The following is a 50,594-nucleotide window of genomic DNA, read 5'->3' on the forward strand; positions in this document are numbered from 1 at the left end:
CTCGTGGGCGGGGCTGGGGGGGGAGGGTGCCCTGACCCGCCAATCGGAAGTCCCGGGGCGTGGAGGGCGGGGCGGATCGGGAGAGGAGGGGCCAGAAGCGGCTGGGCTGGGGGTGGGGCGGGCCGGTTTCCTCTCCCCGCGCCTCCCCCAGCCTGGAGCCCGTGGACCCCGCGGGGGGCCGCGTGAGGAGGGCGGCCCTCCCGGAGCGGAAGAGGCCGGGCGGCGCTGCGGTTTCCGGGTCTGGGGAGTGGGGATGAGCGCTGTCCCCTGCCCCCTTTCCCTCCCGGGAGACAGCCTCGAGGTCCCCAGCCCGGCTTCTGAGCTCCTGCGGCCTGCAGGCACAGCCTCACCTGCCCCGCAGGGAACACACCTTCGCATTGGCTGTTCCCTCCACCGGGAATGTCGTCCACCTAGCCAGCGGCCGGACTACGCCCTCCAGGGGCTCCCCCAATTCCCGCCCCTGGCCCCTTTCCCTGCCCTTCCCAGGTGCACTTTTATGGGTCTCCCGAGTGCCAGACCGGCCCAGGGTTCAACATACCCGGCCCCTGTGATAGATGCACACACCGAGACCAGAGAGGTCTGAGTCCCTTGCCACAGGACGCACAGCTGGGAAGCCGCTGGCAGGGAACCCAGCCATCCGCTGGTGGGCCACCCCTCATGTCACTGTGCCTCAAGCCTGTTCTCTGATCCCACTGCGGGGACCCCCCTCCCCCCAAGGACACGACTGGGGGGAGCCCACTGAGGGTCTAGTGCTGTCTGCACGCCTTCCCTTACTCTGCCACTCTTTGCCCAATGGGAAGCTGCAGTCCCTGAGAGTGGGGAGGGCCTTGCCAAGTGTCACTAAAGCCCTAGGCTTTTCTCGATGCCCATTATGGAGGGAACACAGAACTGGACTGGTGAGGTGACAGCTCAGTAATATCTGGGAGGGGCTTCCTGGCCCCAAAGAGGGGGGTGACTGGGAGAATGGCCCGTCTCCAAGAATGATGGACTGGGGGTGGGGAAGGAGAGTGGGCTGCAGTTAGGCCAGTGAACCCTGAGAGACAAAAGAGACTTGCACAAGTGTATCAGCTATCTACTGCTGTGTAACAACAATCCCACAACAGTGGCTTGAAACAACAGTGATTTCTTATTTCTCACAATTCTCTGACTGGATCGTTCTTTTGCTTTATGTGCCATCAGCTGAGTCGTTTATACAGCTACAATTAGCTGGAGGCTCAACTTGGGCAAAACATCCAAGGTGGCTTCACCTACATGGCTGCAGCTGATGTGAGCTGTCGGCTAGGAGCTCAGCTTGCTGCCAGCGTGGGCTGTCATCCCAGATTCTTTGGCTCTCCTCTACTTGGCCACTCCACGTGGCTATCATAGCCTTCCTCACATCATGGCAACTAGGTTCCACAGAGAACAAGCCCCAACATGCAAGACTTATCCACCCTCTACTTCCATCACAGCTGCTAACACTTCATTGGCCGGAACAAGTGACATGGCCAAGCCCAGAGTTAATGTGGAATGAGATGTTGCAAGGGGCCACCAGTCACCAGTGGGAACATAGTGAAGACACAGGAGGCAGTGAACCTTCAGGAGCCAGAATAACCAAGTAAGGATCCCAGAGGAGGAAGGGCGTGACCAAAGCAGGGCAGGAACTCGGTTCTCCTCTCTGCTTCTGTCCTGGGACCCACAGAGACTGGAGAATAACCAACCACTATGTAAAAATAGTAACTGGGAAATTTTTTCGTTGGAGATGATGCTCCGTGGACAATGAAAGCAGGGTGATGGGATAGTGTGATGCAACGTGGCAGATGGGGCAGCTGCTTTAGATGAGGTGGTCAGGGAGGACTTCTCAGAGAAGGTGACATTTAGGCTGAGCTCTGATGGACAGAAGGAGTCAGCCTTGAGGAAGGCAGAGGGAAATGAATTCCAGGCAGAGGGAACAATTGTAGCAGAGGCCCTGATTTGGGAGTGAGCTTGGCACACTTGAGGATTAAAGAGAAGCGGGGTGGGGCAGGGGGCACAGGGCCAGGTCACGTTGGGCCTTGTAGGCCTGGACAATACGGTTGGACTTTTCTCCCGAGGAACAATATGACTGAATCCTACATCGATCTACTGAGTACCTACCATATGCCAGGCACCGTTCTAGGCACTTGGGACTCCGCAATGAACAAAGCAGAGAAACATCCCTGTCCTTGGGGAGTATGACCTGATTTAAGAATTAACAAGCAAAACAAAACACTGCCAAAAGGGGACAAAAGCGGGGTGAGAGGGGGACGAAAGGGGGGTGCCTGAGAGGGAGAGGAAAAAACCAAGGAAGTGGCATTGTCAGACCTAAGAAGCAAGGGGAGGGGAGAGAGGGAAACTAAGGGAAAGTCAAGAATTTGGGAGATCATCTCCATGACTTTGGTGGTAGGCAAAGAGGTCTTAGATATTTTTCTGTAAAAGAAAAAAACTGACAAATGGGACTTTATAAAAATGGAAACATTTGCACTTCAAAAGATACCATTGATGATACCACAAACTGAATAGAACAGTTGCAAATCATCTATTTATCCAGAATATATCGAGAATTCTTGGAACTTAATAAGACACAAGACCCATTTTTTTTAAAGATCTTGTTTCTTTGTTTAAATGTTTATTTACTTATTTTGAGGGGGGGAGGGGCAGAAAGAGAGAGGGAGAGAGAGAATCCCAAGCGGGCGCCATGCTCTCAGTGCAGACCCCAACTCGGGGCTCGAGCTCACAAACTGTGAGATCATGACCCGGGCCGTGATCAAGAGTTGAATACTCAACCAACTGAGCCATCCAGGAACACCAATATTTTAAGTAATCTCTACACCCAATGGGGGCTCGAACTCATGACGCCAAGATCAAGAACCACACGCTCTACCGACTGAGGCAGCCAGGCGCCCCCATGACCCAATTTTTTAAAAGGGGAAAAGATTTGAAAAGACACGTCACCAAGGAAGATACACAGAAGACCAACAGGCCAACATGAAAAGAGGCTCCAGTCGTTAGGAAATGCAAGTTAAAGCCACAATGAAACACCACCACACACCTATTAGCGAGTCCAACAATAAAAAGACTGACCACACCCAATCAGTGGCGGGGAGGTGGAGAACGGGCCGCTCACACACCGTAGGTGGGACTGTAAATGGTGTGGCCACGCTGGAAAGCAGTTTCTCACACTTACTACTGTAAGACACGGCAGTCCTACTGCTCCGTATCCGCCCGAGAGAAATGAAAACAGGCCCACACACAGATCTGTACGCATTCATAGCAGCAGTAGTCTTAAGAACAAAAAAAAAAAAAAAAAAAAAAAAAAAAAAAGGAAACACACGTTCACGTTGAACCGATCAATAAACCGTGGCCCATCCACACAATGAAAAATTAGTCAGCAATAAAAAGGAACGAGCGACTGATGCGTGCCACGTAGAGAAACCTCAGGAACATGATGGGAAGGAAAAGAAACCAAACGCACCTACAGTCCGCAATAATGCATCTTACACGGAAAATTGTGTTAAGGGGGTGTTCTTATGACCGTAAAATCAAGTTTTTTAAGAAGCAAGAAACCAAACACAAAAGACTACACGTTGTAAGGTTCCATTGACAGGAAGTGTACGGAAAGCAAATCTACAAGCAAGGAGAATAGATGGGTGGTTGCCTGGGGCTGGAGATGGGAGCAGGGACTGACCTCAAAGAGGCACAAGGAGTTTTGTGCGGCTGATGGAAATGGTCTACACCTGGATTGTGCTGGGGGGGGGGGGGCGGAGCCCAAGTCCATAAACTTACTGAAAAGCACTGAGATGTGCCCTTACACCTGGGGGGATTTCATGGTGTATGAATTATACACCAATATAGTTCTTAGAAAAAGGATGGAGGGCTGGCTGGGCCTAGGGAGTGGCCTGTGGCTCAGCTGAGCGCCTGCTGGTGCTGGGGGCAGGCGACCTGAGCCTTTCCAGGTTTCTGCCCCAAACCCTGGGGCCCAGTGTAGCTGCTTCCCTTAGGGCAGGAGCCCCGGCTGAGTAGGAGGGGTGTCTTCTGAGTTGTTTACCGCAAACCCTCCTTGAGGGAATGAGGCCTGTTGTGAATAAATGCTCCAAACCACAGTAGGTTCACTCCCCCACCCCAAGTCTGCCGAACTGGGGAAATCCGTTTTCCTTCCACCAACAAGCTCAGGGCCCAGGGGAGGGGGCCGGCCCAGCTGCACAGGTGAAGCGGGCAATTAGTCATGCACAATTAGGGGCCGCTCCTCTTCTGGGGTGGGGGGCCCAGCCCCCCGGCACACACTTCGGGGGAGGGAAGATCCCGCTGGGAGAGGTAGGCCGACTGTGTGCCTGGGGGTGGGGCGGGAACTGCCTCCCCAGGCCCCGCCCCCTCTCCCCTCCTCCCCCGCCCCGTGTGGGGACAGGGTCGCACTGACTTGAGCCTGGAAGCAAACACAGGCCCCTGTTCGCAGACACTCACCGCAGTCGGTGCAGAGAGTCCTAGGCCCCAAAGAGGACACCCCTCTTTTGACCAGAGGTCAAAAAAAGCACAGGAGCTGTAGTCCTCACTGTCGGGGCTCCCTGAGAAAAGAGGCGCTGGCAGGAGGGCACAGGCTGCCCAGCAGAAGAGCAGAGCCTGGGGAGCTCCTGGGACCCCCCAAAACACACCCCCCCCCTCCCATCCCACACCAACCAACTCCGCGAGCGCCAAGACTCAGATGCCTTGTTGGACGGGACGCCTGTGGGGCTCGGCTCAGGGACGGGACTGCTCCGCCGCCACACCGACGCCCGTTGGTTAGACTCAAGCTTGGGGTTCAAAGGTCAGTCGGCTCAGACCTTGACCTTCATCCTCCAGGCCCCTCCCGGCAGCCCCTAAACACAACACTAGCGTAGGTTGTTAAAGCAGCAGGTGCCCAGGTTGCACCTGGACAAGCCCCAGGACACCGGTTGAACTCCTGGGAGAGCCACAGCCCCCGCCCAGGGAAGGCCTGGCCTCCCCAACGCTGATTGGACCAGGTATGGACACCTGACCAAGCTGAGCCCATCCATAGGCTGAGCAGAGACCAATCAGGAATGGCCTGGTGAGAACGGAGCCAATCAGATGCCACACTGGGCCTTGTGTGGGCTGGCTTCCGGCAGCCCTGGCTGGGGACCCGGAGGAGGGCAAGCCAGGATGAGGCCCCCGAGCCTGGGAGGGGGAGAGGCCGGGAGGGAGGCCTGGCGCAGGCGTCCGCCTGACCCGGTTCAGACTTTCTCAAACCCACACGGCCGTCCACCGTCCACCTGGACCGGTGTCGCCCGTATCACTTCCGCTGCGCACTGAGCACAGACGCTCGTGACGTGTGGTGGTGCACGCGCTGTTTGCTCCAGTCCGTGTAACCTGAAGTCGCCGCCATCAAGATCGTGGTCCTCATTAGCACACTCACGTTCCTGGCAGAAGGTGGAAAACCCAGGGGTCCATCAGCAAACAAAACGTGGTCTATCCATACAGTGGAACATCACTCAGTCTTAACAAGGAAGAAAACGCTGACACCTGCTACGGCAAGGGCCTCGAGGACAGGATGCTGAGTGGAACCGGCCAGTCACAGAAGGACAAGTACTGTGTCATTCACTCATAGGAGATCGTCAAATTCAGAGACACAAAGTAGAATGGGATGGGGCGGGGGGGGGGGGGGGGGGAAGGGCTGGGGGGGAGGGGGACAGCCGAGTTCTTATTTAATGAGGACGGACTTTCGGCTTGGGAGGATGAAAAAGTGTTGGAGGCGGTTGCACGACAGTGTGAATGTAATGAATACCACAGAACTGTGCACCTAAAAATGGCTGAATGGTAAATTTTATGTTTGTGCATTTTACCACGATTAAAAAAAACAAAAAACCAAAACAAAAACAAAACCGAAATGCCTCCATGCACCCAAGAGCTCATCCTGCACGGGGATCTACACACCAAGACTACCTGGAAGGCCCCTGCACCTTCCAACCAGAAGTATTTGTCTCCTGGGTGGGCTTGCGTGGACCTGGCCAGAATGGCCTCATGCAGCTGGGCCTTGAGACCAGTGAGTGAAATCTGGGCACTTCACTTACCTGCCAGGAGACATCACAGTGGCCAGTGGGAACGCTCAAGACTCGAGTGGCCGGGCAAACTGTCCTGCGGGACCTTACGGGCTTGGAATTCAGGGCCACAGGAAGTGGGGAGAGGACCTGAATGTTCCATGGCCTCCTGGAGAGAAGCCTCACAGCCGGGCAGTACACCCTCCTAGTGGCCTCCTGGAGGCTCCTCTTCCGGGAAGCAGGGAGTAGAGGGCAGGGGCTGTTCACTGTAGCCACAGTGACGCTGCTTTTCCAGATTCTCCAGTCTGCCCGAGACGGCTTCGGACAGACACGGTGCCCCTGTGCAGTGCAAAGCCTCCAACAGATCCTCTTTAAGGTTATTGGGGGTCTGCTCTGTCCCAGGGAAGGACACAGCATCCCGACTACTGGCCCTACCCCATCCCCACTGTGGCCTCACTAGAGAGTGAAAGCAGAAAGGAAAAGGAGGCTCAGAGAGGTTAAGTGACATGCTCAGGGTCACACAGCTGATAACCTCAGAGCCAGGACCGGAAACCAGTCACTCTGACCACAAAACTCACACTCTCCTACAACTGTGTTTCTCAACTAGGAGTGGGTGAGTGAGTGTGTGGAGAGGAGCCCCAAGACAGACGTGGATCAGCCCCCAGAGCATTAGGTTTACTCAGACATCTGGGGTGGGAGGTGGGGAAGCAAGCCAATGGATAAAATCTTACTTCTTCATTACTCAACTTCATTACCTCGTCCCCATAGTACAGGGGCAGAGCACAACACCCGTGTGGATTCTTCAGTAAACCCAGGGACTTCGGGCTGGCATCCGTCCCATCTTCTGAGTTCACTGGCCCCCACAATTAAGGAAACATTGGTGGAAAAGTTCGAGAAGGTTATGTTCCATCTGCCACTTTGGGGAGAAAGTACCACCCCATCTTGTGACGTGCTTCACGACGACTCACCAAATGAAAGGATAGGTCCGCTGGAACAGGTCGGCACGGGTGTCCTTTGTGGCTGCCTCCCAAGCCCCCCAGGTTGGCAATATGAACGCCCCAAGGTCCCGCTCATTTGTTATCTGAGTCACAGCAGGGTGGGAGGGGGCAGGCAGGGCAGGGAGCCGTGTGCCCAGGTGGCAGAAGGTAGCGCTGAAGCCCAGAGAGGCCAGGGGCCCGTATGCACAGAACGAAAAGGGGGGAAGTAGTAAGTGTGACACAGGAAAAGTGAAGAGACCCCCGAAAAGACTGCTTTTTTGTGCCTCCATTTTTTAGGTATACTTCACGCCCACTGCAGAGCCCAACGCGCGGCTTGGATTCACAACCCTGAGATCAAGACTTACACTGAGGTAAGAGTCAGATGCTTAACCGACTGAGCCACCCAGGCGCCCTTTGCTGCCTCTGTTCTGGCTGGGACCCACACCCTGCCTCACACATGCCTTTTAGGACAGATAATACATGTCTTCCTTATAAAGGTCAAGGAGTTAATGATTTCTTTGGAATTTTCCAGCACAACAGATAACATCTAAGGAGTGACCAGGTTGGGCATCATTCCCAAGACCACTGAGCCACCAAGACCCCTGGCTCCGGGGCATTAGTGCCTTACAGAGGACCTCTAAACACTCGCCTTTGTTCCTGGATGCCTGAGAAGACGTGTGCACAGGACCACAGTCCTCAGTAAAAACCCCAGAGTCCAAGCAAAGACTCTCTCTCCTTTCCGAGTCTCCCAGACACGGTCTGTCCCTGCACTCTGTGTCTGCAAGAAACTCCACTCTCACCTCCTGCTGGCCCGAATTTGATGTCACTCCTGCGAGAACCCAAGTACCCTCTTGTTTGGTTCCGTGAGACCCCCTCTGGGTCCTCAGACCCAGCCAGCCTGCATTAAGGGGGGGTGCCCTGTGGCCCCAGCGCCTCCTGCTTCTCTGGACTTGACCCTGATCCCGGCCACCCAGCCATCACCAGGCAGTGTCTGGGAGAGAGAACGCCCGCTGCTTCTCTCACTTGCCCCGGCGGGGAGAGGGCCTAAAGAGGGGTGCAGCAACTCCCTGAGGCGCTGGAGCCTGGGGCGCCCCAGGGATGACAGAGGCACCGCCCCGGCCCCTGGGGGTAGTGGTCCTTTGTGCCTCCCAGGCTGAGTCCCTGCACCCTTCCATCAGTCTGTCCATCTGACACACGGGGACCCGGCCACCCCAGGGTGAGGGGGACAGGAAGGTGCTTCTGAGAGCATAGCCCTGGCAGACGCTCTGCGTGCTCAGGGGCTCTAGGACCCACAGGGGAGGCTGAGCAGGTGGGACTCCCTTCTTCTCTAAGGAGGGCTGTTGTTGGGCTCCTCAGTAAGACTCCCCCTGACGAGCGATTAAGCTACTAAAAACCATTTGAGGCCCCGCCCCCCCCCATGAGGTGTCCAGTCATGACCCCCAGGGCTGCACTGCACCAAGACCTCATCGTTCCTCTTTGGGCCTCCTTACAGAAGGCCCCTTGAGACAGAAGAGCATTGGACGAAGTCAAACAGACCCGGAAGAAAACCCCAAACAGCAGTGGCTGAGAAAGATGAAAGTTTCGTTTTCTTGCACTCTCAAGACGTTTACAGGTGGCCGGGGCTCATGCGGCAAGCAGTGTCACAGTGCCAGGACCCTGAGCTCCTTGTATACTGTGGCTCTGCCGTGCAGTCTTCATTTCCAACATCATCACCTCATGGTCCAAAATGGCTGCTAACGCTCCTGCCGTTAGATCTGCATTACAGGCAGCAGAAGGAGAAAGGGGAGTAGGGTGTGTCTTGCCCTTTAAGAACCTTTCCTAATGTCAAACACTATTTTTACATCCAGGCCAAAATTTAGTCACATGGTCACACCGAAGTATAATGGAGACTGGGAGGTATCTTGATTCCAAGCAGCAAATGCCCAGGTAACGTAGCAGGGGTTCTAATCCCTTGGACCACTGGAGGTGGTGGGGTGGGGACAGGAACCTGGAGGACAGTGAGCAGTCTCTGCTACAACCACCAACGAGCTGTGTGCCCTTGGGCAAGTCCCTTCACCTCTCTGAGCTCCTGTCTGGGGGTGTAGGGTGGTGTCTCCCATGGGGGTACAGGAAGGCTGTCTCCAAGGCCCCTCCGTGCCCGGACATTTTGTGACCTTGCAGCGGGGAGCCCAGGGAGGCTAAAACCAAGGACAGAAGATGATCCTGTTTTAAAGTTGCTGGTTCCCGGGTTTACAGATCGCCACGAGCGTTCGACGTGATGATTGGTTTTCCACCTGCAAAAGCTGACTGTCACAGCCTGGAAGTGTCCACAAGATGAGCTGGAATGTGCCTGGAATCTAACAGACAAAGAAGAGCAGTCCCGAAGACAGGGCGGGCGGGCTGGGAGGAGGACGAGGCGACAGGGGCCTGCAGGGGGTGGCCCAGGTCCTCTGAGACAAGAGGCAGCTGAGGCGACAGACACAAAGGCCACAGAGGTGGCAAGGATAGGACACCCAAACCGGGGGTGGATTCTATGGGGAAGGGACATGGAGGCCTGGTGGAGAGGGACAGGGACAGGGAGGAGAGGATAGCATGTTGCTTTTCCTCGAAACTCCTTCTATGGCTTTCTTTACCCTGCTGAGATCCAGGCCTGGGGCTGGGCGCGGGGGAACGTGTCTGGAAGCAAAGGGCACATACAGGCAGTCAGCACGTGAGGTCCCCACCCCGCTCCCTTCCTGTCCCCTCGGCCCCCACCTCTGTGAAGTGGCCCCAGCAGTCAGGCAGCAGGGAAGTGTGTGCCTGTGACAGAGCGGATTTCCCTGTCTTTCTCCCGGCCTGAGGAAGCCCCCATGGGGGGCCTGCTTTTCCTGGAGGACTGAGCCAGGGGGCAAGAAGGACGCTCTATTTCGAGATGGGGGCTCAAGCTGTTTCATACAAAAGACATGTGTCCTCGGTGGTGAAGCGCAGGATTCTGGGTCAGACAACCTTTGCTCAAATCCGAGTCTCACACCCACCAGCTGTGTGACCACCAACGAGTCGCATAACCTCTCTGGGCCTCGTATTCCTTCCCTGCAAAACCGGGAGTTGTGAGGTGAAGCGAGAGGCTTTATAACAGGCCTCAGGGCAGCCGAAGTAAGTGCTCAGTGAAGGCGATCAGTGTGATCGGCACTGAGTATGATCAGTGACAATGACAGGAAATGTGAGGGATTCTTGCTTTATGGCTGAGGGCACGGGCCACAGGACAGACAGCCTTGGCTTCTCCTGGCGAGGCAGAGACGGCAGAGGGTGGGGTGGCGAGGCTTGTTTAGAAGGCCCCGCCCGGCCTTCCTGCCCTCTGGCATCCCCCCCCCACCCTCCCCATGGTACTGAGCCCAAGCTCTGAGGGGGGCGGGGCTGGCCCCAGGCTTCTGGGGTCCCTCTGATCCCTGAAGCCTCAACTGCTGTGGAGAGCCTCCAGGGCCGGAGCAAACACTGGAACGCCTCAGGGCGCTGTCTTCCTCTTGGGGCTGCCAGGCCTGGGGCCACCGTCCACTCCTGCCCCCAGCCGGCCCCGGACCAAGACCCTCAGGGGCCTCCACGGTCTCAGCGCGCCCAGGCCCAGGCCCATTCTGCTCTCTTGGTATCTGAACCCCTCTCCCCATGGGTTCCTGATGAGGACAACTTCCTCCCTCGGGCGGGAGAGGAAGCAGCCCGGCTGCCCTCCTCCCAGGGCAGGACCCGGCGTCTCTCTGTTCCTCTATGTGTCAGGCTGGCTGTGAGGGCCACGGTGTCTCCACCTGCATCTTGTCAGGGCCCCAGGGGGTCCACGGAGGCCCAGGGCTCAAGGCCCATCGACCCGGCTTCAAATCAGTTCTGCCACTTCCAGGCTGTGCAGCTTTGGACAAGTCACTCACCCTCTCTGAGCTCACTTCATCGGTAAACCGGAGATAACTGGGATTCTTGTGAGGCTGTGAATGACATCTGTTGATTTGTGTGTTTCTGTCCGTTCAGATTTTCCTGCTTTCCACAAGCACTCGCTGGGCAGCCCCTGGTGCCACGTCCTCAGCTCGCAGAGGGGAGCTTCTAGGCCCGCCTGGCCCTCAGGGGGTGCCCGCTTCAGTGGGGGAGATGGCAGGTGACCGGCGGTCAGGACCCATAGCTCTGGCTGCTATGAATACCAGGCCGTAATGTGGGAGGAAATCTGAAGGACGGATGGGGGTGGGGGGCAGGGTGGGGAGGCAGAGCCTTGCTGGCTGGCAGCTGGCAGAGCCCCAGTGATGGCAGGACATGTGAATACGTGGAGGTGGGGCGGTGTGCAGGACCTGGCTGGTGGGGGGGACAGAAGGAGCCTGGGCCTGGAGGAGTGGGCTGTGGGGAGGGACTGGCCCAGGAGGTCAGGTGGGGTCCAGGGTGACCTTGGGCCATCCGGGCCAATGTGGAGCCCTCAGGACACCCATGAAGAAACAGGCCATGGGCAGGACCTGCCCTCGGGTCCAGCCTCAGCCCTCCCGTGGCCTGTGTTGCCTGCCCAGCCTTCCGCCACTGGGGGTGGGAGGGCTAGTTCCCAAAGCCCGGCGCACCAGTGGACCTGGATTTTGCAGAAGGTTCCAGATGTTTAAATGCCAGCCTCCAGCCCCACCCCTTTGAATTTCTTGACTCCAGCCAAATTCTCTCCTCCACACTCCCAAGGCCACCTGGCCTCTGCGGGGAAGGAGGGCCTGGGCAGGCCACACACACCAGGCTGGTGTCAGCTGGTCCCCAACACAGTCTGGAGACTGAGCCTTGGGGACTTGTAAAATGCTGGGGCTTCCTCAGTTCCCCAATCTTATGTCGTGTAGACCCCCCAGGCCCCAGGGTGGGACTATGCCGGGAGGCCAGCCTAGTGAGGCCCGTCCCTGGGGGCTCAGATCCCCTCCTCTGGGACGGGCCTCAGCCCCAATTTGGGGCTCATCGAGGCTCTGTGGGGTCCAGGATCAGTTAGGATATCACAACGCTCCAGTCGAGGAAGCTCCAACCAGGGCCTACAGAGACATCTGGGGTGCAGCACCCACTCTGGCTCGGCACGGGCCCTGGGCGTGTGCTATTGCCCATGACCGTGGCTGTCTGGAGGCTGGGCACGTGCCAGTGTCCCAGGTGCCCCAGCCGAGGTGTGTACAGGGTTCCTGGCCCGGCTTCTCACACAGCCCAGAGGGGTGGGGGTGGGGATGTCTCCTTCCATCGGCCTCAGCAGCCACTGAGCATGAGAGGGCTGGAGCAGTGAGCAAACCGGACCCAGGGCAGCCCCAGAGGCCTGGGTCCCCGGCCGCCAAGGCCCCTGCCTGCCTCCGCCTGGGGCAGACGATTCATTGGGCCCCGGGGCCGGGTATCCCCAAGGGGGCTCCATTTCCTCATCCATAGATGGGGATGTCCCTCCCTCCTGGTGACGTCACAAGGCAATGAAAGGAGACTCCAGGATGGGGTGCAGCCCCTGCAGATGGCAGGACTCACCCAGGCCTGGAGACTGGGGGGTCCCAGGGAAGGAAACCCAAGATTCCTTGGGAAGATGCTCCCTTCCACCTGGCCTTGCCGGGTCCAGGGTCTTGACAACCCCTCCAGCGACCTGGGGAGGCGGTGAGAGTAGTGGCTGGAGGGGCGGCCTCTGGAGTCCGGTGGACCCAAGTGCCCCCCAGCTGGTGGGTGGGATCAGAAGCCCCTCCTTTTACTGAAGTGGAGACAGGCCCAGGCCTTTGAGAGATGGGGGGCGATCTGTCCCAGGAGGGGCCACGGAGGCCAGAGAGGGGTAGGCCACCACCCGAGACCTGAGACCACCCCATTCCCTCTTCCATCAGTGATGAGCAGGCTCCTCGTGGGTCCGGCCTCCCTGCGTTGGGAGGACGGGCTGGTTCTCCTCCTTCCCCCGAGCTGGCTGCTTCCCTCCCCCATCTGGCTCCTCCTCCAGAGCCGCGGCTCCTGCCAAGAACGCCCACAGCCCAGGGGCCAGGCAGGGAAGCACACGCCTGACCCCACCCTCGTCCTCAAAGCTCCTCTGGCCTGTCTTCCTGGGAGAAACTGAGGCCCAGAGGCCTTCAGCCGTACCCCGCCCCTACTCCGCACCCCTGGCATCTGAGGGCCTGAAGGAGTTTCCACACTTTGGAGGCTGAACTTCAGCAAGGTCTCCCCGCCACCTTCTTTTCAACCATTAGCGTAAAGGGAGCCCGCAGCGGTGGTTGGCCGGGTCCTGTCCTCCTCCGAGGTCGCCCGTGCTCCCTCCTAATGCCCCCTCGGCCCACCTCTCGCCCCCCCCCCCCATCCATACCACGTCTCTCCCCACAGACTAGGAAGGGCGCTAGGGCCCAGAGGGGTGCAGGGCTGCCCCAGAGGTCCTGTCCCCTGCACTCTCCCCAGGCTGCACTGAGGAAGGACTGGGGGCTGGGGGTGGCTGCGGCGCTCAGGCGGGCAGTGTCCGAATTCAGAATGGAGGAGGCCAAAAACGAGAGGGTTGGAGCATTCGTTCCACCGGCCATGCGTCTGTCCACGGGTCTTGTACGCGTGTCACCGGGCGGGGCCTAAGTGTATGCCCGCATGTCGGTGGGGCGTCTTGGGTGACAACTGCTAGGGCGTACTTGTGCATCTGTCTGGGGCGGGGGAAGGACATGAGCTGGAGATGTTCCCCTAGGTGAAAAATCTCTGTGACACACACACACACACACACACACACACACACACGCACCAGGATACCTGGAAGGCTGCTCCTAATATCCCCACGCCCCTTTCATCCGGGTGTCTGAAATTCCTCCGAGCATCTTCCGGGTGGAGCCACCCACGCCCTGAGAGGGAGGGGCCGCGTCCCAGCCTGGAAGGCAGTCCTCGCATGGAGCCCCTCACCCAGCACCTTCCCTCTCTGGGCGCCAGCTCCCCCCCACCCCACCCAAGGCAGGTGAGTTACCTGCCCCCACATCACAGAGATGCAGGGAAAGCGCTCAGCCCCAGGCCGTGGGGCTGCTGATAGGATTTGGGGAGGCTCCTCTCCCTCGCCCTGCTCTGCTCCTTCCTGGGCGGCTTGCCCCACTGGGGGCGCCGGAGCTCCCCAACTTCTGTTTCCCCAGCGGAAAAGGAAGAAAAGGGTGTCTTCAGCCAGTCTTGTCTTCTTCAAACGTTTCCTTGTATCGGCTGCCTCTCACCCTACTTTCCTTTTGCCCCGTTTAAGCTGCATGAGGCCTGGACCTTGCCTGCCTCTCTTAGGCTGTCTCAAGTGCAGAACAACAGAGACCCCGCTAGACAATGGATGGAGGAACCCCGAGCCCAGCACCCAGCCTTCATCAGCTCACCGTTTCTCACATGGCTTGTATAATCACACCCACTCTGGCGATGAGCAAACCGAGGCTCACAATATGAAAACCTTGTCTGGGATCCAGGACCAAGGACCCAGGGCCCGGGCTGCATTTGACTTTCATGTGCCCAAGGCATTTTACCTTCCTGGGCTCCTTCCTCCATTAAAAATACAAAAGTTCTGGGGCATCCGGGTGGCTCAGTCGGCTAAGCATCCAACTCTTGATTTCAGCTCAGATCATGATCTCATTGCCATGAGATCCAGCCCCGAGTCAGGCTCTGCGCTGATACCGTGGAGCCCGCTTGGGATTCTCTCTCTCTCTCTCTCTCTCTCTCTCTCTCTCTCTGCTCCTCCCCCCTTCTGTGTTCACACGCCCATGGGCTCACTCTTTCTCTCTCAAAATAAACAAACTTTAAAAAATGTATGAGGGGCGCCTGGGTGGCTCAGTCGGTTAAGCGGCCGACTTCAGCTCAGGTCATGATCTCACTGTTCGTGAGTTCGTGAGCTCGTGAGCCTCGCATCAGGCTCTGAGCCTGGAGCCTGCTTCAGATTCTGTGTCTCTCTTCCTCCCCTCCCCTGCTCACGCTGTGTCTCTCTCAAAAATAAATAAACATTAAAAAAAGTTTTTCTTAATGTATGAAAGTTTTATTTTATGATCGCGTTGGTATAAAGATGAATAAAACATTTTCTTCACCCTAAAATTTCCATTTCTTCCTGATTTTAAACAAAATGGAAGCATTTCACGGGCCTCTAAAAGTATGGTGGCCTTAGGCACTGTGTCTGCTGTGTCTGAGGAGGGAGAGTTGGCCGGGCAGCCTCCTCCCACCGGAAGCTGACCGGCAGGGCCTTGAACCCCAGGCCTCTGCACCCCTCCCTGCCACTCTGGAGAAGGGCCAGGTGAATTTTTGCCCATTTCTGGCCTCTCTTAATAGCCATTCTGTGGTCCTGAGCATCCTGTTTCTAAGTGGTTATAACAACAACGATAATAAATAATAACAAAGATGATGAGTTCATCACACAGTCCTTTCATCTCTCTTCTCCGATCCTGCCAACAATCCAGGGCAGGGCAAGGACAGCCATTACTGTCCCCTTTCTACAACTAGGACAAGAGGACGCAGAGGACGAGCGAGCGGTCTGACTGGTAGGAGCAGAGCCCCGGGCTCTGAGCGGTCTGACTGGTAGGGAGCAGGTGGCAAGCAAGGGCCTGGCTTGGAAAGGAACCCGGAGGTGGGGGGGCCCCAGGTGAGGTGGGAAGGTGGGAGTTCAAAGGGCAGGAGGGGGCTTTTTGGTGAGAAGTGGGGGGCAGGGGTGCATGAAGAGGGGGAACAGGAGACACTCTCCGGCTGCCCAGGGGGTAGGGACAGTCCACTTCGGGCTGGCCTTCCCGCAGGAGCAGAGCTGGGAGGCACAGAGCTCCTGGGGGCGGGGGGTGGGGGGGGAGGGACCCAGGAGACATCTAGGAGGCACAGCCGAGGAGACTTGGTGACTGATGGGAGAGGAGGCAAAGGGGGTGGGGTGGGGTTGGCAGGGATATTCTCCACATCTAGCCATTAAAGGCCCCAGAAACTGGAAAGACCATAGCACCTGTAGGTAATTAAACACTGACAATGCAGCAGAAGCTTTCTTAACCCAGTGGTACTTATGGGATCACCGATCAAGGGCCACTCCATACAATCTGTAAAGTACATGGGAAAATATCCGACAGGTGCTACTGACCCTTTCCAAAACCCAGACGTACCCATCCGTGCCAATGAAGCGGATACTCTTTTCTTTCTTTCTTTCTTTCTTTCTTTCTTTCTTTCTTTCTTTCTCTTTCCCTTCCTTCCTTCCTTTTCTTCCTTCTTTTCTTTCTTTCTTAGGTTTATTTATTTTAAGAGACAGAGGGAGCAGGGGAGGGACAGAGAGAGGGAGGGAGAGAATCTCAAGCAGGCTCTGCGCTGCCAGACGCAGCCTGATGGGGGGGGAGGGGCTCAAACCTACAAACCCTGAGATCATGACCTGAGCTGAGATCAAGAGTCAGAGGCTCAACAGACTGAGCCACCCAGGCGCCCCAAAGTGGGTACACTTTCAAGGAGCTCCTGGAACCTTTAAGCCTCTCCTCCACCCCACTCCAAGCCAGGACCCCCCCCCCATGCCTGCTGGCTTCTGCTCTACCCATTGTTTGTTCCCCAACCTCTTTATATCGTCAAACATATTAATGGGGGTCCTTTAACTGAATAGTACACAAACTGCCAAAATATGAGTGCCAGATGGTCACTGTGTCCATGAACACTTAGTTGATGTTTTGGAAATGTTTGTTAAAAGTAAATCCATTCGAAAAATTGCTGTTGAGTTTGGTATAGACGAGACGATTATAGACTCAGGGAAACACGGAACATTCCAGAAGGCTCCTGAAGCTCAGATATGCCTCCAAGCTCACCCATCGGGCTGCTGGTGGCCTCAGGTCCTCTCCGTAGGGCTGCTCAGGGCATGGCTGGCTCTCCCCAGAACCAGAGCGAGAGGGACAGGGAGCCCCCCCCACACACACACAGATGCCCGTCTTTTTATAACCTAGTCTTAGAAGTGACAGTTCCATCACTGCAGCTGTTTTCTGTCCACCAGCCACAGATATCACTTCCCAGCCACACTCAAAGGGCACGGATCACACCAGGGTGTGAATACCGGAGGTGGGATGGCAGGGGCGGCGGAGGGCCTCCTTGGAGCCTGCCTACCGCCACCTCCCAGGGACACCGGGACTGAGCCGGGGAAGGAAGGGGTCTTCTCTTTAGAATGAAACACACTGAACGCTGACGCTGTGCCAGGCACCGTTCCAAGAACTGTCCGTTGACTCAATGCCACCCTAGGAGGTGGGCACTGCTATTATCCCCACTTTATGGGGCACGTCGAGGGAAAGTAGGTTATTCTCAAATCCCACAGCCAGTAAGAGCTGGAGCTGGCTGGGATTCAAATCCACATGGTTTGAGCCCAAGGAGGAGGCGGGGCTGGGCATCTGGGTTGGGCACGGTGTGCCAGAGGAGCCGCAAGACGTGGGCAACAAGCCCCCCCCCCCCCCCCCCCCCCCCCCCCCCCCCGGCAGCGGAGGTTTGGGGCTGAAGTTCAGGAAGCAGAGGGGTCAGAACCGGCACTCTGGGTGCCCTTCTCCTGGCATGGGGAGGGGACTGATGAATCATGGGGAGGGGAGCTCACCTCCAGGAACAGTGGCTGCAGACAGAGGGCTCTGTGCAAGGGTGGCTAAGGGTGGCCAACGTGGCCACGGTGGCCTCTGCCTCATTGGGGCGGTGGGGAAGCAGGGGAGGAGAGGGCAGAGTGAGGATGAGGGAGACCCCCAAGAGAGGCTGCCGCGGGGACGGGGGGGGGGGGCATCTCTGGGGAGCAGCGCGGCTGTGGAAAGGCAGAGGGGACGAGACAGTTGTTGAGGGGGCGTGGGGACAAAGGCTGACGGAGGGGGCCAAGGTTTCCTTTTGGGACGGCTGGGTGGGGGGTGGGGGTGGGGCCCGGGGCCGGGCTGTGGCCACGCCCCCTGCCCCCCCAGCGGGGGCCGGCACCGCCCCAGACCCCGCCCAGGCTGACGCCCCGGATGTGGCCTCCCAGGTCACCAGCCCCGAGGCGGCGAGTCGGGAGCTCCTCAAGCTTGCCACACCCAGGGGCTGTGCCCCCTCCTCGGCCGGTCCAACCCGTTTGCCCGGCGCCCTGCTGGCGGTCCTCAGTCCTGAGCCCCTGCTGCCCGGCTTCCGGGGAGCGACCCAGCCCCTCAGGCCGCGCTGTCATCCTGCCAGGCACCTCCTCCTGCAGGGAGCCCACCACGCCTCCTAACCATTCCCAGCCCTTTAGAGCGCGCCGTTGAGGGATTTGTGCAGACACAGCTGCAAGAATCCAGCTCCCCTCCCCCGCCCCCATCAAATACAGATATTTCATTTCTCCCCCAAACCCACTTCCCAGCACTCGCCAGGCGCCGCGGCCTCCGCGAGGCCTGGCCTCCTCCCGGGGAGTCCTCCCGGCGCCTCCTGACCAGCCTCAAAATCTCTCCAGCAAACACTGGGCATCCTCCTCGCTGCTCTCCTCGATTCCACCTGACCATCCAGCGATCCAGAGGCTCGGCCTCTTGCCGAGAGGACCCTTGGGCAGATGGAATCGTCTGCTGGGCCCTCACCATCCGGCCGGACCCCGCTCACTGCGCAGCCCCCTGCACCCCCTGCACCCTGGCCACCTCCAGGCCGTGCCCAAGTCGTTCCCCTGCCCACCAAGCAGCCCTCCCCTGTTCCAAATGCCCACGTCTCTCCCAGCTTTCAAGGCTCGGCTCAAAGCCTGCTTGCTGGGCTTGAAAAAGCAACGTAACCTCTCTGGGCCTCAGTTTCCCGGGTTGGAACAGGAAGCGGCTCTGTGCTCTGCGGCGGGGGCTGGGAGGAGGGCAGAGGCGCGGCCTGTAGGGGCGCCTGGCATAAGCCCCCCCTCTCCCCACCGAGCCTCGAGGCCCTCCTGGCCCATCCGCCCAGCCCGGCCCGCTGCTCGCTAACCTCGCCGGGTGCTGACGGCGCCGCGGGCGGCCCATGCCGGCTCCCTGGAACCCGCCAAGGGCCCCTGAAACTAGGCCCGGGAGGCCCCGCGGGAGAACATCTGCGCGGCGCTGGGGGAAGGGGGCGGAGAGAAATCGGCAGCGGCGGGGCTCCCTCCCCGCCACGGGGGTCCCCACTGCGCAGCCGGCGCGCAGCCGAAGCGGGCCGCCCGCCCCGGCCCCGCCCCCCCCCCCCCCTCCGCGAGCCTCGGTTCTGGCGTCGGGGAAATGGGCCGATCGCGGCGCCCGCGGGCCGAGTCCCGGCCGCGGGCCTGGCGAGGGCGCTCTGTGGTCCCATAGTAACAGCTACGCAGTCGCGGGGGAAAACTGAGAAAACACAACCAAATGGAACGAGACAAATCCCCGAAGATTTCTGGGGCCTGGACTCCACCCCCAGAGCCACTATCGCGGGGCCGGGCGCAGCAGGCGTTATCATCGTCCCGGGTCTCCTCGAAGGGAGGGAGGCTCAGCGCGGCTCAGCGGCCTCCGAGGTCTTCGAACCCAGGCCCGGGGGCCCTCGGTCGCCCTCCCCCCAAGGGGTTTTCCTCCGTAAGGACGCCCGCCATCGCGTCACCTGCTCCAGCCCGGCCTGGGGGACAATGCCGCACAGCCGAGGGACCGGGCAGCCGGTTTCAACGCCCCCTTGGCTTGCGGGTGAGGGTGTCGTGTGCGCAGGCGCAGTCTGTGGACTTAAGGCTCTGCGCCTTCGGGGACCCGCGGGCATCGGGCTCCCCCAGCCCACTGAGCGCGCGCCCCCCCCCTCCTCCCACCCCAGGAGATTAAGTGGGAACTTTGAACCCTGCCCCTGAACCCTGATGGAGAGGATTAATCCGATTGCTTTTCAAACCCTGGCCTCGCCCTGTAAACTCCTCCCGCAGCCAGGCTGCCCGCCCCCTCTCTCTGGCTGGCCTCCAGCTCTTCCTGCAACTGCCCCCTGGCCAGTTGGGGAGGAGGACTGTTGGCCCATTCAACGGGCGGCAAATGGGGTCAGGCAGTGACATGACCAGGAGCCTGACTTCCAGTGCCGTTTCCTGTGCATGTGGTTTCCCTCCTCTCCCGCCCTCCCTCCCCACACACTCTTGGGGGTCGAGAGGCCCACCTTCTCCGGAAACCTTCTCTCCTCTTAGTGACTCACCGCCCAGCCGGGAGTGGGTCCTCTGTTCAATGCCCTGGCCACACGATGGGGAGGGCCTACTCCTGACCGCTCCTTTCTCCGGGTCCCCAGCCCCGCTGCCTGGGCTGGACCACTGAGGGGCGTGGAGCAAGGCAGGCCTGCAGCCTCGATTTCTTCGGCACCCGCGCTCTGGGCTCAGTGGCCTGTGAGAGCTCTCGGGGCCTGGACCTCCCGGGCCCGAGGGCTTCTCCTGCTCCACTGGGTTCATCCCGAGGCCTCCTCTGCCCGCTTCCACCCGTCTTCAGATAGGAGCGGCCTGGCTTCCCGGGAGGGGAACCCCACCCAGCCACCCTGCAGGCTTCCCGCGCGGTGAGTGGTCCATTATTCTCCCAGCTCTGAGCCTGGAAATCAGCATCTCCTCTACTGGTTTGGGGAAAGCACTCCGCCCAGCAGTGGGGGGGAAGGGGTCCTGATGACCCCGCGGCTGCCTCTGTCCGGGATCTCATGGGGGGAGGGGGCGGGGGCTGGAAAAGGGAGGGGTGAGCAGCAGAGCGTGGTCCTGGTGTCACAGTCCCGGGGCTGGGTCTGAGGCTGAGTCCTTACTTGACTTATCTCCCCTTGGCTTTTTGGCTTCTGGCCGGTTAGGGTCGTCAGGTCCTCACCTGACTCAGTTTGTCTGTTTACCCTAAACCTGAAGGGTGGGAGTTTTCAGAGTCCTTCATTCATTCAGCACCTATTCTCTGAGATAGCCTCAGGACATGTCCTGGGATGACGCAGACACAGCCCTGCCCCGCGAGGGATGACATACCTAGCCGAGGTGATCCGTGCCACAGAACTCAGGGGAGGGGCATATCACAGAGATTCCCTGAGAAGGAGCCACCGACAGACCTGCGAGGTGCCAGGATATGTGAAGGGGCTGCAGGTGGAGAGAAAGAAAACCGTGCTAAGCAATTAGTCTGGACGCCGGGGAGACTCTGGCTCCCTTGAAAGAAAAATGAGGTGGGGGCCTAGAGCAGAGACTGAGTCCCACGGAGCATTGTGGGTCACGCAGGCCTTTGGATTTTAGCCCAGCAGCACTGAGCAGCCATGCATGGGTTTTAAGCTGGGGGAAAAGTGTGGCCATTAGGATTTTAGCGGATCCCTCTGACCTCGGTGTCTTCCCAGGGCTCTGCCAGCTTGGGAAGGAAAGAGTTTCTTGCTTCATCCTGCAACACTTCAAGGATGCCTTCTCAGCCTGGTGTGGCTTTGGGGAGGCGAGGGGACGCTGGTGAGGGGAACCGGTGCAACACCCGTTTTGCAGATGTTTGTAGACGGCGGTGAGATCCTGGCTGTGACGGACAGAACGGGACAAAGGGCGCCAGTTCTGCCTGTACCACTTAGACAGGGCTTCCCGGGGGGACGGCTCCCGGGCTGCAGAGGAGTAGGAACCGCCAGAGAACATGCCAGGAGGCAGGGCTGGGGGCTGGAGGAGTTTCAGAGAGAGAGGGAACAGCATGTGCAAAGGCACAGAGTCAGGAAAGAGCACAGTGTGCCTGGGATCCCCTGATCAGAACTTGAGTCTGTCTGCCCATCTGTCTGTCTGTCTCTCTCTGAGCCTGCTAAGGTGCAGACGAGGAGCAGAGAGAGGCTCCAGTGTTTGCGTGTGCGTGTACGTGGTGGTTGCAGCAGGCCAGGGTGGAGGATGGGCGGGGGAGGGGCAGGGAAGACCACATCAAAGCTAAGGCTGTCGGCAGGGGTGCGGGGTGGGCTAGCTGGGGGACAGAGTGAGAGGTTAAAAGAGGAGAATCAACCTTGGGCTTATGTCTGTTTCCTCTGGAAACTTCATAAAAATGATGGCAAAGAATAAAAAGAGGCATCAATGAGAGAAGAGATGACCATGGATGAGGAAGACAGACTGGCCGGACTCAGCAGAGGAGAGGAAGCAGCGCTGGGCCTCCCCGGGCGCGAGAAAAACACCCATGTACCAGCGGAAACCGATGGGGCTGGGGCTGGACACTGTGGGAGGCCAGGTGGGGTCAGAAGACAGCCCCCGTGGTAGCCAGACCCCAAGGTAACCTCAGTGATTTCCTGCCTTTGATGTTCACACACACACGCACACGCACCGTGAATCCCTCCCCCCGAGTGTAGGCAGGACCTGGGATTCGCCTTCAACCAACAGAATATGGCACAGGTGATGAGCTGTCATGCCTCTGTGTAAGATACGACTGAGAGTCTCCTGTCGGCAAGAAGCCAGGGCCCTCGGTCACACGGCCACGGGGACAGAAATCCTGCTCCAGCAGCCAAACGAGGTTGGAAGCAGATTTTTCCCCGGCTGACCCTCCATGTGATGGCACCTTGACCCCGGCCACGTGAGACCCCGAACCGAGGACCGTCTCAGTTGGACTACGAAATAATAAGCGTGTGCTGTTTTAAGCTGCCTGATTTGGGGTGATTTGTTATACAGCATAGAGAACGAATACGCTCCCCAGTCCTCCAGCTGCTCAGCCGGGTAGGTCATCCGCTTCCTGTTTCCACCCATCCTCCTGCTGTGAGATTCCAGAATCAGGGCATCAGGTATGGCAGAGGCAGGCATGAGTGTGGGGCAGGAAAAGGCGCTGGAGTAACCCAACTCTTCCCTGCCCTGCTCCTGGAACACTCCTGCTCCAAGAACCCCTCACGCATCCCCAGGCAGAAGACCTGACGGGACTTCTAGGGAGACCCAATAGCATGGGTCTTCCAGGGAGACCCTGGAAGTTTCCAGATGACTCACTACCCCCGGCTGTAAAGGCCACGTGACTTCCTTTGGCGAATGAAAATAGAGCAGAAGTGACATGTGGCCCCACCTTTACCCTTTTCCCTCTGCCTCAGAAGAGTGCGTCCTGGATGCAGGCACTTCTTTGAGCCTACGTCCCAGGACACAAATGGCCACGGAGCAGGGCTGGAGATGCCTGCGGACACTATATAACAAGTGAAAATAAGCCTTTGTTGTGCATGCCCCTGGGATTTGGGGGCTGTTTGTTACTGCAGCATAATTTAGCAAAGCTGACTGGTACACCCATCAGAAAAGCTGCCTGGATGCCTGACAACTCAGCAGGGAGCTCCTGCACACACAGGAATTCCGACTGGCCTGTCCAATGCCCCACTCTGGTGTTAGTGGCAGCCAAGGCTCACCAAGCAGGAGAGAAACCCCTCCAGTGGGAAGGACAGAGACCAAAACAAAGAGAAAAAGAAGTGGGATGAAAAGAGCTGATTCTGGGAGCAGGAGCAAATGTCAAATAAACCCCAATTCCTCAGAGAGGACATTGAACCAGAATTTTACACACACACACACACACACACACACACACACACACATATATATATATATTTGAATGTTTATTTATTGATTTCTGAGAGAGAGAGAGAGAGAGAGAGAGAGAGAGGCAGAGAGGGACAGAATCCCAAGCAGGCTTTGTGCTGTCAACACAGAGCCCAACGCGGGACTCAAACCCACGAACTGTGAGATCACAACCTGAGCTGAAATCAAGACTCGGATGCTTAACCCATTGAGTCACCCTGGTGCCCCTAGAATGATATTTGCTTTAATGGAGCAAAGAGCTTGTGAAATGTAAAAGTTGATAGTCAAAATAAAGGGTGGGGAAAAAAAGGGGAAATCCCCTGAAGAGGAGACTTGAATGACAAAGAAATAGAAGACAGGAAAAGAAGAAACCAACCCACGTAGAGGATGAGCCCAGGAGTGCTACAGTGCAAGTCCAGGGGTCCTGGGAGGAGAGGTGTGAAAGGCCGCGTGCAACTTGAAATTCTGTACCTGACTAAGCCATCACAAAACGTGAGGTTGGATGAAGAACTTTTCAGGTGTGCAGAGATTATACCAATCAATCTTCCAGGCACCAAGCTGCCGGAGGACGTTCCCTAGCAAAACAAGGAAACTGAGAAAGAGAAAGACGTGGGATCCTGGAGACGGGGATCCAATGGAAGAAAGAGGCAAAGGGGAAACCCAGGTCAACACTAGCTGTGCTGCAGGCCCCAGAGAATGCCAGCATGGATTGCTGCGGGAGGGGGGTTCCTGGGGAGGAAGCCTTGGGACAGGGGTGAGGACAGATTCTGGGATGAGCGGTCAACAGCCCCTGGAGATTGTTGAAGCCCTGGGAGATCTTAGAGATGGATAGAAAGAAAGCTATTAATTATCTATTGCTGATTAATTTTTCTTACAGTTTGTGTGGGCCAGGAGTCTGGGCATGACTTCTCTGGGTCCTCTGTTTAGGATCTCACAAGGCTTCTGGGTGCCTGCTGGGTGCCTGCTGGGACTGCAGTCTTATCTGAGGCTCGACTGGGGAAGGAGCTATATCCAAGCTCACTGAAATTGTTGCTGGAATTCAGATCCCTGCTGCCTGGGACTTCAGTCTGGGACTGCAGTCAACTGCTGTCTTCAGTTTCTTGCTGACTATTGACCAGTGGCTGCCCCCAGCTACCAGAGGCCACGTGTCCTCCTTGCCATGTGGGCCTCTCAACAGAGGCCACCCCCAATGTGGCTACAAAAGGGTGTGAGCACGTGATGCTGGGATCTTTGGGGGCTATTTTTAAAGCGGCTTAAAGAAAGCTAATTATTAACTTCATGAAAAACTAAAAGTTAAACGAGAAAGGAAACATATCGCAATACATTACTCAGCTTAGTAGCAAATGATATTTACATAATCGTTATATGAAACAACTCAATACTGGTTTCGCCAATTGTTACACATTGGTAATGAGAGGGGACACAGGGAGAGCATGCTTGTGGGTGCCTTGCAGGGAGGGCTCTGAGAAAGCTACACCCTTATCTTCTGTAAAAGGGAGTCAAGAGATAATGGTTCAAACTGGTAAATCAAGTAACAGCAGCACAAGCACGCGTTGTTTATAAACATGGAGATAAAATCCAGAAAAAGCCAGAAGAGTTGAGTGTGGTTGTTGGGGGGGAGGACGGGGCGTGGGGCTGTTGGGGAGGGGCTGCCGATCTTTATTAGGCTTGTTTATCTTTTCAAGTTCTGTGCATATCATGTGCATATACTTGGTACTGTTGCCTTGCTTGGATAAAAATGCACATTAATTAATGAAAAGAGAAGGAGATAAGGGTGGAGGGGGAAAAAAATCCCTAAGAGTGAACAGTGAAGTTCCCAGGGGTCCTGAGCTCTCCTGAGCCTCTCCTTACCCTGGGGGAAGGGGCCCCAGGGATCCAGGGGGGAACACCCTCTGAGGAGGGAATGTGGTAACCAGAGCTGCCCAGGGAGAATCCAGTAACAGGTGACTGCCTGGGGATGCGGAAGCCCAGAACTGGAGGGGCAGGGAGGATTGAGGAAGACCGTGGTTTGGGGGCGGGGGGGGGGTTCGGGATCCCAGCCGAGGGATGGGGGAGGAACCACAGGCCCGTGAGAGATGCCCCCTACCCCACCTCTCCAGAGACATGGCTTGGAAAGATGCTGAAGGTTTCAGGGCAGTCTGGTTTGGTTTTAAATTCAGGAGATTTTGTAGAATTTGTTTTTATCTGAGGAATAAATGCTTCTGGTAAAAACGGGGGTGGGGTGGAGGCATGAGATGTCTTGGGAAAGCATCACCCAGCAACAGCGACCTCTGCTCCTGTCCTTCTGGCCCCTGTTGACCTGGCTCCTCCCCCGTCCGGCCCCCTCCGTCTCTCCCACACAGAGGTCTCTCTCACTCCGGACCCAAGGTCTGCATCCTGCTTCATTCACTTAGGCACCTGTCTGGGCACTTTTTCCTTGGCCGAGACACGCAGGGAGAGCCACCTGACTCCTTTCCCAGGAGGCCCAGCGGCGCCTGGCAGCCCCACTGGGTGCCCCCGGTACCCAGGGGTGGGTGTCCAGACTGGGTGTAGGGTTTTGCTCTTATTAGCTCAGCTGCAGACGGGACACCTCTGCGCACCGTGCCAGGCTTTCTTGTGCCCCCCTTGTCGGGGAGGAGCCTGCCCTGGGAGCCCGGGTCCAGCTAGGAACGCCTGTCACAGGCTAGAGTCCCAGGCCCAGCAGGAGAGTGGCCTGAATGCTTGAGGAGGGTGTAGTGGAGGGAGGTGGGGCAGTGAGGGGTGGGGGTAGAAAGGATTTCTGGGGGTTCCTCAGTGCTTGGCAACCACTAAGGGCAGGGCTGCGTCTGGGGCTGGGCACCGGACGAGACACTGCCTAGAGCACAGAGGCTGGAGGGTGACTCTGGCTTTACCACTTCCTCCTTGCACAGACTTTAGAGTGGCCCGGGGCACCTGAGGGGCTCAGTCAGTGAAGTGTCCGACTTCGGCTCAGGTCAGGATCTCGCGGTTCGTGAGTTCGAGCCCCGCATCGGGCTCTGTGCTGACAGCTCAGAGCCTGGAGCCTGCTTCGGATTCTGTGTCTCCCTCTCTCTCGCTGCCCCTCCCCTGCTCACACTCTGTCCCTCTTTCTCTCAAAAGTAAAGAAACATTAAAAAACATTTTTTTTTTTAAGTGGCCTTGGGCAACTTGTTTAACCTCTCTGGGCCTCAGTTTCCTTATCTGTAATATGGGGCTGACTTCAGCCCACCTATCACAGGAGAGGGGGCAGGGGACAGCTGGGGAGGACAGAGAGAGCAGTTGGGGGCCCTCCCAGAGGAGGGGTGATTACGCTGGACTATGAAGGGAAGCAAAGGGGGTGTGGGGCAAAATTTGGGTCTGGGCTGCCTACCCTGTGGCTCCAGCCCCTCCTGTGGCAGGGCCTGCCCTCCAAGCCTCAGTTTCCTCCACCAAATAATGGGCCTGGCAGCCCCCACTTTGGAGGGACATGGCTGTTAACTAATAACTTGGCTCATTCCTGCCTTGCATGCCTGGGAGCTTCCTCAGCTCTGGGATGGCCCAAGCGAAGTGCCCTCTCCTCTTCTTGGGGACGTCCCGTTTGCTATTCTGTTGGGGAACCTGATTTTGACACAGGTGTGTTTCCAGAGACAAGGGGTGACACCAAGTCTGATGCCTTAGTGGGTATCTGGGCTCCTTCCTGGAGCCCTTCACCTCTTCCTTTTTTTTTTTTTTTTAAGTTTGTTAAAAAAAAATTTTTTTTATTATTTTGAGGGGGCAGGGAGGCACAGAGAGAGAGGGAGAGAGAATCCCAAGCAGGCTCCTTGCTGTCGGTGCAGAGCCCGATGTGGGCTCGAACTCACAAACTCTGAGATCGTGTCTCTTTCTAGGCATGGACCACCATACCCACTCCCACCCTTGGCCAGCTGGGCTCTCGTGCAGATCCCCACACACCCTAGACCAGCGTCACCTGGTACCCCTGGCCTCCCGGAGCATGCCCACCGGGGCCTCGGGAAGGACTGCATTCTGTCCGGCATCCTGGATACACACATTCAATTGCAGACACGAATAGCGCTTCCTCTTGCAAAATACTGCGGTCTGGGGGCGCCTGGGTGACTCAGTCGGCTACGTGTCTGACTCTTGGTTTCAGCTGAGGTCATGGTCTCACTGTCGTGAGATCGAGCCCCACATCGGACTCCACGCTGGGCTTGGGACCTACTTAGCGCTTTCTCCCTCTCTCTCTGCCCCTCCCCCGCTCGTGGGTATGTGTGCGCTCTCTCTCTCTCTCTCTCTCTCTCTCTCTCAAATAAAAGTGAAATTAAAAGAAAAATACCACGGTCTAGAGTAGCTTATTTCATTTTTTAAGACGCTGGTTGCCTTCTTCGTGACTGCCCCCAGCTGGAAACAACCCGATGGCCAACACCTGGTGACTGGATAAACACGTGGGCTGCGTTTGTAAGAGGGAACCCGCCATGCAGTGAAAACGCACAGGCTACGGACACGCACGGCACTGGGCGTGAACTTCACAGACAGTACGCGGGTGACAGGATCCGCGTTCAACCAAGGCACACCGGATGATTCCATTTACGCCAAGTCCTAGAACAGGCGGAGTTAATCTCTGGCGACAGAAAGCGAATCAGCGGTTGCCTGCAGCCGGGGGACCGACAGGGAGGGGCCTCAGGCACATTTGGGAGCCACGGAAATGCTCTATGTGGTGACTGAGGCGTGCGTTGGTCAAAACGTATAGAACCAGATACTCTAAGTGGGTGCGTCGCGCTGCCTGCTAATTTTGCACAAAGGGAAGAAGACGCCGGTTGTTCCAAAAATTGATTTTGTGGCCTACTTGATGAATCAGCGGCCCACTATCCTGACTGTGCTCACATCTGCGGAGAAGAGGGGCAGGAAAATACAGATGTCTGCAAAGAGAACCCCACCAGGCTGGCGAGGCGGGGAGACCGCTTTGCGGAAGTTTGGTGGTGAGGGTGACAGAAGGTAACGAAAGAGGTGAGGGAGACAATTACAGGAGCAAGGACTCAGGTAGGAGGGTCATGAGGTGCGCGGGGAGAACTGGGGCCCTTGTGGCCTGGGTGCCTCTGGAGGTGAGGTCTTTGCCCACCCATCTTGTTCCGTGATGTACCCGGTGCCCGACGCCTCGTAGATTTCCACTGAATGAATGAGTGAGAAGAATTAATGCTGAGGGCAAGGGAGGGTAGTGTCAGCTGAGGCTGGGGCTGGGCTCGAGGCTGTGAAGGCTAGTCCTCTGGATTTCTCCCGGAAAAGCCCTCCTGAGCAAGTCTGGAAGGGCCAGAACTGCCCAGAAACGCGCTGGGGAGTCTCCCGATCCCATAGGTGGGCTCAGAAATCCTTCCCGCTGATTGGCTGACGCCCCGTTCCTGACTCGTTCAATGAAGGCTCCCCCGTCCTGGAGCTGAGGTCACTCCCACGGCCACCTCTGCAGCCGTCTCCTCCTGCCCCCATCTCCCCTTGAGTGGAGTGGACATCGTGAACGGCCGTGAGGTGTTCCATATGCAGAAAGCAGAGTGGAGCAAATAAAACTCACGGGCCTGGCACTGAGGGGCCGGTGTCCCCAGTTTTGAAAACTGAGTGCTTACGTGGGCCAGAGAGAGAGAGCTCCCTGAGCGGGCACTGCGCTAGGTGAGCCTGGAAGGGGAGAGGGCTTGGGGGTTGGGGGAGGGGAGGCCCCATCCTCTTCCCGATGGAGGACCGCCTGGCAGCCGCTGCCCTGTTCCCGAGAGCGAGCTCCTCAAGGCCGCAGCGTCTCTTTCCCAAAGGCGCCTCTCCGGGGCTAACAATAACGACCATGGCACCCTTACCGTGCACTGCCCCAGGGTCTGGCACACTAGTCAGTGTGCGAGTTCTGGTACGGTCGTCCCCATTTACACCCGAGGTCACGAAGTACTGAGTGATGGCTCCCCAGTCTGGAGCCAGCACGTGGCAGGCCTGAGTTCACAGCTGGACTTCCGTCCCCAGTCCCTGCTCCAACTATGGGGCCACCCAGCCAGCGAGTGTCTTGACCGCCCCATCGGACCAAAGCATTCTCTACAGAAAGCCCTCCCTCCGTTAGAAACGCTGTGTGATCCAGAAATCGCGTTTCTAGGTGTGCACCCAAAAGAATTGAAAGCAGGGACATGAACAGGTGTTCGCACACCCGTGTTCACAGCATTATTCACAGCAGCCTCAAGATGGAAACAACCCAAATGTCCATCGACACACCATTGGATAAACAACATGTGGTCTCTCCACACGGTGGAATCTATTCAGCCTTAACGAAGGGAATTCTGACAGGTGCTACTACATGGATGGGCCTTAAGGATATTATACTAATTGAAATAAGCCAGTCGCAAAAGGACAAATGATGTGTGACCCCTGGAGTGGTCAAATTCTTAAAGAGAAAGTGGAGTGATGGGTACCGAGGGCTGGGGGTGAGGGAGCTGGGGAGTTGCTGTTTAAGAGGACGGAATGTCAGGGGCGCCTGGGTGGCTCAGTGGGTTGTGTCTGACTTTGGCTCAGGTCATGGTCTCGGCTCGTGAGTTTAAGCCCCGAATCAGGGCTAAAATAAATAAATAAATGGGGTGCCTGGGTGGCTCAGGCGGTGAAGCAGCCAACTTCGGCTCAGGTCATGATCTCACGGTTCACGGGTTCGAGCTCCGAGTCTGGCTCCGTGCTGGCAGCGTGGAGCCTGCTTGGGATTCTCTCTCTCTCTCCCTCTCTCTCTCCCTCTCTCTCTCTCTGCCCCTCCCCTGCTCGAGCTGTCTGTGTCTTTCTCAAAATAAATAAATAAAACTTAAAAACAAATAATAAAATGGTAAATTTTATGTATATTTTTAACACAACCCAAAAACAGGATTAAGCAACAAACCCTGTGTTGCTCTGTGGCAGGCCCAGCTACATAATTTGTGGGGCCCAACGTGAGATGAAATTTCAGGTCTCCTTGTCCAGAAATGAGGAATTGGGGCTCCTGGGTAGCTCAGTCAGTTAAGCGTGGGACTCTTGATTTCCGTTCAGGTCAGGATCTCAGGGTTCCTGAGTTGGAGCCCGTGTTGGGGGAGGGACTGTCAGCACAAAGCCCGCTTGGGATTCCCTCTCCCTCCCCCTGTCCCTGTCCCTGTCCCTCTTCAGATCCCCCTCCCCCTCCCTCTCCCCCTCCCCCTGCTCCTCCCCACTCACATGCCCGCACTCTCTCTCTCTCTTTCAAAATAAACAAACATTTTTAAAAATTAGTAATTTCACGGTGGCAACAGCGGAGCATTAAACCGAGGCTGGTGGGCTTCCTGGAGGCGGCAGCCTCGCCCGCGGCTGGGCTGCTCTGCAGGGTCGTCCTGAGAGAGGGCTTTCTCTCAGCCAGGCAGAGGGTGCCAGACTCCTGGCCTCCAGACGCACCCCCCCCCCCCCCACCAAGCTGCTCGGTGAGGGTGGGCGGGAAATGTTCTTCCAGCAGCTTCCTACAAGCTCAGCTGGGGTGGGCCACCTCTGTCTAGTCTAGTTGGACCTCGGCCTGGCCCAGCCCCGGCCTGCCCCCCACACACCCGCTCCTGGGGCATCGGATGAATGAATCAACTAGAACCACGTCACCACGTTATATTCAGAATAATGACAGTCGCTAGCAAGTAGTTGGAATCACACTCCCGTGCCCTGGGCGGGGGAATGGGGTGGGGAAAGGCGGGGGACGGCCCAGCCCAAGGACACTCAGCCACCTGGGCCTGAGTCCTGTTCTCACCCCCACCAGGGATCTCCACCCGAGGTACATTCTCAGAGCCGTTCCTTTGCAGTGTGCCCATTTGCCTGGCTGGGAGACTGAGCCTGGCCTTCAGGTGACCTTAGAATGGACGCTCTCACTCTGCTGGCAGCGACTTCCCACCTGCCTTGCTGCCCAGCGGAGAAATCCCTCCGAGAATTCCACCATCAGCACCAGCAGGGAGCTGTAGCCATGGTGACCATGGGAGACAAAGGACACCGGCAAAGTAGCCTGGGGAGGGACCCCGTGGAAGCCTCACTGTGAGCCCTGGCCTTCCGGTGGCCTTGGCCCTCTCTCTGGGCCTCAGTTTCCTTATCTGGACAATGGGGCAGGGTCCCAGGAGCTGCAATAGCTTCTTGATTTCTTGCTGGGTGTGCCTGTTCTTTTCTTTCCTTTCTCCTCTTCTCTCAGCAAAAATAGATCTGAAGGTCCTAACAAGTGGGGGGCCTGGGGCGTGTGAGGCCCAGGCTCCTCCCTCCATCAGACACAGGAGAAGACAAAGGCCTGGCTGGTGGGGAGGGGCGGGAGGGTCACCTGGCACCTGCTGAGGCCCAGGGTGGCCCCTTCCAGGTTGGGGCCAGGCCTCGGAGGGGGCGGGGGGGAGGGACGCTGGGGAGTGACAGGGACGATGCCCCTCTCTTGGCCTGGCTCTGCTTCTGGGATCTGCCACAACCCAAGGGTCCCCGACAGGACCAGGCGATAAAGTCATGGTGGAAGGAGCCCTCACTGCCCTCCCCTCCTGGTGGGTAGGCAAGGCCCTGCCTGGCCACCCACCTCCTTCCCAAGAGCCCAGTTCATCTGCAGTCACAGGCTGGGGGACACCGTCATCCCTCTACCACAAGCTTGGCCTCAGTTTCCCCATCTGTAAAAGAGGATGAACAGAGGTTTAGACTCCAGCCTCCCCCAGCCCTAGGATCTCCAAGACGTCGGTCCAGCCACCGTCACCTGGTCGGAGGTGCCATGGGACCCTGGGTCCCCCCCCGGGGCTGTGCCTCAGGCACCGGAGGAGTGTCTGCAGGTGAAAAGTACTGTCCTTCTGTGCTCAGCCTCGTTGGGCCAGACTCCAAGGCAGGGGCCAGGTCACCGTGAGGGTTGGGACCCCAGAGCCCACAGTCCCAGGACCAAGAAAAGCAAGCCAGGTCCAGGGTCAGCCAGCTCCCCAGGGAGTGATCTCCTTACTGGACAGACACTCAGGGGCGATCCCAGCTCCTCCCAGTGTGTGGGGATTCTGAGTGAGGGGGATGGGGACCGAGAGGGGAGAGGAGAGGCCGTTCCTAACAGGGTAGGGAAAAGTGACCGGTCACTTGGGGGTGATAACGAAGGCCCAGCCAGCCCTGCGCGAGGAGCTGCCTGTGAGGCTCTGGGGGCCCCTTGGACGCCACACTCCCGCCCAACCCAGGGGCGGGAGGCGCGGGGGGCTTTGGGGGCAGCCCTGCCAGGGATGGGTCAGCTCATCAAAGAGCCTCACCCAGCGCATGGGGTGCATGTGGGGGCGGGGGGCAGGGCCTGTTGGGGAACAGGAGGGCCCTGCAATGTGTTCCAGCCAACCCCTTCTTACAGTTCAGAGATCCTTAGCCCGATTTTCCTGGGATGGGGGTTCTCTTCCTCACTGGGGGCAGCCCTGGGCCCCCAAGCCCTGCCCTACCGGTAAGGCCAGCTGCCCTGCACGTACCGAGGCTAAAAGGTCCACACGCTCTGGTGCCGGTTGTGAAGGAGACCTCGCTTTGGAATCACTGTGGACGTTCAGGACGTACCCACAGTGCGGCCCTGCCCGCCCCGCTCACACTAGGCCCTGGTGGTCGGGGCGGGCTCTGTGGTGAGAGTGTTCTCCAGCCAGGATTGAAGGAGCAGGAGGGCGCCCAGCCAGGAGCACAGGCCCAGCGAGCGGGCCTCCACCTCTCGCCAGTGGCAGGGAGATAGGTCTCCCCGAGACAGACTTTGCTAAGTTCTCAGGACTGAGGCTGGTGGACTCAACGGGACGATGGCAAGGGTGGCGGAGGGCCTCCAGCATCCCCTCCTTCCTGCGCAGCCACACCTCCCGGGATCCGTTCACAGGGGTCAAGTAGATGCTGGGTTTCCCTTCTGCCTAATCTGTGATTTAAACCACTCTCTCTTCCAGAGAGAATTAGCAACAACCTACAGAAAGTCAGAAGCAATCAACTCGTGACAATTGGAATAGATAATATTGAACAATCAAGAATGTGGGAGACATGCGTTTACCAATCCCTAGGGGGGCATTAATGATAGGTAACTGGGCATCAGAAGTAGCTATGAGTTTCCTGGCAGGCAAGGCACAAAAGGAGAATGGGCTGATCCAGGGGAGTATGTCGGGCAATTAGGAGGCTCACACTTATTCCCAGGAAGAAGCCCTCTAATGAACTTGTGTTCTAAACCTCAGGCAGCACGTGTTTTCCGTGGAAGGACTGCTGGGAACAGATTAGAAACAGCTGTGAGCTGGGCGGACACCTGTGGGGCCCTGCCTGCTGTGTGATCCCAGGGTGTCCAGTTGGACCTCTGTGCCCAGACTAACCCAGCTCTTCCGGGTCTCAGGAACTCAGGAACCCACCGGCGGCAGGTCATGGGCAATGCTGCCCTGGAGACCGAGAGTGGGCATGCCTCTCTCTGCTGCAGGGTGTCCGAGGCCAGAGGCTTTGCGCACGCTCTTCCAGTGCCTGGAATGCCCTTCCCTCTCATCTGTCTGGCAAACCTCTAGTTGTGCTTTACCTTTCCGTTCACTTGTCCCCTCCTCCAGTCCCTGTGCTGACCAACAGCACCCTTACCTGCCTCACTGGCACTGTCTCTTTACTGGTCTGTTTCCCCCGACAGCCTGTAGAGGACATTCTGGTTGGGAACTGTGTCTGTGTCCTAGGTCCCAATGCTCAGGCTGGCTGGCACAGGTGACCCTGGCCTGGCGTATTTGCAGAACAATCAATAGGGAGGGTCGTCTGCATAGAAAAAAGCCCAAGTTCATCCTCCCCATTGCGCACAGGGGAGACTGAGGCCCTGCGGTGGTAAATGATGGGTCCCGAGGCCCCTGGTGCCACCAGAGCTGGGGCCTCAGCCGGAGCGGTCCCCCAGGTGAGGGAGGGTGGTTCTGAGAGTCAGTAGGGCAGCTCTAGGGTCTTGGCGCCCTCGGTTCGAGTCCCTGCTCTGCCACTTTGTCACCCTGTGACCCTAAGCGGGTCACTTCTCCCTCTGGGTTCAGGTCACTCCCGTGCACAAAGCCGGTCAGGCCCGGGTGATGCCCCATGGGCTCCGTGGGTTATCCATGGAAGCACTTAGCAAGGGCTCAGCTGGGCGGCCCCTCCGCCTGGAGAGCCTCAGTTACCACCTTGACTTCCTCTCAGCCCGCCCCGCCCCAGCCAGAGGCAGAGGCAGAGGCAGAGCCAGGGGCCTCTCTGCTCTCCCCTCCCCACCCTTGCCTACCCCCCAGCAGTCAGGGCTTGGACCAACCAGCAGGACTAGCTGGGGGAAAGCAGTGAACCCAAAAAGAGACAGGACTGTGTGGGCTGGTGCAGGGCCCGTTCTGGGAACAATTGGGATCAGGTTCCTTTTTCAGGAGCTCCAGGCGCACGTAGGAGAAGCTGGCGGGGCCTCCAGTGCCCAGCAGAGGAGTCTAGAAGTGGCCGGGAGTCCGAGTCATGGAATGTTGGGAGCGGAGGTGGACCCTTGTCACCTAACTTGGGGGCTGGACCGGAGGGTCTGCTGGAAGGTGAGTGAGTGGCGCAGGGGCCTCCGGGACCAGCGGGTTTGCGGGTCAATGCAGCGCTGGCCCCGGCGCCCAGCCCGGGATTGCACGGAGCAGCCACTTGATGAAGGAACAAATGAATGGATGAGTGAACGAATGGAAGAGAGCAGGAGGCCTGAGCTCAGGACTGGAGCCACCAGGGAGGTGGGCCCACCTGTCCCGGCGGAAGGGCCTCCGGAGGGGCTCTGGGGGTGGGGCTCAGATTCCCACAGCCCCAGGACGAGCCTGAGGGAGGGGGGCTCCGCGTCCTTGGTCCACTGGGAGATCGTCTGGATTCGATCAAGGCTGCAATTGTGTTTAGGGCTTCAGCTGTCCCCTGCATAGCAACTGCCAGGCAGTTTCTCTCAGAAGCCACAGCTGTCCTCCAGGGAGGGACAGGTGGGGTACAGGGGGGCTGCCTGCCCACTCACTCGGGAGCTCTCTCAGAGCACTGGGCAACTCGGGGCCCAGGACCCACCAAGCGGGGACTGAGGCCAGGGACCAGCGGCCAGCCCTGCTCCCTGTGAGCTGTGTGGTCTGGGCAAGCACTTCCTCTTTCTAAGTAACGTCACGTAGCCTGGGCTAGGGTACGTGACAGTGACAGGCTCAGAATCTTTGTTTTTTTTTTAAGATTTTATTTTTAAGTAATCTCTATACCCAGTGTGGGGTTCAAACTTACAACCCTGAAATCCAGAGTTGCTAAAACCAAGACTACACTGTATGTTAACCAACTTCAATGTATTAAAAAAAGAAAAAGAAAAAAGAAATAACAAATCTGGTTTATAATAAAATAAAAAAAGAGTTCCATGCTCTACTGACTGAGCCAGCCAGGTGCCCCCAGAATCTGTTTTTAAACTATTGCCTACAGATTTTTTTTTTTTTTATATAATAGCTTTATTGAGATATAATTTACATGCCATAAAATCCACCCGTTTAAAATGTATGATACAGGAGCACCTGGGTGGCTCAGGCGGTTAAGGGTCTGACTTCGGCTCAGGTCATGATCTCACGGTTCGTGGGTTCGAGCCCCGCGTCGGGCTCTGTGCTGACAGCTGGGAGCCTGGAGCCTGCTTGGGATTCTGTGTCCCCCTCTCTCTCTGCCCCTCCCCCACTCACACTCTGTTTCTTTCTGTCTCTCAAATATGAATAAGCATTAAAAATAAATTAAAAACAAATAAATGAAATGTGTGATCCAGTGGCTGGGCAACCATCACCATTTGAGAACATTTTCATCATCAGAAAGAATCGTTGTACCCATTAGCAATCACTGTCTATTTTCCCTACTCCCCCAGCCCCCAGCAAGCACCAGTCCTCCTGCCTGTATAGATTTGTCTATTCTGGACACTTCATATAAATGCAATCATACATGGCTGTTAGTGACTAAATGCTTTCCCTTAGCATAATGTTTTATTTAAAAAAAATTTTTAATTAATTAATTAATTTGTTTGTTTTTAATTTTATTTAAATCCAAGTTAGTTAACATATAGTGTAGTATTGGTCTCGGAATAGAACCCAGTGATTCATCACTTGCATCCCAACAGGTGCCCTTCTTGGTGCCCGGCACCCACTTAGCCCAGCCCCCCCCCCACGTCCCCTCCAGCAACCCTCAGTTTGTTCTCTGTATTTAAGAGTCTCTTATGGTTTGTCTCCCTCTCTCTTTTAATCTTATTTTTCCTTCCCTTCCCCTATGTTCATGTGTTTTGTTTCTTAAATTCCACCTGAGTGAAATCATACAATATTTGTCTTCCTCTGACTGACTTCCTTAGTGTAATGTTTTCAAGTTCAACCACTCTATAGCCTGTATCAATGCTTCGTCTCTTTTCATGGTCGAATGATGTGCCATCATATGAATAGACCACATTGTCTTCATCCATTTGTCAGCTGAGGGACATTCAGTGATTTCTACTTTTTAGTTATTATGAAAAATGCTGTTATGACTATTTGCATACAAGTTACATACACACATATATACAGTGTAAACACGTATAAATGTTATGTGAACATACGTTTTCTCTCTTTTTTAAAATAGATTCTGAGTTTCTTTTTTTTTTAATGTTTATTTATTTTTGAGAGAAAGAGACAGAGCGCAAACTGAGGAGGGGCAGAGAGAGAGGGAGACACAGAATCCGAAGCAGTCTCTAGGCTCTGAGCTGTTAGCACAGCCCGATGCCTGGCTTGAACTCACAAACCAGGAGATCATGACCTGAGCCAAAGTTGGACGCTTAACTGACTGAACTACCCGGGCGCCCCTGAAGTTTCTTTTTATTTATTTATTTATTTATTAATTATTTTTAAAAAAAAAATTTTTTTTTTCAACGTTTATTTATTTTTGGGACAGAGAGAGACAGAGCATGAACGGGGGAGGGGCAGAGAGAGAGGGAGACACAGAATCGGAAACAGGCTCCAGGCTCCGAGCCATCAGCCCGGAGCCCGACGCGGGGCTCGAACTCGCGGACCGCGAGATCGTGACCTGGCTGAAGTCGGACGCTTAACCGACTGCGCCACCCAGGCGCCCCTCTTTTTTTTTTTAATTTATTAATTTATTTTGAGAGAGAGAGATCAAGCGGGGGAGGGGCAGAGAGAGAGGGAGAGAGAGAGAATCCCAAACAGGCTCTGCACCGTCAGCACAGAGTCCGATGCGGGGCTTGAACCCACGAATCATGACATCATGACCTGAGCCAAAACCAAGTATCAGTCCTTTAACGGACTGAGCCCTCCCCAGGCGCCCCTGGACATGTTTTCATTCCTCTAGAGGGTATACCTAGGAGGAAGATTTCTGGGTCTTATGGTAACTCTGTTTCACTTTTTTTTTTTAAGATTTCTTTTTAGAGAGAGAGACAGAGAGTGCGCTTATGAGACAGAACAGGGGAAAGGGGCAAAGAGAGAGAAGGTGGGGGGCGTGGATTTCTAAGCAGGCTCCATGCTCAGCACTGACCTGGCTGTGGGGCTCAATCCCATAAGCCTGGGATCATGACCTGAGCCAAAATCAAGAGTCAGATGCTCAACTGAGGCACCCAGGTGCCCGCGTTAAAAAAAATAGATTGTGGCATATGCTTTTTTTTTTTTTTTAAGATTTTATTTTTAAGTAATCTCTGCATCCAACATGGGGTGTGAACTCACAACCCGGAGATCAAGAGTCACACTCTCGGGACGCCTGGGCGCTACAGTCAGTTGAGCGTCCCACCTCGGCTCAGGTCATGATCTCGCGGCTTGTGGGTTCGAGCCCCGCGTCAGGCTCTGTGCTGGCAGCTCAGAGGTGGAGCCTGCTTCGGATTCTATGCCTTCCTCTCTCTCTGCCCCAACCCGCTTGCGTTCTGTTTCTGTCTCTCTCAGAAATAAATAAACATTAAAAAAAATTTAAAAAAAGAGGCACACTCTCCACCAACTGAGCCAGCCCAGTGCCCCTCCCCAACCCATTATTAAAAAAAATTTTTTTTCAATGTTTATTTATTTTTGAGAGACAGAGACAGAGCATGAGCGGGGGAGGGGCAGAGAGAGAGAGGGGAACACAAAATCCGAAGCAGGCTCCAGGCTCTGAGCTGTCAGCACAGAGCCTGACACGGGGCTCAAACCCACGAACCATGAGATCATGACCTGAGCCAAAGTCAGACACTCAACCGACTGAACCACCCAGGCACCCCCTTACCATGCATTTTTTAATGGTGACATAACTAAGGGTCATTTTCTTGCTGTTGCTCTGTGTCTATCATGGCTGGGTCTCTCCTCCTCTCACTCCAGGATTCAGGCGGATGTGGCTTCACTGGTTGCCATGCAAGGGGGGAGAGAAAGAGGAAGGGTTAAGTCACCTGCTCTTAGAGCTCCACCCAGAGATGATGCGTTTCAGTGGCAAAAGGAGTCTCCCAGCCTACCTAGCTCCAAGGACATATGCAATCCTCCCATGTGTCTGCAAGGAGTAAACACTCTTAATGACTCATAGGAGTGAAATGATGTTCTTTCCTGCAGGACTTCTCAGTGCCTTTACTGTGCTGTGGTTCACTGTCCCATTCTGGGGGGGGAGTGGGATGCAGCAGACAGAGCAGCCCAGACTTACTCAACTGGAGAACTCTTTTCTCCTAGAGCTTCTCACGGGATTAGCATTCCCTGGAACCCCCTTTGGGAACGGCCGCCTTGGCTGGTGGCCACTTCCTAGAGCAGGGAGGGCAAATTTTGGGAAAGTATTACCTGGTATATATTTTAGGTTTTGTGAGCCACATAGAGAAACTACTAGGCCCTGCTGTTGTTTTTTTTTTTTTTTTAATTTTTTAAAAACATTTTTATTTATTTTTGAGAGACAGAGAGAGAGCGCGAGCAAGGGAGGGGCAGAGAGAGAGAGACACAGAATCCGAAGCAGGCTCCAGGCTCCGAGATGCCAGCACAGAGCCCGACGCGGGGCCCGAACCCACCAACCACGAGATCATGACCCGAGCCAAAGTCGGACACCGGGCCAACTGAGCCATCCAGGCACCCCTGGGCTCTGCTGTTTTAATGCAAAGGCCGCCAATGTAATATGTAAACAAATGGCTGTGGCTGTGTGCCAATATGAGGTTATTTGTAGGTACTGACACTTGAATTTCATGGAATTATCTCATGTCAGAAAGAGAGGGGGCGGGAAAATCCCAAGCAGTTTCTATGCTCTCAACACAGAGCCCGATGCGGGGCTCAAACTCACCAAACGTGAGATCATGACCTGAGCCGAAATCAAGAGTCGGATGCTTAACAGACTGAGCCACCAGGCGCCCCTCAAAATAATCTTTTTATTGATCTTTCTCAACCATTTAAAAATGTAAAACCATTCTCAGCTCACGGCTCTACAAAAATGGTGGTGGGCTAGCTTTGGGCCCAAGGGCAGTAGTTCGCTCACCCTGTCCCAGAGGCTGAGGCCCCGCCTGGCACTTTCACCTGGCATTTAACCTCCTACATATTTCTTAGCTTCATCTGCAACCGTGTCTCCACACAGAGCCTGCGAGCGGGCCGAGGTGGACAATTTTCAGAAACAAATCACATTCTTTCACTCCCAGGGGGCCTTTGCACAGGCTGTTCCTCCTGCTGGGAATGCCCTTCCAGGTCTTCGAGGTTTGGGAAACGTGGGGCTTCATTTGACCAGGTAGAATAAGAAGCTTCCAATGCTGTTGGCTCCTTCACACCACAGATGCCTTGTTTGTTACATCATGATTTTTTAAAATCCTTATTTTAAAATTTTTAAAAAAAAAATTTTTTTTTTTCAACGTTTATTTATTTTTGGGACAGAGAGAGACAGAGCATGAACGGGGGAGGGGCAGAGAGAGAGGGAGACACAGAATCGGAAACAGGCTCCAGGCTCTGAGCCATCAGCCCAGAGCCCGACGCGGGGCTCGAACTCACGGACCGTGAGATCGTGACCTGGGTGAAGTCGGACGCTTAACCGACTGCGCCACCCAGGCGCCCCAAAATTTTTTTAGGTTTATTTATTTTGAGAGAGACACAGCGAGTGTGCGTGGGGGAGGGGCAGAGGAGAGACCATCTCAGGGGCTCAAATTCACTCAGGAACCGTGAGATTATGACCTGAGCTGAAATCAAGAGTCCAACGCTTAACCGACAGAGCCACCCAGGAGCCCCTCTGAATTCTCATAAATGTGTTTGTTTCCAGGTAGGCCATGAGATGAGCTTCTAGAGGACAGGTCCCTCCAGAATTCTGATCTCCAGGCCCAAGGGAGGGAGACCCTCATGGGGTCAGGGCTGCTGACGAGTGAAGGGAACAGGACTCGGTGGCCTGGTCAAAGATGCTGACGGGGGGACGGGCTTGGAACACGCAAGTTCTGGGAGGTTAGTCTGCTCGCAGCTGGATGGGAGGGGGACATGATACATGGGTTTTCAGGGTGATGCTAGGGAAGGGAGGCTTGGTGTAGTTCAACAGTAGGGAGCCTTGGGGGGTTCTTGAGCAGAAGAGTGGCTTAATAGTATTACTATTTGGGGCAAGGGCCCTTCCTGGCTTTCGAGGCATTCCTTGGAGTGTCCAGATGAAAGTCCTGAACAAGCCATTGGAAAGCCCACGTTCAAGTTCGGGTTCTGCCTTTCAACTTCCTGCGAGGGCCTTTTCCTCCTGGGGCCTCACCTTCCACATCTGTCAAATGGGAGCAAATGACCCTTGCAGTGGGGGCCTCCTGGGTTTGCTCTAAAGGGCCAAATAAAGCCTTGTGTCAAAGGACATGTGAAGAGCAGAGAGGCAGGCTTGAAGGATGATGCTGACGGCACAGAAGTCTCGTTAGTGGGTATTAATATGTGCTAGGCACCGCGGGGGTGGTGAAGGCCAGGAGGGGGAGGGCACAGGCTTGCAGAGAGCTGGCCTGTTTCCGTGTCCCCGGCCCCTGGCGCAACTTGGGCACCCTAGGTGTGAGGCACTGGCATGAAGGGTGCAGAGGCCTGAAGCGGGGTGTGGATGGGAACAGCTTGGATCTCTGCGAGGTTGTTCTGAAGGAACCACAGCAAACCGTGGCATCGTCCGCACGTGCCGTGCCCCCTGTTCTCTAGGAACTGGACATCGAGCTCCCTGTGGCAGATAACATTTGGGCCTGAATCCGAGCCGGAAGGCCCCCTCGTTTTACAAATGGGGAAACTGAGGCCAGCAAGTGTCAGGGATGGGCTCAGGGGCTCTCAGGCAGCCAGAGGCAGGCCGGTCCTGGCCCAGGCTGGGGCTCCACTGGATTCTTCCCCAAGGGTCCCACCCAGACACTCTCCTGCAGCATCAGAGAGTCCCGGCCACCATGCCCTGTCCCTGGGAGACACAGATGCCAGGACGTGCGGGGAGTTGGTGCCGCTAATTAGTCACATCATTCTTGGCATCTCACACAGCCTCGGGGAACTGGAGAATGTCATTGTCAAAGTATTTTTGAATATTTGCCTTCTCAGCAAGTAGATACTGTGAGAACACTCTGTCTTCCATTCGGGCGGATACTAACAGAAATAACAAGCACCGTGAGCTAGAAGGATCTGGGAGCTCGGGAGACAGGCCCGGAGGAATCCCTGGTGCCGCCAGCCACGGCTGCAACACTCTGCCCTCTGGGCCTCGTGTCCTACCCTAAACTGGCTCATTCACTCTTCAGATATTTATGGAAGCCTGGTGTGTGCCCTGTACTTCTCTGGGCTCTGGAGGAACAACTGTGAACAAAACAGACAGGAATCCCTGCCCTCAAGGGGCTGCCGTCCTAAGAGGGAGTCAGACAGTACAAATCAATAAGGTAGGCTAGCTGGGGGAGCATGCACGAGAAAAATAAAGGATGTTGGGTTGAGGGGCGTGGCCTTCTTCGAGAGAGTGGTCAGGGTGACTCACTGAGAAGGTAAGATCTGAGTCAGGGTCTGAAGGAGGTGAGGAGTGAGCCCAGCAGATTTTTGGAGAAAAGGATTCCTAGCACAGAGGACAGCAGGTGCAAAGGCCCTGTGGTCTGGGGATGCTTGGTTTGTTTGAGGATCAGCAGGAAGGCCAGTGGTGCCAGAGCTGGATGGTGACACAGAGAAGGTGAGATGACAAGACGGTGTCCGACAGGTCACGGGGGCCTGCTGCGGAGGGCCTTGTAAACCACCGGAAAGCCTGTGTTTTCATTCTGAGTAAGGTGGGAGCCACTGGAAGATTTAGAACAGGGGAATGACATGATCTGTTTTCTGCTTTAACCATGTCCTTCTGGTGCTCATGAGTCAATGGCAGAGGCAGACGGGCCCGGGTGAGAGGTGACGGGGTCACAGCAGGGTGCAGGCAGTGGAGGAAGGAGAGGGGCTGGTTTCCACATGTTTCCGTGGCAGAGTGGACGTTGGATGTGGAGTGCGAGAGAGAGAAGCCACGATTCCTCTGGGTTTTGGCACAAGCATGTGGGAGAAGAGGGGACGTGTCCCCGAGATGGGGCCCGGGGTGGGCTCAGTGTTGTGAGGTGTGTGGTGCCCGTGGGACAACTCGGGGCAGACCGGAGCTGGTGGCTGGGCTTGGGGGTGAGTCCCGGCTGGAGACGACACAGATTCAGGAGTCACTGGAGTCGAGGCGTTCTTTAAAGCCAGGAGCCCGCCTGAGGTCACTGAGGGGTGAACGAGAGAAGAGGCCTGGGGCTGGGACCATGCCAGCAGCATCCCTCTGTCCCGCACAGGGCAGCACCTAGGGGGGCTCGGCCCAGACGCCGATTTCCCCGTCGTCACAAAAGCCACGGGGGTGCTCAGGCCCCTCCATCCCAGACCACTGCCTCCTCCGGGACCTTGGGCCACCACCCAAGAATCCAGGGCACGTCCTTTAGACAAGAGCGGCGGGTGGGAATGCCAGGGGACAGGGTGCAGGGTGTGAGGCCGTGTCTAGGTTCAGGGTCACCCTAAGCTACCCATTACGGCCCAGCATCCCCTGTGGGTGGGCTCCTGCATTGAATTGGAAGGCTGAGTTCCAACTTGGACCCCTCAATTCTTTGTGCGTGCCTGTGTATGTGTGTGTGTGTGTGTGTGTGTGTGTGTGTGTGTGTGTGTTCGAAATGCACATAACAAAATTCGCCATTGTAACCATTTTGAAGTGTCCAGTGCAGTGGCGTTAAGGACATTCACAGGGCTGGGTCACCACGTCTGCTGTCTGGTTGTAGAACTTCGTCGTCAATGGTCGGACAAGACCGCGCGTACCCATTAAACATGACTCCTATTTGTCCCCGCCAGGGCCTGACGACCACAAAGCTAGCTTCTGCCTCTGTGGATTTGCCTACTCTGGACATTTCGCGGAAGTGGAGCCAGACCCCGTGTGACCTTGTGGGGCCGGTTCCATTCCTGCGGCATCGCATCAAGGTCATCCATGATGCAGCCTGTGTCGGGCGTGGTTCGTTTCTTGTCAGGACTCGGTCCCCCATTCTTGGCCGGTTCTGAGTTGGACAGTCCCCACCCTGCTTCATCAGGTGGCCTTGAGGATGGTTAAGTGGGATAGGAAAAAGCAGGTCCCCACGCCGCAGCGCAGAGTCGGGGCATGGGCAGGAGCCGTAAAAGGGGCTCGTGGGTGCTTTTAGGGGGGGGTGTGGCAGTCGGCTTCGCCGTCAGCCAGCCTTCCTCCCGGGCGGGGGTCGGTGACCACGCGGCCATCTGGGCTTCCGGGGTTTGCTGCCGTTGTCTGTCCTTCCGCTGTCTCTGTCTGTTCTGGTTCTGTGGGCCCCGGGCGGGACTGAGGGTAAATGGATAGGCTCTACCACCATCTTTCCTTTCCTTCTAAGAACTTCTGAGGTTTCCGAAGCAACCCTTTGGGACGGGCCTCATGCCCTCCTCGGAGGGGAAGTAGGGGCAGGGAGGCCTCCCAGAGGAGAGGGCCGTGGCCAGGTGACCGAGTGGGGCTGGCCTCAGTCTGTGCTCAGAAAATGCGGGGCATTTGGTGAAAGGGCTCTGATGTCCCTCACTTTGCCCCCCATCCCCTTCAAAGGACGCCTCCCTCCCGGGACACCCATCCAGAAGCCACCTGCACTGAGGCCCACCATGTGCCAGGCCAGCAGGGGAAGATGCCAGTGAGCTAGCCATGACGGCAGCAAGAGAGGAAGGACAGTGACTCTGGGGGTGGCCCCTCGGGTCACGACAGCCCTTCTCACGCCAGTGGCCACAGCGGCTCAGCGGGCCTTGCCTCCACCTGCGTCTCCCCCAGCAGCACCCCCGCTGGCGCCATAAGGGGGACACAGGTGTACTGTCCCCGAGGCCAGCCACCGGCCAGGGACTGAAGCACACCCTGAGCAGGACAGACCTGGGCAGACAGACAGCTGGCCCCTGTGCTAGGGTGGAGTCTAGTGAGGGAGTGTTAAGGGGACAAAGAGGGCTGTAACTGTCATGGAGATAAGGCTGAGAGGGGAGCGGTGGGGAGGGAGGAGGGGGGGAGGCGGGCTGCTGGAGGTGGGGGGTGGGCATGCTCTCTGAGGAGGTGCCCGCTGAATACCGTGGAGGCAGCCTGTTAAGATCTAGGGAAAGGTGTTCCAGGCTGAGGAACAGCCCACAGTCTGTGCAAAGTCCTGGGGGCAGGAGGGGAGGGAGAGGCGGGGAGTGGAGATCAAGGAGGGAGGGGGGCCACGTCCTGGGGGAGGGCAGCAGGAAGCCCCCGGGGTGTTGTGAGCTGGAAGAGATCCCTGTTTCCAAGGCGATCTCTGGCAGTCCAGTGACTGGGGGATGAAGCCCTGGGAGGGAGGGGACCAGCCCAGGTATGCGGTGCGGTGTGTCTGGCCCCGGGGGGGGCGGGGGGGGGCAGGGGGTGGGGGGAGGCTCCACGTGGCTCTCCTGAGCCTGGCCCAGTGGCGGTGACCTGTCCCCAGGACTGTATGTTAACAGACTTCTCAGCACGGGCCCACCCCCCTCCCCCACCTGCCAGGACCGTCCGTCTCTGCTGTGTCTCAAGGGGAATCTATGGTCGGCCTTCTCTCATCTGCTGTCCTGTGGGGGAGGGGGGCTGTCATTCCCGCCGTCACTCCTGTGGGTAAGGGGTGGGTCCTCACAACGGAAACCGCAGGCTGGAAGGCGGTTTCTCTCTGAGGGTCTAAACGCCCGGGTGCGGCCAGAGACAGCCTGCCAGCCGGCCTCTGCCAGCCACAGGGCTACCTGGGAAGCCAGAGCCAGGCCCCGTGTCTGTCCCCAGCGATATGTTTATGCTCTGGCTCGGTGTCGTTTAGGTGTCCCTGGCTGACCCCACGACCAAGTCAGCAGTGGTGATTTGATGAGCCCCTGCGCGTGCGTGAGGCTCCGTGCCGAGCCCGGATCCCAGACACCGTGGGCCACAGGTGCAGCCTCATGGAGCTTAGTTTCCAGGGGGAGGGCAAGTGCCACCCATCGGTCATTGCAATCGTGATTAGTGCCAGATGGGCTGGGACAGGGGCCTGAGGTGGTCACAGAGGTCAGAAGAGCGCTCGGAGAAGGTGGCCTGTGAGCTGAGCCATGGAGGGTACACAGCCTGGTAAGGGGAGCATCTCCTGGGCAGCCCTGTGGAGGCAGAGGTCTCCAAGATGGGACTGTAGACACAGACCTGGGGCCAGGGGACCGTGGCCTCCATGTGGAGACTTGCCTTGGCCACATTTTTTTTTTTTTTTTTTTTTTTTACATCTTATTCTGTTTGTTTTATTTGGGAGCCCATGCTTTTTTTTTTTTTTTTTTTTTTTTAATTTTTTTTTTTTTCAACGTTTATTTATTTTTGGGACAGAGAGAGACAGAGCATGAACGGGGGAGGGGCAGAGAGAGAGGGAGACACAGAATCGGAAACAGGCTCCAGGCTCTGAGCCATCAGCCCAGAGCCCGACGCGGGGCTCGAACTCCCGGACCGCGAGATCGTGACCTGGCTGAAGTCGGACGCTTAACCGACTGCGCCACCCAGGCGCCCCGGGAGCCCATGCTTTTAAGTGCACTTTTTATTAAAAAATTTTTTTAATGCTTATTTGAGAGTGTGTGTGTGTGTGAGAGAGAGAGAGAGAGAGAGCATGAGTGGGGAAGGGACAGAGAGAGAGAGAGAGACGGAATCTGAAAGCGGGCTCTAGGCTCCGAGCTGTCAGCACAGCGCCCAATGCGGGGCTCGAACTCAAGAACGGAGAGATCATGACCTGAGCCAAAGTCAGACGCTCAACTGACTAAGCCACTGGGGTGCTCCATTGCCTTGGCCACCTTTGAGGCCTGGGGTGGGGGTCTGTCTCTGCTGGTCCTTCCATGTGCATGTGGCCCCTTGAGGGAGCCACCCTGGGAGGCCTCACCCTTACCCCAGGCCTGCAGCTACCCCCCAAGTCCTCTGGGGGGGGCTTCTCAGGCAAAGGGTAAAACCTTCCAGGTGGTATTTCAATAAAGAGTGGGGTGGCCTGGGCCGGAAAGGGCCTGGGTCTGCTTCCCTTCCCGAGTCCTGCCCTGCCGACAGACTCCGGCTCCGGTCTCTCCTCCCGTAACTGCACAATGGGGACCTGGCCAAACAGAGGTCTGTGGGATGAGGGCCCTCGAGTGGCCGTCCTGTGGTCACCTGGTGAAGCCAGCAGCACCCAAGGAGGCCGTGGTGGAGCCAGATGGGGAGATGTCCAGGCCCTGAAGGGAGGCTCTCCCAGCCTCCCCCTGCACACGAGGGGTGCAAACAAAACAAAATCTGTAGGAACGCCAGGATACCTGGGATGTATTGTCTGTGTTTCCTTCCTCCCGATTCCTCTTTGTTGTTTAATCATCTCTACTTCATTGGGATAGGATTCATATACCATACAATTTACCCATTGAAACTATACAGTTCAGTCGTTTTTAGTGTATTCACAGAGCTGCAAAACCATTACCACAATCAATTCTAGAATGTTCCATCACCTCAAAAAGAAGCCCCGTACCCATCAACAGTCACTTCCTATTGCCCTATTCCTCCAGCCCCTGGCAACCAATAATCTTCTTTCCTTCTCTATGCATTTGCCTGTTCTGGACATTTCATAGAAAGGTGATCAGATATAATGTGGTCTTTCGTTACAATTTTTTAAATGTTTTTATTTTATTTTTGAGAGAGGCAGAGAGAGCGTGAGTGGGGGAGGGGCAGAGAGAAGGAGACACAGAATCCGAAGCAGGTTCCGGGCTCTGAGCTGCTGTCAGCACAGAGTCCTACGCAGGGCTCGAACTCACGGACTGTGAGATCATGACCTGAGCCGAAGTCGGACACTCAACCAACTGAGCCACCGAGGTGCCCCTAGTTTTGATTGTTTTGATTAGATATCTGGCAGTGGAATTGCTGGGTCATATAGTAACTCTATATTTAACTTTTTTTCCCCTATTGTTTTCTGTATGTAACTTTTTGAGGAACTGCAGGCTGTTTTCCAAAGTGGCCGCACGATTCCACATTCCCAGCAGCAGTGTGTGAGGGCTCCAATTTCTCAACATCCTCACTAACACTTGTTATTATCTCTTTTTTTATTATAGCCATCCTGGTGGGTATGAAGTGGCATCTCACAGGAGTTGTGATTTTCACTTCCCTGATAGCTGATGCTGAACATCTTTTCATGTGCTTATTGGCCATTTGTGCATCTTCTTTCGAGACATGTCTGTTCAGATACTTCACTCATTTTGTTTATTTTTATGTTTCATTTATTTTTTGAGAGCAAGAGAGACAGAGCACGAGTGGCGGAGGGTCAGAGAGAGAGGGGGAGACACAGAATCTGAAACAGGCTGCAGGCTCCAAGCTGTCAGCACAGAGCCTGACGCAGGGCTCGAACTCACGAACCGTGAGATCGTGACCTGAGCTGAAGTCGGCCACTCAACCCGCTGAGCCACCCAGGCACCCCACTTCACTCATTTTAAAATGAGGTTGTCTTTTTATTGTTGAGCTGTGAGAGGTCTTTATACATTCGTGATAAAGTCTCTTACGAGGTGTGATTTGCAAATATTTTCTCCCATCGTGTGGACCGTCTTTCCACTTTCTTGATGGTATTGTTTGCAACACAAAAATTTTAAATTTTGATGAAATCTGATTTATATACTTCTTTTGTTCCTTATGCTTTCAGAATGCATTTAAGAAGCCTTTGCCTAACTCAAGGACACAAAGACTTACTCCTATGTTTTCTCCTAAGAGTTTTATAGTTTTAGCTGTTACAGTTAGGTGTATGATCCATCTTGATTTATTTGTTGAGTTATGAACACATCAAGTAACAAGATCTGGAGGTGGGTCTAACGTCTCTGTGATTTGGGAGATGAGTGTACATTCTATTCTGAGCTCTTTCCAACAATTGTAATGTGATGAAACAGTACCATGAATTCTAGGAGTGTCAGAGTCACAGCCATTGCTAATACCACCTACATTCATAACTGAAGAAAATGTTGGATTTCAGCTAAAGGTTCATAATTATCCTCCCAGGTTCACAGTCCCCCTGAATTCTATCCACAGACTGCCAGCTAAGAACTCCTGGGATGGCTAAAATTCCTGCCTCGAGTCTCAGTTTGTTTTTTTTTAAAGGTTTATTTATTTATTTATTTATTTATTTATTTATAAAGGTTTATTTATTTATTTATTTATTTAAAAAAAATTCTTTTTCAACGTTTATTTATTTTTGGGACAGAGAGAGACAGGGTATGAACGGGGGAGGGGCAGAGAGAGAGGGAGACACAGAATCGGAAACAGGCTCCAGGCTCTGAGCCGTCAGCCCAGAGCCCGACGCGGGGCTCGAACTCACGGACCGCGAGATCGTGACCTGGCTGAAGTCGGACGCCTAACCGACTGCGCCACCCAGGCGCCCCAAGGTTTATTTATTTTTGAGAGAGAGACAGAGAGAGACAGAGCATGAGCAGGGGAGGGGCAGAGAGAGAGGGAGACACGGAATCCAAAGCAGGCTCCGGGCTCTCAGCTGTCAGCACAGAGCCCAAAGCAGGGCTTGAACCCATGAACTGTGAAATCATGACCTGAGCCAGTCGGACGCGTAACCGACTGAGCCACCCAGGTGCCCCGAGTCTCAGCTTCTGAATAGTCTTGATGGGTTAAATCCTCCCAGGATTGGCTTCTGGGCTGTTTTCCTGCCACCCCAGCTCCAGTTCCCTTTGTCCTCTGCCTGGCTCTAGACTTGGGGAAGCTATCTCTCACCTAGCAGAATTTTCTAACAAGGCGAGGCTGCACAGCTGTGTGGCTGAGAAGTGCGGGATCCTCCACTGGCCGGATGACTTGACCCCTAGGTGCCTCAGTTTGCTTACCCGCAAGGCGTGGAACCAGTCATAAGTGTGTTCACCTGATGGGCTTAGTGGGCTGATTGAATCAGTGCAGGATTTCAAGGCTGAGCACAGAACCGGGCACACAGGTACACCCTCAAGACCAGCTATTATCAGTAAGTCTTTCACAGGGGAGGGGGAGGGTGCTGTTTCCTCTGCTTACATATTCTTTCCTTGTTTTGCACCAGGTTAATGCCCAGTTATTTGTACCAAGAATCTTTAAGTTCTAACAGAAACTCAAAATACTCAACCTAAAAAAAATTTTTTTTATTGAAAAAGCTTTTTTTTTTTTTACTGTTTATTTTGTGAGAGAGAGGCAGCGCAAGCAGGGAGGGGCAGAGAGAGAGGGAGACACAGAATCTGAAGCAGGCTTCAGGCTCTGAACTGTCAGCACAGAGCCCGATGCGGGGCTTGAACTCACAGACGGCAAGATCATGATCTGAGCTGAAGTCAGACACTTAACTAAGCCACGCAGCTGCCCCCAAATGCTCAACTTTAAAGGGCAGCATTTTAGGCCTGGTTGATAGGGTGTAGGGAGGAGAAGAATTCAAAACTTCCCATCAGGCCTCAGCTCTCCTCTTTCCACAGGCTGGTTGGGGAGGGGTTGCTCCCTTGAGCAGGGCCTAGACTAGCCCGGGCCACATACCACAGGGCACCTGAGCACAAGTCTTGGGAACCTGGCCCACCTGCTCCAATCAAGGTCCTCTCCGAGAGGCTCCAAGCTTTCCTGGGCCTTAGAGACAGGCTTTTTCCTAAGAGGGTCCGAAAAAGTTCTGGAAAGGGCAGTGATTGGCCTGGCTCGGTCATGTGCCAATGCCTGAGGCACTCACCGCAGCCAAGGGGCTGGGGAGGTCTGATTAGCCAGGCCTGGGTCACGTGCTTGTCAGGTTCTTCCCCCCGCCCCCCCCCCCCCCCAGCCAAACTCCTGAAGGAGGATGTTGGGGAGGAGCTTATGCCGGGGAGATGCCGGGCTGATAAAATTCAAAGGCCTTCCCCTTCTTGTAGGGCTTGTATCAAGTGTTGGTCAGACCTCTCTCTTGTTTCAGGAATCTTCCCCTCACCGGGATTGGCTCCTGCTCTGTGCACCAACAGCACTCTGTATCCTCTATCATCCACTTTTCACTCAACACATTTTTAATGAGCACCTGCTATGCATCATGCACAGAGCCTGGAACCAGGGAGGGGATGGAGGTTGCAAGGGGACCGGAAGGGAGTGGCCTGTGGGGTAGGAGAACCAGGCATCCTGAGGTCTAAAAAGGTCAGGGAGTTT

General features: G+C 56.0%; 2 long non-coding RNA genes across 5 annotated transcripts; both read left to right on the forward strand.

Moving 5' to 3' along the window:
• Positions 1-5,119: 5,119 nt before the first annotated feature.
• LOC123582088 lies at positions 5,120-9,312 on the forward strand. Of its 4 annotated transcripts, XR_006704190.1 has the most exons (4): positions 5,120-7,063; positions 7,298-8,309; positions 8,848-8,926; positions 9,214-9,312. It is a non-coding gene; the product is annotated as an uncharacterized LOC123582088 (long non-coding RNA). The 4 variants fall into 4 exon arrangements; XR_006704191.1 differs by having other exon boundaries at positions 5,123-7,063; positions 7,298-8,926; positions 9,161-9,312; XR_006704188.1 differs by having other exon boundaries at positions 5,124-7,063; positions 7,298-8,926.
• A 29,752-nt stretch (positions 9,313-39,064) lies between these two features.
• Positions 39,065-44,483, forward strand: LOC123582091. The gene is made up of 3 exons (XR_006704193.1): positions 39,065-39,193; positions 40,311-41,898; positions 43,337-44,483. It is a non-coding gene; the product is annotated as an uncharacterized LOC123582091 (long non-coding RNA).
• The last annotated feature ends 6,111 nt before the right edge of the window (positions 44,484-50,594 follow it).

The sequence above is a fragment of the Leopardus geoffroyi genome, chromosome B3 (genome assembly GCF_018350155.1).
Source record: "Leopardus geoffroyi isolate Oge1 chromosome B3, O.geoffroyi_Oge1_pat1.0, whole genome shotgun sequence".
Classification (NCBI taxonomy): Eukaryota; Metazoa; Chordata; class Mammalia; order Carnivora; family Felidae; genus Leopardus; species Leopardus geoffroyi.